This window comes from Dendronephthya gigantea, unplaced genomic scaffold, assembly GCF_004324835.1.
Source record: "Dendronephthya gigantea isolate DGI-Jeju-01 unplaced genomic scaffold, DenGig_1.0 000071F, whole genome shotgun sequence".
NCBI lineage: Eukaryota > Metazoa > Cnidaria > Anthozoa > Malacalcyonacea > Nephtheidae > Dendronephthya > Dendronephthya gigantea.
This window is the reverse complement of record NW_021163081.1, coordinates 381002-443095: the sequence shown is the minus strand read 5'-3', so window position 1 is coordinate 443095 and position 62094 is coordinate 381002. Positions and strand designations below refer to the sequence as shown.

Here is a 62094-nt window from a genome sequence, read left to right as displayed (position 1 = left end):
CATACCATATGTATACATACTATATATATACATACCATATATATATATATACATACCATATATATACATACCATATATATACATACCATATATATACATACCATATATATATATCGACTATATATTAATATTTTAATCAACTACTTTTTTTTAGCTTTGAACTTGTTAAATCTGTGGGAAACACACACACATTGCTGGCAATGGCCCAGTCTACATTTGCCATTTATTTGATATAGATGATGAGGTAAACTATAGTTAAATAGTTTTGAACTCATCATTATTGCATTTTATATCAACATACAAAGTACTAAAGAATTTCTATCAATAAATTTATAACACATAATCATAATTAATGATATAATTAATATAGGAAGATATTGTCATGACAACAGAGCAAACTAATGACATAAGAACATTTGCTTTAAGTGACGAACCATCCACCAGCAGTGTAATCAATCCATCCACCAGCAATGTAACCAATCCATCCACCAGCAGTGTAACCAATCCATCCACCAGCAGTGTAACCAATCCATCCACCAGCAGTGTAACCAATCCATCCACCAGCAGTGTAACCAATCAAGCCACTGAAAGTGTAACCAATCAGTCTCAGCTTGCTCCAATGGAAAGTCAGCAAACAATGAATCTAAATGCATGGACTCTGTGTGAATTAGAAGTCCAACAATTAAGAGATATGTTCCCTGACTGTCCTGCTGATGTTCTGAAAGAAGCATCAGAACAATCTGTAACAAGTGATGCTGCAATAGACTTCATTATAAATAATCCTGCACAAGCAACATGTATGTATTAAGTGTTTTTCATTTTTTGGGGCATTACAATTGCATATTTTAGATTAGTTGTCATTTGGCATTAGAAAAATCACTAATTGCACAGTGCATTCTTATTTCTGATATATTTATTGATAGATGTTACTCTTAATGGCTGTAATGATGCTCCTAATTACCTGAATGATGCAGCATCCCTCCAAGACATTCTAAAGAGATTTAACCCAGCTAGCACGGACGTTCACCGAACGTTGTATAATGGTTCTGGTTTGGTTAGGTTGGACCAAACATTCACACAACGTTGTGTGAACGTTATTGGGACGTTTTTCTTTTACGTAATTTACCAACGTTGACAGGACGTTATCGGAACGTATCTTTGCTCGTTATATTGACTGATCAAATTACAAATCGGTACGCGCGTTCTTGAACGTTCTCATAATGTTATAGGAACGTTCTCACAAAGTTATAGGAACGTTCTCATTACGTCTTTCACTAACGTTGACAGAACGTTCTCAGAACTGTGAAATATAAACGTTCACAGACCGTCATATGGAATTATTTTGAAAATGTGAGATGATAGTATGTTTACAGGGGCGGATCTAGGGGTGATCAGAGCGATCACGCGACTAAGGCAAAAATTGACAAGAAAAGTGTTTGAATGAAATAGCAGTCCAGTTGCTACAAACGTGCAGTGTATTGGGCTGATCGGGCACTGGTGATGTTTGGCAGTCCAGTTGTTAAAAGAGTTTCGTGACCAGGCCTTCAAGCACGAGCGAGCAGAAAAGCGGTCTTATGCATGAATTTTGCTCGCTCCGTCATCAAATCCCAGTCATCTGATTGGCTGTCCCTCTTTTTATGCGATCTGTGGGGAGTTCTGATCGGTGAAGCGATCAGGGGCTCAAATCGGGCTATTCAATTGGCTAATTCAAAATCTATCTGAATTCTCATTGGTTGTATTTTCTGATCGATCAGTGTGATCTGACCTTGACCTGAGAGCGTGCACAGCAAGGTTCCTTGGCCTTTCTGATTGACGTCATCGTAGTTTTGACAGCATCGAAAACTCGAACGATTATTAAACTCAAAAGAAAAATTTTATTATCAAAACTATTTATTAATCATGTCAGATATTTACAAAGCCGTGAGATGTGCTTTGGAGAAAGACGATCGGCAATATCTTAAAACTATCGAGGCCGATCTGAAGAAGCGAATAGACGCCGCAGCAAAGCGTTCAACTGAGCAATTTTTAAATGAACTGACAAACACCAGCTTCTGCCTCATGAGAAATTTTGCTGCGGAATCGTACATCCCGGCGTCTGTTCGGAAGACAACAAAGAAGTTTTGTACGGCCTTAAGGTAAACATAACAATATTTTACAAAGATTTCGTGCATTTGTTTATTGGTGATTGTGTAATTTGTGTTAGAACTGTCAAGCCGCACAAGCTATAAAGTTGAGATTTACACGTTGCACGTTGAAATTTACATAGGATTTCGCTTTAATTTGCATATAACTGCGGCGTATGCATACGCTTCAAGAGGAATCGAGGAGTGTAATAATGTATTATCACTACCATGTGAACTACGTGTATACCTAATACCTTCTGTGAAATGTACAACCTGATGTGTTAGGGTACTAAAATCTTAGAGCACTGAACTGTGTTTTAATTTCAAAAATAATTATTCAAAATACATAGCAGTAAAGCATACAAGTGGCCATATGTTCTGATTACATTTTAAACGATGAACACTAGTTTATTATATAACTATAATAATCTATATATTATATTGCCAATTATTCACACTTAATGGTTCATGAAAGTGGAACATGATGTTTTTGCTATCAAGTCTATCAATTACTAGGTTAATATTTATTCATCTTTACCTAAGTGACTGACTAAGATATACCTAGGTGTAATAAAACCAAGTTTCATTCATGTCCTAGTCTCTCTTAGATCTGACACTACTGGGAACTGCTTGTATAGCTCTGTGTCCTTAGTAGAATGGGTAACAATAGCCTAATGGAGCTATTGAGAATTTTGACCTCCATAGAGATCTTCCTTAATGCTGATTTTTATTCTCAGCACCCTTGTTTTTCTTCTGTTGTGGAAGAGCATGATCAATACTTAAGCCAAAGGATCAATATAAACCTTTTACCAATGTCTGTTTCTAAGGGATGTTTATAGATACTGGTTGTATGAAATATGACTTGGTTAGACAGGAAGCTATATATACTTAATTGCAGTGAGAAGAAATGGTCATCCTTTAATTCTCTGTATAATGGGTCTTAATTGCTTCAATTTTAAATAGGAATACTTTCACCTATTAATTATCCTGATTGTGGGGAACAAAGAAGTAAATTGCTATTTAATTGCATGAATCAACCACACTTAACTCCAAAGGAAGGTTTGGATGATCATCATATTTTGTTTTGTTGTAAATGTAAGAAACACCTAGCATATTTTTGGTTGCACTTATGTAAATTTAATCAACTATGGTTACTTGCAATATGTAAAGCATCATTGCTACTAAATTCACCAATTTCTACACCAGTGCAAAGATTTGAATGTGGGTGCTGGGCCACTGCTGGTGCATAAAAACAATCAGCATGTGCTCTTATGGAAAATGCCTGTCCATGTCAGAATCACACAATGCTGATGAGCCTTGATATTTGGTGAAACAGTCACATTGCATCTGCACCCCCCTGACGAATGCAACGCCTCCCCCTCCCCGAATTTTTTTGACTGAAACTTTTTGACTAAGGAATGAAAAATCCTAGATCCGCCCCTGTATTTTTATATATCACATTTTATTAGTCACCGGCTTAAATTAAGCCATACGTTCTCAAAACGTTGTGATTGACACAAAACATTTGCCGTTTTGTGTGATGTTTAAATTTTATAAACATCAAGCCCGTATAAAAAGTTTTAATTATCGTTTTAAATTAGTTAAGAACGTTTTCGATTTCAAAAACCTGCTTAGAACTTGTTTGAAATATTCAAACAAGATAAACAAGGGTGAAAAATGTTAGCCAATCAGCATATTTGTTTACGTTTTGCGTTTTCAACCAATCAGAATGTGAGATGTAGACAAAATGTAAACAAAAGGAGTGGAAAATAGCGCCTTATTCTACGTCCTCCGTGCCATTTGTTATACAATTTTGTAGCCAAAACCCAAATAATTCCGATAGAGAAAGGCTTGTTCTTTAATTTCCTCGTGGGGATTTTCAAATTTCGATCTAACTCGCAAAATATCGATGTTTGAAAAAACGAGTTTTCAAAATGGTACTTGAGACACTTTGCTTGTTGGATTTCGTAGCGTGATTACACACAAACAGTAAAATAATCTATTTTATCACATATCAATAGTTATTTTTTGTACCTAAATCACAAGTCCTCTAAAATTATAAAATATAATTTTTTTAATAAAATCTTTAATAAAAGAATTACTATATACTGTTTACGCGTTTGAATCACTGGCTTGAACATAAATCTAAATACTCTGGGGTACATGATGCAGCAGTTCGACGTGTTACACTTTTACATTATTACATATCGTTTATGCTGGAAATCTCCCGCCTTTTTTCACTGCAAAACTGGAAAGCTAGAAAACGATTTACAACACTATAAGAGAAAAATGCCAAAATATCAACGGGTGTGTAATAATCCCTTGCATGAAAAGTGGTCAAAATCAGTTGTGGGAAAGGTCATAAACCTTAGAGCTCGTGGTTTGATTGGTATTTCAAACATTTTCGAAAAATACATTGAGACAGAAATGGGGAAAAAATGATCCGGTAAAATCAATAATCTCTCCTCAACATGCCTTCAACAGTGTTTGAAAGAAAGAAAGTTTACCCAACTGCTTCCAAGAGATTCATCTGAAGAGTTAAAAAGCAAAGTAGAAAAAGAGGTATGAAATCCTTTGAGAACTTAAAAAACAAAATTATTTACCAATGGTATTGACAATTGTTTGTACCACTTGTCATTAAGTTGACCTAGTTTTAGTTTATCCTGAAAAAACGCAGTAGTTGCATGGTTGCTGGGTTAACAAATAAAAATAATCTAAATGCATTACATATAATATACCTCATGTATTATGTATTAATACCTAATTCATTTATGTATTTAGAACCATGTAAGTAGCTAATTTTTAATTATCTGAAATTACCCCATTGATCTGAAAAAACATTCAACAAGTAAACAATTCCAGTGTAAGAGAATACCACATCCACATTTGGACTGCCTAGTATAATGGAATAGGGAATGCTTTGACCTCTAAAAGAATATTTCAGAGAGTTGCATGGTCAACACCAATGGTCAACAACAATGGTTTTGAAATATTCAGCTGAGAGCATTGCAACAAGCCGTAAAAACGAGAGTCACCAAAACAATAGCCAGGAAAGTGCAAGTTCAACCGCAGTCAGTGTAAGTTCACCATTCACTCCACAAGTGTCAGATGAATCACAGCTGCCTCTCTCCCAACTGAGTGATGTGAGTACAGTAACATTGAGCCAGGACACTACAAATGATTTTAAAACTGTTGCTGAGAAGAAATGTCAAACAACAGATGGCGTGTTTCTTTCGAGTGATGAGTTTGCAGAACTGTCACAAAAAGCATCATACAGCCCAGATTTCCAAAATGATCTCCAGAAGATAAAAGCTCTGGTTTCCAATTTTGTGCAGCCTGAAATGGATCCCCAAACGTTTGAGCAAATGTGCAAAGATGTTGGTGCTTCAAAACCTTTATCTAAACATAAGGAGTGCTATGTGGTCAGAAAGGATGTCAGATGAACGCAAACAACTTTGTAGTGTCCGCACAATGGTTGTTATTTACATAATGTTGTATGCAAATTCACAAAAATGCAATTCCTTTCAAGTCGCCCTATCTAGAACACTACAACAATTTGGAATTAGCAACAAAAGCCTGGAATCCCTTAGAAATCTTGGTATTGTCGCCCACCCACGAACAGTCAAAATATTGACAAAATCATCATCTTTCTCCCATCACAATCATGTCCTTACCTTCATCGAAACTGCTATTAAGAAAAAACCGTTCCTAATCTTCTGCATTGATGATTATCACACCCATCACAGACCTGAAGACAAGACACAAACAAAAGCAATTCACATGGCTACTTTGCTACTTAAGGTTTTTCCTGAAATTGAAGCAGTTCCACAGCAAGACAATGATATCCTCTCAAACCCCCCAATAAAGATTAAAGAAGTTCAAAATTATGTTTCCAGCAATATGTCCAATCTTTCCAAAACATATGCCGAAAATATGCCAGATTGGGTTTTGGCAAAGTATTTCGATCCGGAAGCTGAGAGACAGAGACTGTTAGTCCATGACTATCGGCAAACAGAAAACCAAAAAATGAGATCGATGGATAACACCAAACTTGTTGATAGTATCAAGTTGCCTCTTAAATCTTGTGAAGATGCTTTAACTGCAATCAACAAAATGCTTACAAGTGGATTAGAAATTTACCTTGGCCACTTTGTAGCTCCTTTCATCAGTGATTGGCCAATGCAATTTTTCATCCGACAGTTGGTCTATTCCAGTTCTCCATCAATACCTGCAGCACTGAAGAATGTAGTTCCCCTGATTGGCCCCTTACACATTTCTTTGAATGCCAGGGAATGTGCTCTTCTCAATTTCCATACAGTTTTTGCTGACCTCTATTCCTTTTTATTTGGAAAGAATGCTAAGTTGGCAAAGAAGCCAAAACCTTGGCGAATATCTTTATTGCTTGAAGTAATTTACCGAGGATGGACACTCATAAGAGACATGATTCTGTCTGTATTTTTCAAGTGCAAGGATGTCGAGTTTCACACTTGTGAATCTACTCGATAACTACTGCTGCCAAGGCCAAGGAAATCGATAGCCTATAATAACATATTATCTTACCTTGTATCATAGGAAATGCGATTTACCCACTTGCAACAAGGTAAACCCACTTTGGAATGTTTTCCGTGGTTGTGGACATTCCTTCCACATAGAATGCCTCTTACCTAACATCCGAGATTGCCCGATTTGTAAAGATGCATTGTTGGCATATGTTGAGAGCTTGGGAAAAACCTCAAACAATGCTGTGTATGCTTCAGCAACTGTTGGCTGATCGGCAATTGTATAACGAATGGCACGGAGGACGTAGAATAAGGCGCTATTTTCCCACTCCTTTTGTTTACATTTTGTCTACATCTCACATTCTGATTGGTTGAAAACGCAAAACGTCAACAAATAGGCTGATTGGCTAACATTTTTCACCCTTGTTAACAAGATAGCAAATTTGTATTTTTTTATTCGTATACTAATATTTGAGAAGCTAGCTTCCAGTATCTTTTGGCAAACCGCGCTTTCTGCCAATCATATGTAGATCGATAGTTACGTCATCTTCGTCAAGGCATCGTGAAAGCACGTTGTGTCCCGTCATTTTCATCACACTTCACGAAACGTGGTTACTGGCAGCAGTTAAGAGATTGTTCACTCTGGAATTCAACTATTCAAGCCTCTCATCGTCTTTATAGTAAGTAAATTTACTTCTTTTTGGAACTAAAAGTATTATTCTAGGGTCAGGATTGTGCTAGGTTGTATGAAATTATTGTATTTGGGTTAAATACATTAGAAAAGATCCTGTTTTGAGTAGACATTTTAAACACTCTCATCTACATGAAAAGTTTATATGAACAGATTGTCAATCTTTAAAAGATAATATTTAGTTTAAAAACAACTATTACTTAGCTCAATTACTACTGCAAGTAAAACGTTTTAAGTCGATATGGGTTTTAGCAAATATATAGATGTGATAACGGATCTCATTTATAAATGAGATATTAACTTTCCTAAATTCCATGATGGCTGCCATGTGTGATAATTTGTAGTCAATATTTTTACTAGAACATTAGTTAAATAAATGCTCTGATTCAGCAGGGATTGAACTGAATTGTAAATGAAATTGATGTGAGCCTGTATTGGAATGAATATTCGGAATGAATAGAGGTTGAGATTTGACTATCACCTCGCACTGGCTTAGTACGCATCTGATTGAATTATCGGATTGATTGATTGGCCCAGGGTCCTTTGTAAATCATAGTGGTGACAGAAGTGAAATCTAAACCTCACTAATATAACAATATCTTGAGATTGATAGAAGATATTTACACTATCTACAGCAATAGCTCTTGTTCAATATAATTATCAATAGCAGCAAGATCAGTAACTAGTTTGTTACAGAATTCAGGAAAGGCTGTTCTATAACCCCAAGATAATGTTTTCATGCCATGTATCAACCTTGTACCCAAAATTGTCAGACATATAATGATTATAATCCTGAATAAATGTAATACATTGTGGACAACTTGTCTATTTCAATAGTTTATTTAAATGTATATAGACAATGACACTGTTTTCTATTCAGCCATAAACAATATTAAGAATGATTACTTGATTATAATCTCATTGGAATGATAATCCTCCTAAAATCTTACCTAAACTTTTTAAAACAAAACTTAAATATTTAATCTAGAATGTTTTCTGTATAAATTAGGTTTGTTTTTTAATTATACTTGTCATTTTGTTATATAATTGTAGTATGTGTAGTTATTTCCATTCTCTTTTACCATGCAATATAATTGACCAGTGATCAGTCATTATTTATGAGTGGGTGAGAAAAGGGGTCCTACTAAACACTGCCCGAGACGACTGCCCGGGACTGCCCGAGACTGCCTGGGACTTCCAGTTAATAAATCCTAAGAATATTATTAATGCTTGGGTTAGTAATAATGCTTATTCGTTTTACAAAGGCGACAAATTGCCACAGAAAGCGTCGAAAGTATAAATAGCAATTATTCTATGCCCTAAACAGTGAACACTTAATCCACGCAGCTCCCTCAGTACAGTAAGAATTGCGTATTTTTGTCATCATTCTTGCAAACATGTTTGATATTTTTTGCCATGCGTAACAAAATTTCCTATAGTGCGGCCAACGAACGACAAGTTGTTCTGAAAGCAAGCGAGGACACAGACACGCATGCATTGCCGTCATGAAATCGGCACTTTGATTGACATGATTATTTTAATATTTTATACTGTTATCTGACTGGTTGAAAAGATCATTCAATCAACACCCGATTTTACTCGGCAAAAAAGGCATGAAGAAAGGCAATTCGCGCTGGGAAAAGTCCCGCCAGATTCATTCATGAACACTTCTATGACCTTGCTAATCATTCTCTGTGTGTTTTAATAGTCGAGTTGCACACCGTTGCGTATATTAACTAAAATCAGCGGTAAAATTTGATGGGAGTAGTAAATAAGTAGCGATGAAATTTAATATAGCACAAGTTTTTTTAACGACTAAGGAGACATTCAGACACAAAAATCAATAAAAACCAAATGGATATTTTGTTACACCATAAAAATTCAAACTGAATTAATGTGTTAGTGGTTAATGATCAAAACAAGGTATTGATATGATAATTTAGAAGGTTAATTGATTTCGAAAATGCAAATAGGATGACTCATGCATTGTCCATTGACTGACATGATCACATTAGTTGAGCTTTTAGTGACACGCGGTAGCATCTGTAGCAACTTTCCGACTGTGATTGAAAACATTATTCGTGAAAAAATGGTAAGAAAATCTTCTTGTGCCGGTGGTAAATGCAAATAACCTTGCGGAGTTTGCAGGTCTCAGTGCAATGATGATGCCGTTCTTTGTGAAGATTGCGGGTTTTGGTTTCACACAAAATGCGAGAAATTATCCGACAAAGATTTTAAAATCTTGCGGCAGTTGACTGAAGGCTACATCTGCTCTTCCTGCACTCATACTAATGGCCAGTTTGATTACGACAAGTCTCTTTTGCGTTTGGAAAACTCGGTGTGTAAAGGAATGCTGGAAAGTGCAGTGAAAATGGAAATTATATTGCTACGGGGTACGCCATTAACTAAGATGAGAGCCGATGACGTAATGCTTGAAAGTCAGAAAGTGGATATTATTGCGAGCGACATATTGATGAAAGCTGGTGAGTATTATGTCACATGTTAAAAGTAGTGATAATTAATACCTTAAACTATAGTTTAGTTGAAAGTGTGTTTGGTTGGAAGTGCTTAGTACCTACGCACTTTCGCTATAACAAATTTCTATTTTCAATAAGCTGGGCCTCTCGCGCGTGTTTCATTCGGTGACGTCACAGAGGCCAAATATTTGACTGTGCACGTAGGAAGACTGGGGTGTCCTCCAATAGCTCCTTCAATTAGCCTTTCTCACGATGACTTTTTGGGGTACTTTCAATTTTCTGAAATGGGTTTAAAAATTATGATTTAACATGAAAAGCATTTTCTTCCAAAGATGGCGGATATTGAGGCGCTATAGTACGTCAGTTTCAGTCCTCCTATATGCGCGGTCAACTAGATTCTTATTTTTTAACTTTATTTTTTCCTATTTTTGAGTAAAAAATGAAGGGGATTTCAAAGAATGGTATAATACTAATGCTTTGTATTGAGATACTTTTATATTTCAATTAAATTAACAAGGAAATAAGCGATATCTTACACGGAAAGCTAAGGACCCCTTTTGTGTGCTTATAAGAGGGCTCATAACTGTGACTCGGCTACTTATAACAGATTCCGGTTTGCATTTAGGTGGTGTTGTTGGACGTTCGCCCCTTGTTGTTCCTGGTGATGCTAATTGCCTGTTTTATTCGCTTTCTGTTGCGATGACGGGTAAATATTCAAGCAAGGAGTTTCGAGTGAGGACTTCCATTGAAATGGTGGTAAACAGGGAGACGTACACGAAAATGCACAAGAACACGGGTATTGCCCTTGTTTCACCAGACTATTTGAAGGCAATGAAAGATTGTGCTATGGACTGGGCGTTTTCATCGGCGTGGACGATTGGTGCAGCGGCAACTGTATTAAAGACGAAAATCGTGTCCATCTACCCACCAGTCAATGGTTTGTTGGATAAAACAATTCCCATATTGCACAGAACATTTGCTCCGGTGAGGGAAGACAAGAGAAGAAGGCCAATTTACATCATGTGGACAAGTGCTGCAAGGCCAACGACATCCAGAATATGGAGTCCCAATCACTTTGTCCCATTATTGGTAGCGAAGGAACCGCCGACGATGTCGGAGCAGAACAATAGTTATTTGGAAGTGGATGAGGATGTTTTTGGAGAAAATCAAGCGCGCAGTGCAGCAATGACGTCAACTCCAAAACGACGGGTAAAGTTCTTGTCAACCGTTCCTACCATAATTATTGATAGTTATATGTAATAAAAATGTCTTACTTGATGCTTAACAGGACCTTTGTATATGTATAAATATATATATATATATATATATATATATATATATATATATATATATATATAATTTTGTTCTGATTATATAGAGAATAACAGTGTCCCCGCCACAACTCTTTCAAAGTCAAATAGATGATTCGACAGCCACCATGAATGAAGAGAACTTAGAAGATGGATTGATTTTGCAAGATGAAACCAGCAACTCAGATGACTTGGTATGCACATCTTGTAAATCGTTCTTAAAAACTGGATTCTAGCTTATATCTAGCTTATATGAACAAGATTGTAAGAAATGTATAAATTTAATAAAAACGGCTTTATTTCTATTCATTTTATAGAAAAAAAGTCATAGTGACATAGCCGAAACCTTTTCAATACCACCTAGCAAAGGGCCAAGTGACTTCTCCTTCCTGTCTGCTACAACCGCCAAATCGAATGACCAGTCGTCCCCATCCATTGTCACCACCAGCAGCAAATCAAATGATGACTCGTCCCCGTCCATTGTCACCACCAGCAGCAAATCAAATGACGACTCGTCCCCGTCCATTGTCACCACCAGCAGCAAATCAAACGTCTCATCCCCCCATGCATTATCACCACCAGCAGTAGATCACTTGATCAATCTATCCACCATCACAACCAGGAGCATACCAACTAACTACTCTCCTCTTTCCACTAAGGAAGGTGAAAGCATTCCTGGGGCTATTCCGATAGAAAATGGAAAGTTTTCTGACCCGGAACACGTTTTCCATTTGATGATAAATGAGCGACCGTCAGGCAAGGTTATACCACAAGGTATAAAAGAGAATGTGTTGTTTGTTTTGGAAAACGAGAACAATAAATTGCGCCAAGCAATGGGAAAACGAGCAATATACGTGGATGACTGTGGTGCTTGGGCTGATAAAGCCTCGTGCAAAACCCACCACTATATTATTTGTGATGGTGGGCCTCTTAAATATGTGGACAAAAAGGATGGACAGTACGTGAAATGCAACAAAGGTAAACGAGTTCCTTTAGACCCTTAGCCAGAAAATAACATAATTGTATTTAAACGCTATTACATAACACTAAAACGAGAGTCGTCATACAAAAGAAGGATCTCGATAGTGTCTGAGTGCTTAGCCAATATGAACCACACTAAAGACATCGCTATTGTAGAGTATCTTGGTAACTACCCTCCAAATTCAATGTCTCATGGAAATAGCAAAAAGGTTGTTAGTGAATATGTGCGTACATCCTGCTCTGTGAAACAACATTTGGATGACATGATAAAGACAAAGAAAAGACCCCGGGAGATATACGAGGACATGGTGCTGGACGGTTCAAACTATGGTCCGAGAGATTTGAAGCAAGTTCAGAATGCGAGGTACCACGCTAAGAAAAATAGAAATGGCGAGAAAAGGCAATACATAAAAAACGTGGCTGATGAGCTACAAATATTATTGTCGGACATTCACACAAATCCGTTCATTCAAGAAATAATTCAAAGGAAAGGAAAGCCTCCCTCCGTGATACTCTACCTCGAAGATAATTTAGAGGACATTAAACAGTTTTGTTCACTCACAGCAAGAAACCCCAGTGTGCTTGGCATCGATAGAACATTCAATTTAGGCCCTTGCTACGCAACTACCCTGGTCTATCAGCACAATAATTTAGTACGAAACGGAAAAAGTAACGCTCCAATCATGTTGGCAGCGATTTATTTACATTGGGATGGATTGTACACAACTTACCACCGTTTTTTTTCACACCTTCAGAGCAAGTTATTCGAACATATTGGAGGCGCACAAATCTCAAAATTTGTTATTTGCTCAGACGAGGAAGCAGCACTAACCAAGGCTATCAAACAGTGTTTCCCATCAGCTGTTAACGTGCTCTGTACCAGACATTTGAAAGAAAATGTTTGCAGGTACTTGACAAACAAGGTTGGTGCGAACAATCAAATACGAAAGCAAGTTGTCAAGGACATATTTGGGAGCAATGGGTTAACATCTTTTGGTGAGGTAAAGAATTTTGAACTTGAGGTTATAAAACTTTCAACAAAATATTCCACGTTGCTACCTGCATTTAGTGGGTATTTTGAGATTGTTGTGGAAAAGCTACGATCGGGAATTATTCATGCGCGCAAAGACAACAAGTGGATCCCCATTGATTGGAAGAATAACTCCTGCGAATCCATGAACCATATCATAAAACTATGTGCGAACTGGGAGAAAATGAAACTACCTGAGCTGATCGAAAAACTATATAAAATTGTTAAACTTCAGCAAATTGATTGCAGAAGGGCATCGCATGGTCAAGGGAATTATGAACTAGCCCCTTGGATGTCCAAATTCAAAGTCCAGCATGTTCACTGGATCCAAAAGACTGAAGAAGAGAAAGAAGTCCACTACAAAAAGTTTTTAAAAGGGATTCAACGAACTGGAGAAACATTAGTTTCGACAGATGGTCGTTTGACTGTACCAAGGACTCCATTAACTGCAAAAAAACCGGGACAAAGGAAACGGATAAAGAGTGTAAAAACAATAACAAGCAGAAGACTGAAATAGATTAACTAGGAGTATATATAACACTGATTCTTAATATTGATCACAGATTGTACGAATGCATGCTTATAGTAGAATATTTGTAATTATAAATCCATGTAAAACAATTTGGTGTTTTGTAATTCTTTCTAATTCCAAATTTGTCGCACCAAGGGGCCCCCACCTGAAAAAATGTCACAAGCCTGCATTGAACTATATAAGTTTATATAGTTCATTATATACATTATATAATATACATTATAGTTCATTACATTGAACTTATATAGTTCAATGCAAGCCTGCGAAAGGTTGATCCTGTCCTGCTAGTTCAAGCCAGTGAGCTGGTTCAAGCATACATAATTAAAGGAAGCCAAGACCGAAAAAAGTGGAAGTCAATACAGTTTAGTCCATACCACTAAGCTATACTACAGCTATAATTCATACTCAACTTCATAGAATAAACTTCGTAAAACGAATAAGCATTATTACTAACCCTGGCATTAATAGTTTTTCATGATTTATTAACTGGAAGTGCATTTATTTTCCCGGGCAATCATCCGGGCAGTCTCGGGCAGTGTTTAGTAGGACTGGAGAAAAGAGAGATGGTTAATCATTTTTGTCGTGAATGGGGGGTTCCCCCATATGTACTAGAAGAGGATTTTATGAGAGAATAGCACTGACAATGTACCTAGTATAAAACAACAGATGTAATATAAATGACTTCATACAAGTCCAACAACATTTCACAAAAAAATCAAACTGTCCAGAATCCTTCTGGATGTGGCATGCCCTTATTAATTAATTGAAAATAAATGTCTTGGTGTTGGGGGTGGTCTAAAAAAAGTGACATGTATAGAAGTTCTTACCCCTTCTCCCTCCCATTATTAATGACTGGTTCCTAACATGGCAAGATTAGAACAGAAAAACAAAATATTTTTCAATTGTGACTGTAACCATTACCCTCTATCAACTGTCCTTATAAAGACATCTAATAATTGAGACAAGTAAATTATTGTCTACAAATATTAACTATGATTCTGCCTGTTTGATATCCCACAGTTCATATGAACTAAATAGATTCGTAAATTTTCCACAATTGCATCAATGAGTTTGATGGTTACTTCAGTGCTGGCATCAATCCCATTAATGCAGTATCCATCTGATGCTAACTTCATTCTTTATTCTCTCATCACCAAATTGTTATTTTACCATCATCACATCAGTTAATATGAGTGACCTTTTCACATGGTTGCACAAAAGACAGATTGCTATGGGAGAAAAAAAACAAAAATAAAAAGGATTTTTCACGAATAGAAACGAGTAAATATAAGACGTTAGTGTAGTATATATGTCTAGTATCATGACCTCGCGGGTACATGGAAATGATAGAAGTTGTATAAACTGACTTACTGAGTGTCGTAAGAACGTTTCTTCAGTTTTTTATATGTCAAAGAAATGAATAAGAAGAATATAAGATATCATTTCTCACCAGTCACAACCTGAAGGGACATTTTGTAACTTACCTTTGGCTTGTATTTGGCCAGCCTTTACCAGGGCCTTTGCTTCCCCTCCCAGAGCCTTGTGACCGATCAAAGGCCCTGGGTATGAGTTTGTTAATTTCCCTGTTATGTCCTGGGGGTGAGGGTTGTGATTTTAAGTGATTGAAGCATTAACATATTGATTGAAGCATTAACATATTGCACTAGACAGAATAAAATAATTTTTAGATGACATTAAATTTCCCAAAAATTTCAAGTTGTTGTAAGGTCCCCAGCACAGTCTATTTTTGGGACTAAAATAAATATATTAGATCTGCTCAATTTGCCAGCTTAGCCAGACCCCACCTATGTGTTCTTGTCATAACATTGTAACAGGAAGGGACAAACACAGCAAGAGTAAACCCATTAAACCATAGCGACTTGTAACTAGCCACATTAGTGCCTACATTAATAATACTGCATACTAAAGAATTAAGCATTTAAAATATGAAAGTCTAATCACCAGTGTTTCCATCTATTACAGCCAAATATGAAACGTAAACGTTCTCAGTACCAGAAAAATTGGGTTGCTGCGACTCGAGCTTTGAAGGCTTCCCATAGTAGAGTTTCAACTACTTATGATAGTGACGAGTCTGACAGTACATCTGTATATGACACCTTTCCTGGCATTTATCCAGAATCAGATGTGGGACAAAACAATGCAATTGACCAAATCCAACCTGAAAGCAGTTGATTTGAATGCATTAGATGACAGCTTAAATGAATCATCAGATGATGTGATGATTGCTTGCTAGATAGTGTTCTTTCAGACAGATTAGCAAATTGGGCTAGTAATTTTCAAGTCAAACAAAATAATGTAGAAATTTTTTTGAAGATCTTAAAACAATCTGGGCATCCTGACCTGTGTAGCTCGGCTCGTGGACTGTTAAAGACAGCTAGGGATGTACCTGTACAACTGAAGTCAAGCATGCAATATATATATTTTCCTATTGCTGAAGCCATAGTTAAACATTGGAATAGATATCCAAGCAGCAGCATAGATTCAGCTGATTGCATTAAGATATCTTTAAATATAGATGGCTTGCCTCTTTTTAAAAGTTTGTCAGCTTCTTTGTGGCCAGTGCTATGCTCAATTGTAAATTTCCATCACATTGCTGTTTTTCCTGTTGTGTTGACATATGGGTCTTCAAAGCCTAAAGATTTAGAGCTTCTCGAGGAGCTAATTAAGGACCTTAGTGAGATTTTGGAAAATGGTGTACAGTGTTGTAATCGCAATTTAAAAGTATCTATAAGGTGTATAGTTTGTGATGCACCAGCAAGAGCGTTTGTGAAAGGCACCAAGCTATATTCTGGTTACTTCGGATGTGACAAGTGCTGCCAGAAGGGTGTGTGGAGTGGTAGGATGCTGTTTCCTCTTGTGGACAATCTTGTTCTTCGTACTGATTCATCATTTCGACAGCAGTCCAATCAGGAGCATCACAGGGGTACTAGCCCATTCTATAGCATTCCCAATGTTGATATGGTCAAACAGTTTCCTATTGACTACATGCATCAGGTTTGCTTAGGAGTGATGAAGAAGCTTTTTTTGCTTTGGATCAGGGGTAAACGTGAAGTAAAGATGTCCGCACTGAATGTAAACATGATCAGTGAAAGATTGGTTTACCTAAAACCGTATATTCCAGCTAGTTTTGCACGAAAACCACGGTCCCTCAGTGAGATTGATAGGTGGAAGGCAACCGAATTTAGACAGTTTCTTCTGTACACAGGCAAACTTGTTTTAGATGGTATTTTAAGGAGAGATCTTTATGATCACTTTCTATCGTTAAATGTTGCCATTTCTATATTAGTCAGTCCTCGTCTTGCAGAAGAGTATACTGCTTTTGCCCATCAGTTATTAGAATACTTTGTGAAGCAAGGTAGTGTCTTGTATGGTGATGAGTTTGTTGTGTACAATGTGCACACTTTGATACATTTGGCAGGAGAGGTTGTAGAGCATGGTAGCTTAGACAGTTGTGGTGCTTTTGCATTTGAAAATTACATGCAAAAGTTAAAGAGATTTGTGCATTCAGGTACTAACCCCATTGTTCAAATTGCAAAACGTTTGAGTGAATTGTCTTGTGGAAAATTTCCATTAGCTGAGGAAGCAAAACGAGTTGACGTAAAGGTACCCAACAACTGTTAAAATGATGCCACCTGTTGTGAGGTGGTTGAGTGTTCAAGTGAGATTGATGTAGATGGAGGGAAGATCTATCTCTGTAGAGTATATTCCAACACAATCTCCCTTTTTGAGAGCCCATGCGATTCACATATAATCGGTGTCCACCACGCAAATAAAAGGCATAGAATGATGAAGCTTCTTCCATTTCGGTTGTTGGAAACGAAGGCTATAAAGATTGAGTATGATCCAGCTAAAATTATTTTCATGGCTGTGTTGCATTTGGTGTAACAGACCTTCCACCTCAAATAAGGTATATTTACACGTGTCATCTGTTACAAACACAGCATAATGGGATCAATGACACTTTTTGTGGTGATGTTGTAATATTAATGAACGGTTTTACTTTTCTTTTTAGATGAGTACCTTTTCAGTTGTCGAGTTTTTGGGTGAGGAAGCTGTTGAAGCAGTTCCAAGCATTTGGATTGAAAAGTTGAGTGAGGTAAGTGGTCAGAATTTTAGTGAAATTGTGTAGAAAGAGATTAACCATAATGCAGTAGTGTTGATTTGATTGCAATTTCGTTTTATAATGAATGTGTTTTTTATAACTCTTTATTGCAGACGTTATATTGCTACTGGTCCAGTATAAATGCAGCAAATAAGGCAAGAAAATTGGGGATTCCTGATAAAACAAGCTGGGGGAAGTTTAAAATACGAGTTCTATCACAGACAGGTAAAAAACGTTTACAAAATTACTGTATATACGTATTATTTGTTTTTCTTGACTATGACTTGTCTTGAAGTTGTAATTATTGTTAGGGTCAAAATTCCCGCTGTTCCACTGCTTCGAACATAGTAAGAAGTCTGATGATAATTAGAACGTTCGGTTGGAACGTTAGACAGACTTGCAGAAACAGTACATTAAGGAATAATGGATCTTCAGACATAATAGTAAATTTCAAAATGAACTATTTCATTCCCCGGAGATGCCGTCTCATTTCAGGGCCATTGGAACAAGCAGTAAATGCTTCGAGGGTGTATCATTTGCACAAAATCAACATAACATATCAAATACATGTGTACACAAAACATGAACTTTTAATATGTTAAATAATGTTAAATACATCAAATATTGATATCCACTTTACATAATGTCTTGTTTCCATGCACAAGTTTTTTCAGGATGGGTGGAATAAACACTACATGAAAAAATCTTCACAAAATGCACCTATGCTTTCTCTGTATAGCAATAAATCTGCTAATTTACAACATTTGGGTCCCATTATTGATTGCAATTTAAACACAACCATTTGAGTGCACTAATGTTGCTGCATTCCTCTAGTCCACAACATTCAACATGGAACCAACTTAAACAGCCACCACAAGCAACCCAAGATACATCTGTCAACACACAGTTCTGTTCTCTCTCTAGAGGCTCTTTTTCACCACAAAAGGCACAAATATCCTGATTTAGATCTTTACTAGGGTCTTCACATGAACGCTGTTTATCTTTGTTCTTTTGTTGTGACCTTGTAGAAGAGGCTTTTTTGGCCCCTTCTTTTCTATTTAAGCTGACCTGATGTAGATGCTCAAACCACATTTTTGTTTGATCTACTGGTAAAAGAACATCTTCTGATGTTTCTTGTATGACAATGTCTGAAGGAATAGCCTTGTATCTCTTGTAAACTGACAAGATAACATCAGATGGTGGCTGCAATGGTGAAAACGTTTGCCCCTTAATTGCTGCATCTATTAACAGGTTTGATCTTAGATAGTGTCCAGAGCATTGATTTGGACAATTGGAGCAGTTATCTTGACCAAATAGCCGTTGTGGATCTTTCGTTGGTAATGGGAAGTAGCTAAGTGGAGGTCCATTAGGAAACCAAGTTGGGCCGATTTCAGGTTTTCCTTTCTTACAAAGTAGATGAATACAGTTACGTTGATAGCAACACATTAGAGAAAAGACATACTTGCTGGGAACTTTCTTGTTTACATGTCTTTCTTTGAGTTCCCAAATTCTCTTTATCTTGGCATACATCTTCAGATCTCTTTCCTCTAAAACCTTTTTTCCTCCTTTTTTCCCTCGAGAAAAATCTTTAAAAGATTGTTTTCTTTCTGATAATCTGTGCTACAAGCACCTCGATACAGTTCAATTTGTGTTGATCCACATGGTGCTCCACTAACCCAGCTGATTTAGACATCTATAGCTGAAGAAAGATTTTCCTGCATTTTTTTTCGGTTGACTTTTCCATTGTTCAAACAACTACCGTTCAAGGTTGATGGAATAAAAAGATTGCTGTGGGCAAGGGACAGGCAACCATTTTGTAACTCGACCCTGTTATGAAAACTAGCACCACTATTTCGACATGTTATTATAGTTGCAATGGCTTCAGTTTTGAGATGCCAGACTGTCCACCAGTACTGCACTTCGTAGTGGGAAGGGCCCTTGTCGTGGCCACCATCAACTCATATACTGTATTTTCTTCAGTTGATTAGTTTTGGGGTCAATGAAAGCAGGCTTTAGTTCGTCTTTTTTCGAAAGCATTTCCAAATCTGCAAGATGTTGTGCAGGGTTTTTTTCATGTAGTCCACGCGCTTTGACAACGCCAGCACACAGTTCACCAACTGTTTCAGTTTCTGGGAAGTTATATGACGTTGTTTGCAATGTTGATGGATATTTCGTAGTGTAATCTGTACGAGTGGTTAGAGCCTCGCTGCCCTTAACGCATAATGCACCATGTAGGCGATGAGTTGTCATTGTGTCTAGACGGAAACCCGCTTGGTCATCTCGTCCTATATTCATTATGTCCGAACCATCTTTGTACTGCAAATCATTTAGCACTGAATAAAATGTACAGCTCCAATGTTCGTCTGGATTAAATCTGGCATTAAAACCATTCCTAGATCTCTTCTGTATCACCTTTGCTAAACCTTTATAACGTAGGGCAGATCTCCGTCTTTTGTTCCGTGCTATGCAGAGTTGAACAACACTTCCGTAACTGATAGACATGTTGTAATTATCCTGGGGGTGTTGCTGTATGCGCTTAAATGTTGGTTTTTTCTTTAACTTTCGGTTCCCATCAAAGGTTAGCACACCTGTACGCCTCCAAGCGTCTGCACCAGCGCCTGAATCCTGGACATATTTTTCGATAACTTTACCAATATGCTTCTTCTTTGTTAAGGAACCTCTCCTCCATCACCCTTCTTTTTGCATCACGCACAGCCTTTCGCCTTAATGCTTCTCTGCGTTTCTTTATCATCTCTTTACCGTTTGTACTTAAAACATTACTAATTCCTTCACGCCATATTTCATTTTCGCTTTCAACAGAATCAGAAACAATCGAGTCTTCAATGTCAGAATTGTTATTACATGCTTCCCTTAGCAAGTATGCTTTGTGCGACTGTTGTGCAATATTTTGGTCCATTTCACTTAACCCTAAGGAGTCAGACGCAAGTTTCTGTCCAAGTTCATCAAGAGTGGTTGCAACCAAATCAGCCGTCACATTAGTTCTTGATCTTAGCTGTGTAACCAGCTCAAACCAGTTAAATTTGCATTCTTTAAAAACGTAAAGAGCTTGATGAACATTAAAATCTTCAACACTTTCATTATTATACGCAAGGATATTACTATCAATCACGTCATCTGTTGCACCAGATTCCGTTTTCTTGTCTACCGTGGAATCAAACTCATTTTCTTGTATATTTGGATTAACACTACCGTCGTCGCTTTCGCTTTCGCTAGAAGATTCCTCATCACTACAATCGATGCCAAGAGAAGAAAGAAGAGCTCTATCTTTAAGGTGAGCGATCTTTTCGATTGACTTTCTAATTGATACCGCCTTTTCCATCGCGTCTTCAATCTTCTCCTCTCTTTTCTTTATTTCATTAAACCCATAGATTCTTTTGGCTTGAGTATTTGAAAGTCCTGCAGCTTTAACAACCGCATACTTCAGTATTTCTCTTTGAGACTGTGTTTCAGCAACGTAAAGAAGATTACTCATTTCGTCCTTGGATATGCTCACGTCCTTAGTCCCTGCCTTCACAGCAGCGTTTTCTAAAAGTGTTTGGAAAACTGAATAATTTACTTTGTCCTGCTTTTCAACAAGATACATACAATACGTCCCTTGTTCCTTCTTACCCACTCCAATACAGGCCAATGGCATTCGCAAAAGTTTACGTCTAGCTAATGAAGATTTGTAATTACGAACATGTGGATTTGATATTGTCATCGCAGCCTTCAATTTAATAAAACCTTGGTCAAGAATTCTGTTTGCAACGTCGATCATTCCTAGACAATCATTGCAAAGTTGGCAATGTCTTTGTTTGCAAACGAACTGTCTAACGTCAACATACTGTTTTAACGAAAAACTCTCATGAACTGAAACATAAACATTTTCTTGAATCGTTGAATGTTCTGATAACTTTCGTTTCTTTTGTATATCATAACGATCAAGTACATTTTGCCCTCCCACCTCATCTGCAAAGGGAGAGGGAGATTTCAAAAAAGCTCCTGGTCAGAGTCCATTGGAAGTGTGTCTGCAGACGCGTCTGAGTGTACAACCTCTGATGAAGAAACATTGGTGGTTTGGCTTGTTAAATCAATCATTTGGGAAGATGGCTGTTCACATAAAATCGTTGAAGTAGATGAATCCATAGTTGTTGTGCTTTGAATATCTGATTCTGCAGGGTTTGCTTGTGGCACATTTTCATTACTTGCTGGCTGGCTAACAATAGAAACATTGCTCAGCATTCTAGCTATACCAACAGGTCGGGTTGAAGACTCACTCAAACTCTGCGCCATATTCTTGGTCTTGGCCTTTCTCTTGTACCACTTTGACTTAGACTCTTTTTTCCAAGGCAACCAGCTGACTTTCATATTCTAATTTTTTGGCAAGCAACTCTGTTATTTCTTTGCTGATTTTATCACACTGCTGAAAATCATTACATGCCTTGAGTTTTTGTACTCGTAGTTGCTTTATGCAGATGTGCTCGTTTGTTGACTCAATCAGGGCTTTTATGTTGGTAATACTCTTCTGCTGTTCCTCAGCATCCATATGTTTTCTCTTTAATTTCTTCTCTGCCTCCTTCCCACTTGTGCTTTGGGTCCCTTCAACCCCACTGCTACTGCTTGAAGATGTCGATCTAGAAAAACCTTTTTTAAATATGTAGCCATCTTGTATCACTTTTTCTCTAGCTTGTTTGAATAATTCATCTAAAACACAAAGCAAATTGCAATTCTAACATTCATCTTTGCCAACATAATTAATAAAAGAATAGTTTTATATGAAGGAACCTTTGACCAATAGCCTCATTTTCATCTTATTAATTAATAAACCCAATAAGTCAATAACAAGTAAGCTCTTAACCTTAATGTACACAAAACTCACCATGGGTAAATACTTAATAAGAAAACAAGACCATTAGGTCAAAAGTGAGTAAATGGTAAAGTACATTCATAGATTTTACTTACATATAAATTCACGAAGTTTACTTGCAAATATTGATAAACTTAGGACAATGCTGGCATGTCTCCACACTCTGCCCTCTGTTATTGCTATTACTGAGACCTGGCTTAACGACTTAACTATTGATCAAGTAAATATTCCAGGGTATAATTTCCATTCAAACCATCGTACTGATAAATCCGGCGGCGGAACGGGTCTATATTTGTTAAGTTCTCTTGAATATAAAATTTGTTCCGATTGTAATTACTCCGACTCAGATTCTATAGAATCCTTATTTGCTGAAATTAGCAACCCATGTGGGAAAAACATAATAGTAGGTTCAGTCTACCGCCCCCCAAATCATAACCATGCATCTTTCATGGATAAATTTTGTAATTTATTGTCAGTAATCTCAAAAAACAATAAGCTTTGCTATGTCGCAGGAGACTTTAATTTAGACTTATTACGTTGTAATGATCACACTCCAACCCAAGAATTTATCGAAAACTTGTTTTTGCACATGTTTGTACCTCTAATAAATAAGCCGACACGGATAACTGCTCACTCAGCTACCTTAATCGATAACATATTCACAAACAACCTCTCAGACAAAGTTTTAAATAGTATCCTAATCAATGATATATCAGATCACTTACCTATTTTGAGTTATTTATTTGATGATACTGTTGCGCTGAAAAAACAGCAATATAAACCGACTAGGAACTTTAATGAAGCGAATATAAATTGCTTTCGAACTTGCCTTTCGGAAGTTAATTGGTCAGACATTTTAAGTGTCCAAAATCCTAATGATGCGTATAATACATTCCATTCTAAATACTTTCTATTTTACGAAAAATGCTTTCCTTTAGAAACAAAGAGCATTAGATATAAAAATGCTTCACTTTCCCCATGGATTACCAAAAGTTTGTTAGTTTCTATTAAGAAAAGGAAAAAACTATACGGAAAACTACTTAATTCGCCAAATCCTGCTCGAGAATCTCAGTACAAAACTTATAGAAATAAGCTAAATCATCTTTCAGAATTTCTAAACGGCATTATTATGACGAACGATTTGAATTAGCAAAAAACAACTTAAAAGAGACTTGGAACCTAATTAATGAAGTAATTAATAAATCAAAACGAAAGAGCACTTTACCCACCACATTTAATTACGCTAATAAAATATTAACAGATCCAGTTGAAATTGCAAATCGGTTTTGTGATTACTTCACCAATGTTGGTCCTAATTTGGCGAGGCAAATACCAACAGTGGATACACCATCCAACTCCTTCTTAACTGATCGTATAAGCGAAACTATGTTCATAAGCCCCACCAATGTTACTGAACTATCTAGTATCTGTCAATCCCTTAAGTCAGGGAAAACAGCTGGTTCTGATAATATAGCCATGATCGTAATAAAAAAATCATTTGAATTTGTAGCTCAACCTCTTACCCAAATTATTAATCTATCGCTTTCTAGCGGCATTTACCCTGATTTTCTAAGGTAATTCCTGTATTTAAAACTGATAATCCCGAAAATTTTACAAATCACAGACCAATATCACTATTATCAAATTTTTCAAAAACATTTGAAAAAGTTATGTATTTTCGAATTATCAATTTCGTGAGTCAGTTTGAAATTCTTTATTCTCTCCAATATGGATTTCGAAAGAACCACTCCACAGCTTCTTCACTTGTCTATCTTATGAACAAAATCACTACATCTATTGACCAAAGTGAAATCACAGTCGGTATCTTCCTAGATCTCTCACAAGCATTTGATACTCTCGATCATCAAATTTTGTTCTCCAAATTGGAACACTATGGTATCCGTGGTATTGCATTGCAATGGATCAAGAGCTATTTTTCTAATAGGAAACAATTTGTTCAGTTTAACGAGACCGGTTCTACCGAACGGGTTATTTAAATGCGGGGTGCCCCGGGGTTCAATATTAGGTCCTTTATTTTTCCTACTTTATATAAATGACCTTCCTAATGCTTCGCAATTGGCAGAGTGCTTACTTTTTGCAGATGATGCCAGTATTTTTCTAGGCCACAAAGATCAAGATTATTTAATTTCTACGATCAATGCTGAGTTAGAAAAAATAAATGTTTGGATGAAAACTAACAAACTCTCTGTCAATATTATTAAAACAAACTATATTATTTTTAGACCAAAACAAAAGTCAATCTCGATGAATTTGCCAATTTTATTTGATACAAAGCCGCTTAAGAGAGTCAATGTTGTTAAATTTTTAGGCGTTTTTATCAATGAGAATATTTCCTTGAAACATCACATTGATCACGTATGCAACAAAATTTCTAAGTCAATTGGAATTATCTCTAGATCACGTTTCATCTTGTCTACTAAGACAAAACTCTCATTATATTATACCCTAATTTATCCTTATATTAGTTATTGTAACCTAGTTTGGTCCTCCACTTATGTAACTAGCTTGAACCAGATCTGGCTACTTCAAAAACGAGCAGTACGGGTCATGACAAATTCAGAGTATCGAGCTCACTCTGCCCCGTTATTTGCACAATTGAAAATATTAGACATTTTTTAAATTAACACTTTTCACATTGCAAAATTTATGTTTTTCTATCACAAACCGTTACTACCAGTGTCTCTGTCTAATTTATTCGTAACAAATAGCCAAGTCCATAATTACTATACTAGAAATGCAAACGCTTATCGATCTCACTCTTGTCGCACAAACATAAAGCAATTCACAGTTCTTTATCAAGGCCCTAAAATTTGGAACTCATTACCTTCTTCAATAAAAAATTTTAATAGTCTATATTCATTTAAAAGATCTCTTAACTGTTTTCTACTAAACAAATAACGAGCCTGAATTTGTCATGTCTCTATAACTTGCTTTATATATTTATCCTTTATATGTTATAGTCAATGTAATATAGTTAACTTAATGTAATATAGTGTCATAGACTTTTGAGGTGGCCTCATCCATAAGCCTTCGGCTTCTAGAGATCCCCTCGCTACGCTTCTCTTATTTTATTTAATACCTCTACTTTATATAAATTAGTGGCAAAAATTATTTGATAAAATAATAAAAATTTTTTTTTTTAGATTCAGTTCTGATCATACTAATTTTTTTTTAATGACTAGATAGTACCAGTATAGGTATCATAGGATAAATGTTATTTTTGTGCATATAATTACCCCTGTTTACAAGTAATCTTGGATCTTCATTTGCCAAAATTTGGCATGCACCATTTATTGCTTTTTGGTAATTTGTCAATATCTTTCCACGATATATGTTTGCTTTAGATGTAATTTTGTTTAGTGGTATGAAAATTTCCTGTGTAAAAGTTCAAAATACATATATACTGTAACTCATGGATAATAAACTCCAAGGGAGGTCTATTCTATCAGGTGAATTTGTCTACAGTTGGTTATTTAACATGAGGAAATATTTGTAAGTCAATGTACTACACGAGAACCATATAACTAGTTAGCTGTTTATTTTAGAGTTAATCTTAAGTACCTTAGCTAATGGTCCAAGTTTAAAATCAGACGATATAGTTAACTGAGTTGATTTTATACAATTTGTGTTCCCCATACTTTCATTTGTTGATGATGCAACTAGTATAAAAGAAGAATATTTTTTTCTGACTCTTTTCATTAAACATAATTTGTCATTTAACCCATTGCATTGTACCTCACAATACTTTAATAGTTATTCTTCTACTGTTTTCTATCATGATAACCAGACTGTTAATATTTTCTCAAAATGTATTGATTGAAATGGTCAAAACACAACAGCAATTTCGTACTTAAAGAATTTTACCTTTAGTTCCTGGTTTTACTACTGCATATATCCTGTCACCCCAACTACTGGGGGTGAAAAAACGTCCGCTGTTCTCCTTACAGCCCTCCACGAATTTGTTGGACCATGATAACGCAACCCAGTTGCCTCTGGAAACTGTGCTTGAATGTTTGAGATTTGCTAACTCCCATCAACCTCAGCAGGTATTTCTATACAGTCCTCATCTGCTTTCCCTGTTGTATTGATCTTCACAAAAACCTTTAAAAAAAACAAACAAAAATATCCTTGAGAATTTTGCTAAATGACACATTTCAATTTTAATAATACTATATCATGCCCAAAGGTCATTTATGGATGTCAATCATATATTTAATATAAATATAATATTAAAACTTTCAACAGCAATTTTTTGTATTTATAATATCTATTAGTATTCAACTGTATATTCTATATTTTGTTAAAAAACATTTTGTAGTATATTATTAAAACAAGACGCCCGCTAGGCGCTAAAGTCGTGGCGTGGTTCCCTCGCGACGTGACTATTTGGCTTGCTTTAAACAATATCGATATTCATTTTTTTATTTCGTGAAAAACTTCGTCAAAACAAAAAAACATATGCAGGCAATATGATGGCTATAACTGTAGTACAGGTTACGACGGAGAAACCTTAAGCTTTGTTTTTGCACAGAGTCAGGTTGTTTATACCAGTTTGCGAGGCATGGCTCAGTGCGAACTTTGGCTAGGTAAAACCTACGTTTGCCACGCCCTATTACAGTATCGTCTTTTGAAAATAAAACTGACATGTTTGAAGTAAATTAAAGAATTCGGCTATAGTGTAGTCTTTTATACTATTTTATACCAAATGAGGATCAATAACGTATCAGTTTACACTACAGTTACAATTCAAACGTCTGGCAGACCCAACCTGTCATTTCCAACGGCAAAGGCCTCAAACTCCACCGTAGTATGCAAAAAGCATTTGGCCGGTGGAGTATTGGGATTTTGAACTTTTAATTTCCACTTGCAACTTGCTGGCGCGGTTGGAAATTGATAGGAGCAACTTGTCCGGAAGAGAACATTCGGTTCAGAGCGTGGGAAATCTACCATTTGATTGGCCAAACGTTTGTTTTGAAGGGATTTCACTGGGATCAAGATACAGATAAAATTGTGATACACGTAGGATGAATAAAATTGAAAATTTTATTACTAATGTGAACAATAAAAATTGTTTTACATGCTTGGAACGATAATATAAAAATATCAACACTAGTTTGTAGTCTCTAGCGCGAAATACAGTGTTTTGTTAGAAACAAACACTGAATGTCAACAATAAACGCTAACTAAATTTAAGGGCTGTTCCTAGGTATTAAATAATGTTGTGGTCCTTCTCACACATTTATATAAGAACATCAACTGGTATAATTTTGTAACATACATTATACATTAGTATCATGACAGTATATGAAGAAACATTAAACATATTAACGAATATATACCTAACACAGTGGAAATAAATATTGTCATATTGTCCAACTGCTTTGAGAACATTTGAGTTAATGTCTCTATGAAACAAACTTTACAGTATTAACGTTATTGCTGGAATTGGTAACAATTAACTTCATACCAGAAGTTACCAGAATAATCTCGCTGAGTTTCTCATCATCAAGGGTCTCCAAGGCTAGGGTCTGCAATGCATTATCTCGTCCATACTTGGCAACAATTTCTTCAAGCGCGGAGGGAAAAAGTGAGAACCACTCTAGTTGCTGATCACATGCTTTTAAGCAAATGCGAGCCGTGGTGGTCTTCTTACTTTTCTTCAAGAGAAATCGCACTCGGCAATGGTGGCATTTTATGATAACGGAATCTGGAAGTGACTGGACTCTCTTTGAGCAACCAACGCACGTGTAGAAGTGTATGATATCTACACTTTGGATATCGTCGCATGGAACTTCATTCCCCTTGGACTGGGACGCTTTCCTTTTGGCGTCTTCAATGATGTTTTCTGGTATTGGTTGTTGCAGAACAGCCAGCTTTTTGAAAACTGATGTTGGGGTAGATGATGTTGGGGTAGATGATGCATATTTCTCGCTGTTGTACTGACGTAATCGAATGTTCCCAGCTTCGTAGTACGCGTCGTTTTCGAGCAGCTGTATGGATTCGTTCCAGACAGTGAAGGGAATACTGCCTGTATGATCAACGAAGTAACCCTCGCGTTTCTTGCAGTCTTTTCTTATACTGCCAACTTCTTCCACAGGGCGTGCAAATATCACTTGACCTTGCAAGGTTACCAGCTGGTTCACCTTGACGTCCTTTAAATCCTGCACAGATGTTGTAGGGCCTGCATCGACATGTATTTTCGCATAGGGAAAATCGACAATTGTATCGGGAGCATCGTCTATTCTTGTATTTTGGTTCACTCAGACTACGTTTTCATCACCGTCCTTATCGCTCTTCCTGTACTTGGTAACTTTGCATGGCGCGCAGCTTTCAGCTTTGCTTTCGACAAGTTTACGTTTTTCGGGAGAAAAGCAGATTGCTTTGGATACTATATCTTTATTTTGAATAGAAAATGAGAAATATGTAGCTCCTTTGGCGCTGAGTTTCGTTGGACTTACGTCGTGAATGTATCCAACTAAACCATCTTTACTCTGAAAGGGACTTCTCTGACTTTCACTTGGTTGAGCGCGAGAATCGTTATTTGTTGTTTTGGTTGCCGTACTGGACGCAGGACCTAAAATATATAGTCTTATTTGTTAGTGTGATTGTGAATCGTGTTTGCTACGTGCGATTTTGTTAGGTACAATTGCAAATTGCACATACCTTTTTTTAATTGCTTTTTTTGATTTGGTTTGCTAGCCATATTCGGTTTACTTGGAAGAAAACTGTTCTCGAACGACCAACTCATGCAAACGAGCAAAAGCAAAAGGGCAGATAGATAAATATCATGCCACATGGTTAAACGTTATGTTACAGGCTATTCCCATTGGCTCCTAAGAACAGACGTCATTATTATGTCAAAATGGCCGATCAAACGCGAAACGGGCTGAGCTTTAACTGCTGAGGTGGCAGCGGGCCGGTTTAGCTAGCCTGCTCGACCTGTGCTGTGGCTTGACTATAGACCTTTTTCAAATATGGCGGCTGATAATCGTATGATTATAAAGACAAAGGTTGCAAAAACAACCACAAGGCAGTTGTATAGGAAACATTTTGTGTTTATATAAAGGAACATATGTCCAACATCGAAACGAGGCTCGTAAACGATGCCAGGCTTTGTTTTCTTCAATGTGTGAGATTGTATGTGTCAACTAGAAACGAAACATTAATACACTGGCAGCAGAAATTACGTTCCTTTCATTCGAACAATAGTATTTCCTTCTTTGGCGCCCACATAAATAATTTCTGGAAAATATGTTTCTAGTTGGCAGCCATTTATGAAAAATGTCTATAGGTGGCAATGGTATCCCAAACTATCAAACAAACAGGTGTCCATGATCTAGCTTGTCCATGATAGAGGAGAAATATCGAATGGAATGCACCACAAAGTATAAACGTTTAATAATGAAATGCAAATAATTTAACATTTTAGTAATTATTGTAAACTGATGGTTGTTCAATCCACCTTCAAGTAACTTCAAGGTGCTTTGCTATATGTATGTATACAATACACCCACATAAAAACAGAGAGACATTAATATGGATTGCTCAAAAAGATGGTGTTCATGTGTATTGTGTTAATCTCCATATGTATTGTGTGTTGAACAGAAAAGTAACGACGCATGTTATATTGGTACCATAGGCACAATGGAGCACAAATCTTTAGTAATGAACTGAATCTGAATCATAGTTGTCTGTTAGGGATCTGGAAGCATCAATTAAATTCAAATGGACAGCTGGAGGTTCAATAGTTGTAATATTTGTTCCATTTCCATAGTGGTTTGTTCTGTTTGGATGTGGCTATGAATATTTGAATATTTTGTTTGTCCTTGAATAGTTTTGATAGCTGCAGTCCAAATGATATTGGTAGGCTCTGTATCAGCACTGAAGAACAAGTGCCGAGCAAAGAGCCTGGGAACGAAGTTGTGAAGATGTTGGGCTTTTGTTGGCCATTGATGTAATTTGTATTTCCAGGGAAAATAAATAGGTTTACAGTAGCAAAAATGTTTTGGAGGGTAGCGATGAATCCAATCGCATTCATTATTGTTCCATTTGGGCTTGAACTAGAGTCTTGTCTGTAAACAGATATGGGAAAAAATTATAAACAAGACGCCTGCTCAAGGCGTTCACTCCACCTGCAGGTGAGGAAAGAATGTGACAAAGGGTCACAAAATGAGGTGATGGGCCGTTGGAATGGTTACATGATGTAACTGTTCAATTTTGGTTTGCTTTTGAAGCATGGCTTCGAATGTTTATTTGTAATCAATATTACAAAATTGGTTTTTGAGGTTCCGTGTTACTTTTAAAAGTTGGAATTGGCTAGTTACAGTAAATATGTTTATTTCATTGTTTCATATAATTACGCATTTATGCTCGGTAATTTACGAACACTTATGACGTAACCGTATAACGTCACATATTTTCATATTTTTTGGTTGCAGACGAAAACAACTGCAATGCATAATAGTGCATATGTATAGATGTTTACCGTAATTAAGAAAGTTCCGCTCCCATGTGTACATTTGTTGGCTAGCCTTTATGTACTATTTACAAAACGAGAAGGAGTGCTTTATCACATGTAAAACACGACGCGAAGCCCAGTGTTTTAGATGTGATAAAGTACTAACTACGAGTTTTGTAAATGGCTTAAGAAACGTCTCAGTTATATGATGGCACTGGCGAAATAATTTTCAAAAATAGATTTCTACATGCCAAGAAAGGGTGAAATTACCTTGTAAAATAATTCACCAAGTCATATGAGAATGGAAGCCGACTAGTGCCATAGTGGCGTTATGGTTTGGTTTTGCAACGTTATATGTTTATTAATTAACTTCACTGAATATAACATTTATTAACACATGATTGAAAGAGAGGGCAACAGAACTTACAGAAGTTCCAAATTGAGTCCCATCAAAGCTATTTAGTAACATGCATAACATTTATATGTTTGCTGATCTAATTTAATTGTATCAGCGACGTTTCATATTAGTACAGCTACAGAACAAACACTGGAGAAGTTATCCATACACCAAATGGCAAATGGTTCTCCAGCGCTATGGTAACAATGACAATATCAATGACAATAATAATGACAAAAACAATGAGAAAAACAATGACAATAACAACGGAGACTAGGCGCCTCTGGGAGTCGCGCCAACGGAGACCAGGCGCCTCTGAGAGTCGCGCCACTCAACAAGCAAGCGAGATCACTGATGAAAAGGTATAAAGCTTTAAAGGACATTGGCAACGAAAATTTTTATTTGCCAAATCTGTTGAAATCATCTAGGAAATACTTAATTTAATGTTTTTGTGTGTCTATCGAATTTGGTTCTTGAGAAAATTTCCAAAAATGTTCATCGGTGGTCCGCCATTTTGAAAATCGAGCTTTATGCTAATTTATGCTAGAATACATTTGTGACGTCATTTGATGGGTTCGGGAAATATGATTATATAAACTATTGTTGTATTCTCATATGGCAACTTGAAAAACTTGGTAAAATAGAGTATAGAGGGGGGACAGAATCAAATACCTATGCAAAATTAATGCATCAACATTGCGGGGACATGTTTTTCAAAATATTTGGAAGAGAACATTGAATATGAACTATGTATACACATATTTACACATGCAGTGCACGTCGATACACAACAGGACGTTACGGTGGCAACACAACACAGCTAATAACCAATCTCCCAAAGTTTAGAATTCTACTTATATTTAGATTTATACTAAAGCTAAGGCGCGCATATTTTCCCCTGCTAACAATTTTACTATATTTTAGCATAAACAAGACGCCTTTTCTGGCGTTAACTCCGGCGTGCCGCGCACGTGCTAGTCTTCAATATAAAGGCTCTGAACATAAACCATACTATGGAATGCCATAGCTGTCTTACGTTGGTATATATTCATCATATGCGGTGCTTTTGTCTCTATATGCTGTCCTTTTGACATTATATGCGGTGCATTTTTCTTTATATGCTGTCCTTTTGACATTATACGCGGTGCGTTTCTCTTTATATGCCGTGCAATTGACATTATACGCGGTGCATTTCTCTTTATATGCCATGCAATTGACATTATATGCGGTGCATTTTATACAGTTCATATTCATTTAGATGCCTTGCAAACCTAAATGTTGTTCGATCGCGAAATTCAGAAGCTCATTGTACTTTAAAAAGTATAGAAGTTTAATTGTTCAAAAATGTAAATAAACCGCATGATACGTTCACTTTGTCTTACACTTTGGAATTCGTGCTTTATATATTAAATCTTCAATCCTGTGCAAATTAACTGCGACGTGTCAACGCAACCATAAGTGATCATATCTTGTTAAACGGCGAAATAGCAGCGATAATATTAAAATAGGACCAGAATCTACATGTATTTAATATATTCTTTCCCCAATTAAATCGAAACTTAATCGAACAGCATCAAACGCACGGTTTATTTGTTCCTTTTAGAGGAATTGCCGTATCATGTGAGAGAAATCAAAGGAACATGTCATACGACACGACAAAATATTATTTGAGTGACCACACGACGAAGCGCGAGTTTGCGAAATGTTCGTATTCGTCGTACTCTAGTGCTTTTCATAGCAGCAATAACATTCTACAGCCCTTGTTAATAATGCGCAATGTCCACATTTACACCAAGTAAGTTTTTCAAGGCGCCCGCATTCCCTATTTCGAACTCGCGATCGAAATCTTCGTCAGAGGAAGATGAATCACTACCGTATTCGGCATCGCTATCGTTAGATATATATCACAAGATTTTCCCTGCGCCTCTGGCTCATATTGGTAGGGCAACACTTCCTCTAACTGCATGGTTTTCGTTAATATGTTCCATGACAATCATAAAAAAACTACAACTCCCTTTTTAAAGCAAAAAATCTCGATAAACACAGTAAACACGCTAGTAAAATATATTGATGTGTTTAGGGAACCCATCAAATGACGTCACTTCCGCCAAATATAATTTTTTCAAAAATTGATCCAATATGGCGGACGAGGTCCAAATTTTGGCTGAATTGTGGTGAAAATAACTCATAAACGAAACATTTTTGGAACAAATTAACACTATATCCATAATTAGACGGTTGAACACTTTAAAAATAGCGAATAAAAATTTTCGTTGCCAATGTCCTTTAAATGGGAGAAAATCGCTTCTAAATTACCTCGATCCCGTGCAATGTGAAGAGATTTGCGTTAACGACCTTTGCAAGAACAGCACACAACGTCGTTTACGAACAACAGGTAATGTAAACAGTGACAATTACCCTTACTATAAGTAAGAAAACAAGCAAAATACAGAACAACAAATTACAATAAAAAAACACAAGACGGTCAAATACGATAACAAGGACATTCACGTGACACTGATCTGGTACATAACAAATTAACATCAAAAACAGAACATACTAATTAGAATAATGTTCATAATTCATAAAGGTAGTTTTTGAATGTTCTCAAACAAGAGAATGTATTTGAGGCAGCTGAACTGCAAACACAGTTTCACAATTGGATTGAAGTATGACGTCTGGTAGGTGGATGGATTGCAGCAGGGAGTTTTGAGTACGAGGTTTGGATTGTTGCTGTGACAAGTTCGGTTGTGGGGAAGAAAAAAACCTGTTTGTGGGCATTAAGGTTTGCCATACGTTAAAGGGCTTTGTAGAATAAAATCAGATCTCTCGATCGGAGCTTTCGGCATGATGTTTGGTAAATCGTTTTTACTTAGCCCTTTGTTGTTTGTCTTATTTATGCTTCCCTGAGACACGCCGATGTAACACAAGACCAATTTGGAGCGAAACCATTAGTGACAACTCTTTGTGTTCTGCCAGGTAAATAGTCTTTGAACCATCCGTCCACAAACACCATATATATTGCTTGAGTTTTGCGAAGATTAAACAGTGGTCAACAGGGTCAAAGGCTTTTGCAAAATGTAAATACGCTACGTCAGTTAATAGTAGTCAAAGTTTTCTCCAATCTTGTGAACAACCTGTAGTATTTGTGTTATACCTCATCGGTTTTACAAGAACTTGTTGACTGAGGGAAATATATATATCTGATTACCTGACCGTAACGTTGTTTGCATCAAAACGTTCCACTCATTTTAGCGTTAATGGGCAACAGAGATATTGGCCAGTAATTTTCCGCTGGCCCTTTCAAGCCTTTCTTGTGAACTGGTTTCAAATTAACTGCTTTCCACTCAACGGCCAGTCGCCCAACACACAAGGATAAATTAAAAAATTCACAAAGACTTGGTGCAATACCACGACTATATTCTTTAGGAATGGGTGCTGATATTCCATCCGGGTCACAGGCTTTTGTCGCATCTAGATTTCTAAGGTAGTATTCAACTTCCTGCACACTCAATTGGGGTTCGCCAGTATTCGTAACATTTGAGATTTCTTCATGATTCGTCATCATTGATATCACCACTGGGGATTGGGGACTTTTGAGGATTGAATTATTCATGGCCTAAAGTGAACACAATGTTTCACATAAATTATTCCTAGGGTTTCCACTGTCCATAATGACAGGTTATTTGGTGGATAATACAAAGAGTAAAAAGACTAATTGGAATGCTGTACACTAAAAATACTTTGGCCAAAAAACACCTTATTAATTTGAACCCAAACCGCGTCCATTGGGCAGCTTTTCAAAATGAGTGGTCTTATTTATAGAAATCATAGTCTGAATATATTAATAAAAGTTTGTTTTTGCTAGTTTTCGGTCAGAACAATAGATTTTTTATGTTATACTGCACATAGAGATCTTACCAATTTAAAGCTAGCGAGAATCCAGCATCTCCTCCTCGATAGCTGTTGTGTTCTTCATTTCATGAACAACTTGTAGTTTTTCATTGTGGCTGGCGTCAACCTATAAAATATAAAAACTACGTTGATCACATGATGCAAAAACATCTAAGAGAATGAAAAATAGGGAATGGAGCTTACCTTTATATTGTCTAAGGAATAAGGATCCACCAAATAATCGAGAATGAAAGCACGAGAGGTGTCATGAGAGGGAAGCAGGTGTTGCAGTATGAACTGCAACAAAGGTTTTCTTGCATCGGAAAGGCTGGCATTCATACAAACACTTGGCATTCAAAGATGTACATCAGTATACCCAAACATACATGCATTACTTACAAATAGCTACATATAGAAAATAAAACAATATTGCCAAAAAATTTACTATGTGCAGTACTGTAGCGAAGTGACAACAGCATCATGATCAGAGTAATAAACACTTACAACAGAATTGTTCAGTATTCTTAAAGAATTTGGTCTTACATACACATGATCTAGTAAGCTACCAGAAGAAACGAATGTGGGTTCGGTAACAACTTGAGTATAGTTTAGGGATTCCATTAATGTCGCTAGCGGTTGAGATTGAGTTTGATTAAGGTAGTTAATATTAAAGTCACCAAGGACCATGTCAATTCTGGAACTATTAAGGATATATTCTAATGCTTCCAAATGACGCGAGATATTGGAGGTGTTTTTTCTATATAATAAAAGGAAGGAATGCGACTCTTGTAGTTTAGTGTCAACCAGATTGAACTTAAGTGCATTAAGTGAATGAATGTATTCATAATCTTGTATTTCCAAACTACTTTTTATACAGATTGCCATGCTAGAGTATTTGTCTGCATGATCTTGACGATAAATTCTAAAAGGTTTTAAAGTGTTTGTAATTTCTATGTCAGAGTCATTAGGTAAAAGCTGTGTCTCAGTTAGTGCCAGTACATCAGAATTGAACAACTGAGAATGTGACCTGATATCTTTACTGTGCTTTCTCAGAGATCTGATGTTCAACAGTGATATTGTCAGAACTGAATTATTGCAGCAATCTTTTTCTATTGGTGCGTTTAACATGAACTGGAGTTTCGAAGTCTTTCGTATTCTTCATGTACTTTGGGATTTGCCTTGATATGTTTACTTTGTATTTCTCCGAGTATGTGTAAACCTTTTAAGGATGTTGCACGGCTTAACGCTACATAAATTTGTCCATAGTTGAAAGATCTTTGCTTCTTTAAGTCCAAACTGAAAACAACATTTTCAAGAGTAAGTCCCTGCACTTTATGGACAGTACAAGCCCAAGAGAGTGCTATGGGAAATTGTATTCTCTGAATTTCAGGTGAAGATGCTTTACCTGGTCTAACTTTAATCTTTGCAAGAACAGGCTGAATTGGTACAACGTGATTTTCTCTAGCAAAAGGATTGGTACTTGTATTTATTGTTGTTTTTCCAGCTTTCTCGTCATCAAATTTTTCATATACAACTGTTGGTACATTATTAATGTTAGCATCAATTTTTACTACAGTTCCCATTTGCCCATTGATAAGTCGATCTTGTATATTGATATTTGTAGTAAGCATTATTCTGGTGCCTTCTTTAATTTGAATTTCGGCATCAAGACCACATGTTTCAGATCGTCCTCTTGATAAAACTTTATCAATATCTTGTTTACTAACATTTGGTGGATACTGATCTTTTGCTTTAAGTACATATAGCGGTGTTTGAATGGGTTCCAGTTTCATTTGGTTGTGTTCATTAACAGGAGAATTTTCAGCCCAAATATGAAGTGCATCTGATGGATAGTTGGGATCAGATGGCGAAACTCTTCTTGATTGAATAACTTTAATATCATCCTCAGTATGAGAAGCTGTTCTTACTCTATTGAGAAGCTCAGTAAATGCCTTATCGTTTTTTTGCCTCATGATTTCTGTAAGTTCGACCATTTTAAAAACCCTCCATGGATAACAGAGATTGTGTGCTTCAATTTTGTAATCATCAAAAACTGGTCTCTTTTTTATTGGAGGTAACTGATACAGATCACCTACAGATATAATACTAATTTGTGCAAATAACTTGGTAGATGAGCAACCAAAGATTTCCTTTAATCGTTGGTGAGTGTGTAACAAAGTTGTGTTTCCAACCATAGAAATTTCGTCTATAATTATAAGTTTTACGTCTTTTAAAGAGAGTCTATACTGTGTTTTTCTCTGGTCAGACATTGCCGAAAGGTTCTCACCTGTTTCTTTAGGAATAGCAAGTCCTGTATTTAAGGTTGTTCCATCAATATTTATAGCTGCAACACCTGTAGGTGCCATTAATAGAACCGTTGGTAATTCAGGGTTAAACGGAGGATGTCTAAACGTTTTAACTGCCGTATGGTATATTGTTTTGATCAAGTGACTTTTGCCAGCGCCACCACCTCCAGTAAGGAAGAGGTATATAGGTTTTATTTCAACAGGTTTTAAACTGTTCATGTTTTTTATTAGTTTTCTGCACCAAGACAGAACTATGTCATATGCACACCTTTGTTCTGCATTCAAGGATCTAACTGATTGGCGCAGTTGATCATCGGAAATTTCTGATGGTTGATTGTGGTAAGTAATTGTAGCAGAAGACTGATTTGATTGTGTAAGGTGAAGATGATCAGGTCGTTGTTCATTAAATGACTCGTTAGGATTTGTATCATTTGGTAGTTGTCTTGGAGATCTGAATTTTCCTGATCATTTATGGTATCATAGGAATGGATTGTTTTGTCAGGATTATTTCTCATTGCTTCTAGTGCATAGTTATAGCATCAGCATCAGGTTCAAACAAAACTTTTTTTTTCCACAATAGCTTGAACGTCAGGTTCATAAAATTTGGATGTATATGTTTGATCGGAACTTAGGAGCTCTGTTTCGCTTCTCCAAGGAAAATACAGCATAAGCAAATGATGGAAATATAACTCTGGTTCTTTTCTTTTATTTGGTGTATGATATCTTATAATAGCTTGAACCTTCCTACACCTCATAGTTTCATTTCTGTTCATTAATTTAATTTTGGGTGGAAGAGATTGTTCTGTATCTTCCTTCGAGTGATGTGATTCAAGCAAGTCATAATTTAAAACATCAGGTTGAGAATCCTTCGTTTCAACATTCTCTGTCCTATAATCCTTATAATAGAATGCAGCAAATTGTGCTAAACATAATCTATCAACAACAGGAATTCCTTTTGGTCTTAGGCTATAACGCTCAATTATGTTGGATTTGTAAATATCTGTGCTGTCATCATCAAGTTCATCAAGCTCACTTGGAGTTTTAGTCATACGGACTCTTTTCTCTGGTAAATCTGTACCGACAAAAACAGTCTTTGGGAATATTTTTCTCAACCACAGTTCAGGCATACATCTATATACACATTCTTGTGAACTAACCTCTCTTGTAGAAAGAAAAGCAGCACCAATTTTTTTTAAACCGTCTCTGATGTTCATGTTAGATGATTTAGCTTCCTTTGCAGCGTTAAGTATAGCCTGAGAACATTCAGTTTCATCCTTTGTAAAATATGAGCATACATATGTTATGCATTTGTAATGATTAAAAACTGGTTGTAGGTCGACATTTGCCGCAAATCCCTTAATCCCAGCGACAAAATAATTGTTAATAAAACAACTATCTACTGGTCGTTTAAGATGTAAGTCGAAATCAGAATCTGGTGAAATTGAGAGAGCCCAATAATATTCACCTTCAGCTATACCAATTGAATCTAATATATCTTTTTCGGTAGCAGTTGCAATATAGTTTTCTTTTGACGATGGATTCAAGACTTCATCAATTTTGTTTTTGACTAATGTTAGGATTTCTTTTCGTCTATTAAGTATAGTGCACTTGGCTTCCTCATCCATATTCTCATCAAGAGGCTCAGCTATAATTGTTCGTTTGGTGAAGAACTGTCCAAAATTAAAACGACATTGAACGTTTTTGTACTTTCTGCAGGTTTTTGAATGGTTATGTTTTTGATACGTTTTGACTAACTCGTGCAACTCTAGTTCATCTTGTTTATTAGGAAGGTTAGCTTGCACATGTTCATCAATAAATGCTACATAGGCATCCTTGCTCTCAGAAGTAAGTTTTGGACAATCAGAAGTCCATACTAATGCATGTAAGTGGGGAGATCCTCTCATTTGAAACTCAATTCGAAGAGCATAGTAAGTTATTTTGCCTATTGGGTTACAATGACTAAGAAGGACTTCACTAAAAAATGTTTCTACTCGGTGTTGAAAGTGTTTTGCAACAACAACAGGATTAGCATTTGACACCTTTCCACATACGATAAAGCTTCAACTTCTTCTTCAGTTATATCTTTTCCTTGTGTTCTAGCAACTATTTGAAACAACTCAGGCCATCTCAGGTCAGCACATGATAACGTCATAAACCATGTTGGGATACCAAGTTGTTTTACCATTGCGACTACTTCATACATAAACTTTTGCCAGTAGGGTGGTGTACCAGGAATTTGCCTCAAAAATAAGTATGCTTGATCTTGACAAACTAGGCTTTTCAATTTGTTAACATCTGACTTTATCTGGGATGCAGTCACAGGCTGGCCTTGGATCTTTTTTAAAGCAATGTTAATGCTATCAGCGACTTTCTTTTGTTCAGTTACAAATTGTGCAAAGAATAGATATTCTGAATTTGTAGCAAATCTCCCACTGTAATGCAGAAGACGCGCATTGAAGTACTTCACAGGAGATAATTTAATCTTTCTCTCTTCCATATACCCAAAGCGTCCTTTTGGAAATAATACCGGGAATGCAAGTTGTTCTGATTTCTTGTCGGTCATTATTGATACAGGGTGTCTATTTTCTCCAGGAGCAATATCATATATTTCATTACCCAGTGAACCACTTTGTTGTATAGTAACAGGATAGTTTGGTAGTACTGACTGTAAACATGATTCATTTGTTGCTCGTCGATATTTATTTAGTGGATCATCATCTTCTTCCATATTGTCAGTTTCATTTGGTTGTAATATTACAGAAGACGTATCTGCTGATTCTGACGTTTCTGCTAAAGTATCATCTTGTTCTAAGTTTTGAAGATTTGCACTGATATTATTCATATCAGTTCTAATATTGTAATACAATGGGTTATTTTGTTTTAGCCAATTCAATGCATTAGAACTTGTTGGGGACGAACTGCTTGAAAATATACATGACCTCTAAATTCAAGTTTGCGTTTAAGCTTGAGCATTATTATACCAGACATTTCAGGTGGCCGTGGTAAAACATTACATGTCTGATCACTTGGTATTCAAATGTGCATTCATGGAATTCACACTCAAGGGCACCAAAACCTGGAAATTAGAACAAAAATAGGGTGTTATATGTTTGGCAAATCAAATTCAATATTATCGCTCGCTACTCTGGTTTATATAAATGATTACAAAACCTGGTCAAATTGTAATCAGGACCTAACGTTTCGACAGTCCAGTCTACTGTCTTCATCAGGGGTGATCTAAAGCTGGAATCAAAGCTTCTTAGATACCCAAGGGATGATGTCACCTGCCAATAAGATGCATATTTCTCTGGCAAATGGGTACTGTCGTCCCTATTCAGAGCATGATTACTCATATTTATATGCCACGCTTCTGGGCAAAGTCTTCCACCATGTATCGATTTTTTATAGTGGTAATTTAATACTTTAGAGTTTTCCCATGCAATCTTGTGTTACCTGGGCAGTTTTTGCAGTGTAATCGTCAAGATAGTAAAGAAATTTAATATTTGTGATTAAAAGAATGTCATGGTGTAATCTGAAATACGACAGAGCTTGGCAACTTAATTTAAAATTCTAAAATTACTTTGGTTCGGCATAAAACAGGCTTTAAAATAGACTCTAGTAAATAGAAATATCGAATTCTTAAACATGCAGGGTCGCTAAATTTGTAGTATGTATAATATTTTCTGAGAGCAAACAGTACTTTGAATATAGTTTGTAACTTTGTATTAAAACACTACGTCAACGTGAATCACTAAATCAACTATAAAACAGAAAATCTTGGGTATACTATTATGCTATTACCGCCACAGCATATGAATACAATCTAAATCTTAACAACTTACCTTTTTAGTTGTTGAACATGGTTCTGAAAACTGTTTCAATTCGACATTCATATTTTTCACGAGGGAAGAACGTCGATTCAAACACGAGGCACAAGAACACAATCACACAAAGAAAAATAAATATTGCCCAAAATCACCCCCAAATCTCCCTAAATGCCAACTGATGTACATAATTCATCCGTGTAACCCAGGGCTTCTCGGTCAGAAATGAAGTTCGTTTGGGTTACCTGTAGAAATGCCAACTTCTGTCGCCCAAAACTACTACGACTACGACGAAAAGGAAAAAAGACCATGGCATTTTAAGACTCCGCTGCGCATACGCAGGCGGAGTAATTAAATAATTACCACAAACTTTTAGCATGCTACACTGTAGAATTGTCAATGTCTGGCCGGGGGTAACATTATTTACAATTGAATACAGACACATTAAAGTTATAATCACTTACCATGTTGCCACATGGACCTTCAATCATGCATGTGCAAATTTTATATAATCAGTCTTGAAACTCCTTTTCAGGACTGATACATTATAATGCATCATTAATTGGTGCAGACCAGTTCTCAAGTTTATGAAGAGGGAATTAGAGTGACTAGAGTGGATCTGTAAATAGGAAAATGAGTTAAAGACAAGTGAAGCTCAGTGATCATGACTGCATGGTAATAGTTACGATTAGAATTTTGGTTCACTCTGCTTATGTACAAGTAGAGATATTTCATCCAAGTTTTTTATCATCAACTTTGCTTAACATTATTGTCCTACTACCTATATGTAGACAGTACAGAAGTTAAGATATTTAAATATTCACATAAATTTTATTGTAAACCTAACAGCATCATGGTCTGAATAATAAACACTGATTACATGATTTTCAATTATTTCAACTCTTGATTTCATGTAAACATGATCAAGCAGGCTTCCAGATGATAGAAATGTTGGCTTTGTGACAATTTGAATATAATTTAGATACTCCATTAATGATCTAAGATGTTCAATTTGATTATCATTGAAGTAATTAATATTAAAATCACCAAGAACAATATCAACAGTGTTAGTTGTGAGGATATATCTCAAACATTCTATGTATTGCGACACATTAGAGTTCTGTTTCCGGTAAAGTAGAAGAACATTTTGTATTTTCTTGGATGTCCTGTTAATCAGTTCATATTTAATTGCATTCAGTGCAGGAAAATATTCACAATCTCTGATGTCAACACTACCTCTTGTGCATAGTGCCATACTTGAATATTTATCACTGATATGGTCTTGACGATGCAGTTTAAAGGGACTATCTAAGTGTATTGGTAATTTCATTGTCAGAGTCAGTTTGAACTAACTGAGTTTCAGTAAGAGCAATGACATCACTAGTAAAAAGTCTTGAATCACATTTAATGTCAATGTAATGTCTTTTAAGAGATCTCACATTCAAAACTGATATGGTTAGAGTATCACAGTCTCTTTGCAAGCCTGAATTGCAATTTATAACACATTTATTCCTCAGTCTTTCATATTCTTCTAGTACTTTAGGGTTCGTTTTTACATGTTTACTCTATATCTCTCCTAAGATATAAAGACCTTGTAAAGACGTTGCTCTGCTTAAGGCAACATAAATTTGACCATAGTTAAATGATCTCTGCTTTACTAACTCAGTGCTCACTACCACTTGATCAAGAGTTAATCCTTGTACTTTATGTACTGTACATGCCCAAGCTAGTGCTACAGGGAACTGTACTCTCTGTATTTCTGGAGAAGATGGTTTACCTGGTCTTATTTTGATTTTGGCCAATACAGGTTGAATTGGGACAACTTGATGTTCTCTTGCCATTACATTGCTAGTGGTGTTGATCAGATTTTTACCAGCATTAGGGTCATCAAATTTAATGTAAAGAACTGTTGCCTTCTGATTAGTTGGATTGACATCAACTTTAAACACACTCCCAATTTGTCCATTGATAAGTCTGTCAGAAATATTGATATTGGTTGTCAACATCACCCTGGCACCTTTCTTAATATGAATTTCATAATTAAGCCCTCCTGTTTCAGATCGTTTTCTTGCTAGAACCCTATTAATTATATTGTTTCTTGACATTTGGTGGAAATTGATCCTTAGCTTTGAGAACAAACAATGGTCCAGTAAGTTGTTCTAATTTTGCTTTGTTGTGGTCATCAACTGGTGAGTTCTCTGCCCAAATATGGAGTGCGCTTGATGGATAATTAGGATCATCTGGGGATATTGATCTTGATTGGATTACCTTGATGTCATTATCTGTTTGTGTAGCAGTTCTTACCCTGTTGAGAAGTTCAATAAATGCTTGATCATTTCTTTGTCTCATGATTTCAGTAAGCTCTATCATTTGAAAGACCTTCCACGGATGACATAAATTATAAATATCGTTTCTGTAAGTATCAAAAACAAACCTTTTACGTATTGGCGGCAGTTGACAAAGATCACCAACAACTATAATAGATATGCCTGCAAATAAGAAAGAGTTTGGCGTACCAAAGATATCTTTGAGTCTCTGGTGAATATGAAGCAAAGTTGTATTTCCCACCATAGAAATTTCATCAATAATAAAAAGCTTTAAATCAGATAATGTTAATCTTAACTGTGTTCTTTTCTGGTCTGACAATGGAGGCACATTATCACCAGCTTCTTTAGGAATAGCAAGACCAGTGTTAATTGTTGTCCCCTCAATATTTATATCAGCTACACCTGTTGGTGCCATAAGCAGTACTGTTGGTAATTCAGGGTTAACAGGAGGGTGTCTAAATGTCTTAACTGCTGTGTGGTATATTGTTTTAATTACATGGCTTTTCCCAGCTCCACCACCTCCAGTCAAGAATAGGTACAGTGGTTGTACTTCGACTGGCTTTAGGCTGTTTAAATTCTTCATTTTGTTATGACACCTGACAGGAATGTATCATAAGCAAGACGTTGCTGCTTGTTTAATGATCTCACATTTTGACGTAATGTATCATCAGCTATTTCTGTTGGCTGGTGGTAGGTTGCAATAGCTCCAGAAGCAGACTGATCATTACATTGTCCTGCAGGATCAAGATGTGAAGGCAACTGTTCATTGAAGGATTCATCTGGGTTCAAATCATCAGGCATTTCATCCAGTATGTTTGCATTCTCCTGATCATTAAGTGAATCAAATGATTGGTAAGTCTTGCCTTCCTTAGATTTCATTACCTCAAATGCTTCATCAATAGCATCTGCGTCTGGTTCAAATATTGATCTGTTGTGTTCAACAATTTTTTGGACATCTGCTTCATAAAACTTGGATGCATATGTTTGATCATTAGCTAATAAATTATTTTCATCTCGCCATGGGTAATAGAGCACAAGCAAATGGTGGAAGTACAATTCTGGTTGTTTCTTTTTACTTGGTGTATGGTACCTTAACACAGCTTTGACTTTTCGACATTTCATGTATTCATTTTTGTTAAGCAATTTAATTTTTTTTGGAAGGTGTTGCATTGTACTAGTTGCACTTTGACTTTCAATAACATCATCTGTTAGCACATCTGGCTGAGCATGTTGTGTTTCACAGTCTACTTTGTAATCTTTATAATAATATGCAGCAAATTCTGCAAGACACATCCTGGCTACTATGGGTATGGATGTTGGCCTAATGATGTAACGTTCAATAATATTTGATTTAAAAATATCAGTACTATCATCATCTAGTTCATCAAGCTCTTCTTGATTTTTAGTGACCCGTACTCTTTGTTCTAGAAGATTTGTGTTGACAAAAACTGTTCCAGGGAATATTTTTCTCAACCAAAGTTCAGGCATTGCTCTATAAACACATTCCTGTGAGCTAACTTCCCTGGTGGACAAAAAAGCAGCACCAACTCTTTTCAAGCCTTCTCTGATACCCATGTTTTCAGCTTTAGCTTCTTTTGCTGCATTAACAATAGCTTGAGAACATTCAGTTTCATCTTTTGTAAAATATGAACATACATATGTTATGCATTTATAATGGTTAAATACAGGTTGTAGGTCAACATTTGCTGCAAAGCCCTTAATTCCAGCTATAAAATAGTTATTAATAAAGCAGCTATCTACAGGTCTTTTAAGGTGCAACTCAAAGTCAGAATCAGGAGAAATGGATCGTGCCCAGTAATATTGATCTTCTTCAATTTCCAAATACTTTAAAATATCTGTCTCAGTTAATGAAGCATCATAATCTGCTTTAGATGGATCAAGAGTCTCATTAATTTTCTGTTTGACTGAGCTCAAGATTTGTATTCTTCTTCAAGCATGTTAGTTTTGAGTCCCTCATCTAATTGGTCGCTCAGAATTGGTCGCTCACAATTCTTCAAATGCAACATAAGGTTTGTCATTTTTTGCATCGGATGTTGGTACAAACTGATTTGATTTTAGACTTTTGTTTGTGAATTCTTTAGCTTGGTCATTAGTACTAATTTTAACACCTTTCAGTTCAAACAAAATATCACCTCTGTAGTAACAGGTTTTGAAATATTCAGTTAAATTATTAACTGAAGTTACTTCTAACAATACACATGTCCCATGTGGATTAGCCATACCAAATGAATCTCTTGCATGGGAGTCAAATATTTTAAGTGAGCCATTTGGCATCAAATAAACTGATACAGTGTTGCATCCGATTGTCAAAAGAAATGAGCCATAACGTTGTCGCAACAAACCTCGCACAGCACAGGCTAATGGCATAACATATGGAATGTTATCATCAATAGTAACCGCATGTAGATTACCAGTGTAACTCCCACTGAACTCCAGCTGGTAATTTGTATCTAGTACTGTAACCATGTTAGGTAATTCACTTAACAGTAAATATGTTTGTCCAGACAATCTTGATAAAGCACCATACAGTTCATTACCAGTGCCCATAATTACTGTGAGGTCTTCTGAGTCACTTATTGCTGTTTAAGTGTACTTATATATTAAGGCACATAAACTCATAGCTGTACATTGCCTCCCTGCATTAGTACCAAACACATTAATATTACCCTGACTGTAAGGTGCATGAATAGTTCTAGTAGCTTCAACAAATACAGGTCCAGGATTTGTTTCTATGTCTCCACTAAGATTATACCTGCAGCAGTTAATAAAATGACTCAGGCTTTTGTAAATATTACACTTACAGCAAGTAGTTCCATTTACAGCTTTTTTATTTTTGCATAATTTTCGTTTGTTATTTTTAAAACGTCATTGGCCTTGGAAACACAGTTTAGTTGGATCATGACGAATAGGACACTTCCTACGAGTCAACAACTGACAAGTATACATTATTTGATCATTCAGCAGTCTACAGCGTTCACGACTTGATGCATACAGTAAACGAAAGATGCGAGAAGAGCTCGGTACGCTCTTTCTAACCCGCCTTCAAACTAGTTTTCTCAACTTTCTACTTTTTCCAAGCAGACGATTTAGTTTCTTCGCTGGAATTCTGGTTGGTTCTCGATCACGGTGTCTAACATAAACATGGTACTTCACTTTCGCCTCGCCCTTGATCGCCACCGAGTAAACGGACATCTCAAAGCTTTTCTCGTTAACAAACCTGGCATAGCGTGATCTTAACTGGCTTAAATCTTTTCGACTGACTATAGAAGTATCTGACCAATTTATTTCAGTGGCTAGTCCCACATTGTTTCCTAAATGGACTATGTCAGAACTTTTAGTTTCTCGTGAACCTCTAATTCTATGTATGGTGAATTTACACAAGAACACTATGGTATAATATAGGATTTTATTATTCTCTTTAATTTGATCAACATAGTCCTCAAATCTTATGCAGTACGTAAAGTAATAATTGTACACAAATATAAATACAACTGTGATTAACGTCGTACATATGGCAATTAGTATTATTCTTCGAAAACAATGACACCGACAGCCATTGCCGTACTTCCCTGCTAGTTTGGGTCTAGATCTGTTAAAAATATCAACGTGAGTACCTCTAGGACATAGCTTTGCCTTCTCGCCTTCGCTCATGAGCTTGCTGGAATTGTACTCCATCGTCACATACTTCCTTGACACAGTTGTTATACAGGAACTTTCAATAGATACTAGAGAGATCTCGCAAGATTGTATTGACATTGCAAATTTGATCAGAAAGTTTGAATAGTTTGTATAATCATATTCATAGCAATTGAACTTCAAGATAAGCAACAACGTATTCACTTCATCAACAGAGCGACAGAACAGCCCGTATCGAAACGCTCGGCATCTTTTGGTGTAGGCTTACTGCGCTCGGTGTGTGTATTTGTATGCACAATGAGCATTAACAGACCTATTAACAACCACATCGCAATTCGGTTTCTTCCTTGTTTTTTTTCAACGCAAAATACCGTAGCTAGCATGGCGCTTCAGGCAAAAATTTAACCATGTGCATAGCGCGTGCCCGCATCTAGGCTGAGCCTAGCCTGCATGGCAGGCGGTCCCTGAAATCGGGCGAGGCGAGGACACTGATGGCGAGGACAGCAAAAGACCGCCTGCCGGGTTCGGCTATGTTTTTTGTCAACCGCCCCTTTTCTGTCTGGGAACAATTAGCCAATCAACAAACAGCTAATATATTAATAGCAAAACTGTGTTATTGAGTAACTAGGATTATTATATATTCCGGTTATTTATTCAACTCTGTTCCTCGAAACAATCGCTCAAAATGTAGTAGGAAAAATGAAATTTCAATATATATAAATATGTCAAAAGAAACGCCAAAGAAAGTTACAACCAGGGCAAGAGGTAAAAAAGCAAGCGCAGAAAATGTAAATGAGCACTGCCGTTTGTGTAAGTGTGCGTTGAAGCTAAAATATGGGGCAATAGCAAAGGTGTCTTATATATCGTCGGAGAATTTATTCAAATCATCCAGAAGAAAAGAATTCGTCAGTGGAGAAACCTTGGCCGAGTTGTGTTCATTACATTTAGGTATCGAAGTTAGTTCTTCCACGGAACTATCCGACCGAGTTTGTAAACCGTGTGGGCGAAAGATTCGAAACGCAAGCGAGCTGATTTCTTTGATAAAGCGAGACATAAACGCGATCGCTGAATCGAACAAAGAAACCTTTGTAAAGCGTCAATTACCCACGACCGTCCTGTCCCCCGAACGAAGCCCTGTCGTTAAGAAAGCCTTAAGAAGAACAGAACTCGAAGCAGCTCATGGGCCTAAGCCGCCTAGCCGAAGTGGTCCTGCGAAGAAAGCTCTTTTTGTTAGAGAAAATGTCGAATGCGCGGAATCGACGGGAACACTGCCAAAAGAAAACGATAGCACACTTGACCCATTGTTGTCAGCCCTAAATGTAGATCACCACGACGAGAAACCGACGACGCAACTAAAAACGGTAGTTTTGCAACCCAACGGGATTGTAAAAACTTATGAATCATTTGATGATACGACAAAGTCCTTAATAATCAACCTCATTCTGAAGAAATGGAAACCCGCAGCTAACATAATCTTCAAGCATCCGGAATTGAAAACAGAACTGTTCGATCCGCTGAAAAGGACAGTTAGTGCGGAATTTAATGATTATTGTTCGAAAAGTGATGATTTCGAGTCAATGCTCAAGCAATGTCATCCCACTGATCTGGAGTCTTTTTCAAACAAGCTTTTTTTAGCAGAAGTCCGACTGTCTTGCCCTTACTGGATGTCATGCCTGATGGGGGCATGTAACGCACCTGGTGGGAATAGTCAAAGTATCAAGCAAATAAACTACATGGCTTTATCTTCAGCAGTTGCTGCCCGTTGTAGAAATCAATTGATGTCAGCAGTTGCTTACAGAATCTCGGCAATTCTTTTCCATAGTGGTGTAAAACATCAAGACATTCGTCGCTTACACAAACTTGGTGTTTGTATGTCTCCAGATATGATAATTGATATGGAAAGGAAAATGGGAGAAGGTTGTGAAAGAAAGCTTCTTTTGTGGAAAAAAGAAATTGAATTGAACAAATCTGCTGAGTTGCTTATGAAGGAAGTAAAAGAGAAACAAGTGACGAATGTGGTTTCCAGAAATGCAGAAGACGACATGGAGTTGGAGGTGGTGGTGGATATGTCAGAGACAGGGGTACAGGATGTTTGGTGAAGATACATATAAACAATGTAAAACGCTTGTTTTGCATGGTAATGATGATTTGTCTTGTGTCAGTGAAGAAGATTTAGAATCTGCAATACAGCTTCAACACCATAGAAAGCTGCCATCATACAAGTAAGATATTTATTAATTTAGTTTATTAAGTTTACGTGGCAGCACTAGTCCAATATTCACCAGATGAGTAAATCTGCCATTAAAATAACAAATAATCTGCCATGTTATATTTTTGCTCTATATACTGTAGTAGAAGTGGCGAGTTGAAGATAGTAATGTTGTGGTAGTCCAATAATTTTATTTTTGTGCAGATTGGTTGGTGACAACATTGACATAATGATACATGCCAGAATTCAAACACAGCAATTACACGAGAATAGGTCTATTCATTGGACCCAACAGTATGGAATTCTAAACCGTGTAAATGAACCATCACTAGACAGATCAAGACCACAGAAACCATTACAAGAGATCCAGTTAATAGAGCTACTGCCAGGTAAAGATGTACAAGAAAACCTGAAGACAAGATGGGCTGCATTAGTCGCAAGAGTGATATGTAAATATCTTGGAAAATTTAAACATCTCAAGCGAGCTCTAGTTTACCATATTCAGCACAAGTATTCCAAAGAGATGGCTGATAAGTCAGAAACGGTAATAAATTTAAATTTTTTTTTTTAAACAATCTAATTTAGTATCACATCAACCCTAATAGCCTGCATGTTAGAAAGTCCTTAAAAGCAGACAAAGGCTCAATTGTGAATATAATTATCTAAACAATTTATTCCATTATGGTACCTGAATGTATATGGTATTCAACCCGCAGTGCATTGCCTGGTTCTATAAATATATTTTTAATGGCTTTATTCTATATAGTGTTGCCTAGGGATCCAGTTTGCAAATTCAAATGTTGCAAGTGAGATGGTACAACTTTTGCAAACAAATTGAGAAAGGTATGTTCCAGCTATGAAATGTGAAGATGGGAATATTATACTGGAACAAGTGCCATTGCATGGAGATCAACTTTTTGAGGAAAGATCAAGAAATGCGAAGTGGAGCATGCAAGATGGGGATACAGAGTGGGACAGGCTGGATGGAATTGAGACAGAGTTCGCTGATTGGCATGCAAAACTGAATTTATATATGGTAATTTTATAAAAAACTGATAAATTAAATTTTTTCAGATCTGAGAGGTTAGATTCTCCCATAATATTGTAATCCCTCGACCTCTAAGCTTTAAAGCCATATCTCATAAATCTGAAAACCTTGTTGGTCTCTCATTTTTTTATATTGAATTCAGTATCTTCTCATCTCATTCTTCCGTGAATGAAATTGGAACGTCTCAAGCTAGTATGAATAGGACTGGAAAAACAAATGCTTCAAAAGGTGTAGAGAATCATTACAATGAATATAAAGAATTTCATCTTTGTGAAACAGAAGCACATATATGTGCATCTTTTATGGAAATGTGTGGCATGTTGAATATGGAAGGTAATTGAATTTTTTATTGCATTTGGAGCACATTTTGGTTTGTCTTCAGTTTGGACATTAATTGGACATTAACTGTATATTATATAAAACAACATGATTGTTGGTTACCACATAATTATGTACTTTAGATATTCTTTCAAATGTTACTGATGAATGGAAACAACACTCTAACTATTACTGAAATTGTATGCAATTTTTGTAATCACAATGCCTTTTGGATAGACACTGTAAGGTACTATCTCAAGTGATATGAGGGTTCCAAATTGTTTTTACATTTAGATCATCCTACATTTGATGTACCTGATGACAGTGTCACAAGAGAAATTCAAAGAAAATGGTTGATGGAGACATGTGCAAAATTTGTTGACAAGTATGTGATGCAAGTGGATGTGAACACATTGGTTCAGAAAATTGAAAAATTTGATGAACAGAATAGAGAAATAGAGGTGAACCGTTCTCTGGGTTTCGTGTGTAGAGTACCTGGATGCAAAGTAAAATATATCAGCCATTCAAACAGGGTTAAGTAAGTAATTTTTCTACTTGATCAAGTATGATGCCACACTTGTATTATGCTTTGGATCTCTCAATATTTGTCAGAGTGTTTGCCCATGTCTCTCGGTTAGCTAGTTATCATTTAAAAGTTTGAATAAATATAATGTTTGTTAAGTTGCTCTCTGATGCCTGCTAGGATAGGTTTAGGTTTAATCAATTTCAGTATGCATAATTTATGTACTGTAGCGATATGTGTACTATTATAAAAAATTACATGTATTCTTTAGACATGGGCAACATGATTAAAGAAATTTTACCAAGAAATTTTACATGGCCATCAAACATGTGTTATGATGCTATTTTTTAATAACAACTAATCTATCTAAATTAACAGGCATGAAGTTACAGCACACAAAATAATTAAACAAGTGTATGAAGAAAGTGGTATGGAAAGAGATGAATTTGGTTACTATTACTGTAGATGGGGGTGTGTCCTAGTATATTCTACATCATCATAAGTAATGGATATAGATAATTCAATTAAATATGAAGTAATCCTTGGTTATATGTGGATCATACTAATTGTGTCATATGTCTTGCCTTCAGACATGAAATTGGAAAGCATTCCCAAGTATTTGATTCTGACTCAACCCACTCAATTGAAATCAATGAAAGTCAAGAGGAGGACAATCTTTACAATTACCACTGTGCTAAGTTAACGTTTGGACTCCTTCTAATGGAGTTCAATGATGGAATAAAAGAGGGTGATGGGGAAAGACTTATTGATGTGTATAAAGTGGCACTCCTTCTATTCAAAGAACATGGCAAGACCAAGTATGCATATGAAGTGCTTTTGTTACTTGTTAAGATTAATGGCATTCTTTCAAAATATGATGCACACAACTTGAAGTGGAACAGGTTTTTTAACAAGCATGGAATAAAGGGAGGAAACATTCCCTTAGATTTAAGAATGGAGCAACTGAACAAGATTGTTAAAACCTTGTGGAGATCTCTAGGTGCAAACCTAAATGAGGCATCCGCTGCAAGGCTTGCTAACACTGTCGATGAGATGGAAGCAATTCTTGATGAAATAGACCAGGACTGTGACCTTGCTTCTAATATTGGTTACAGATCCAAAGGCAAGCCTGAAGTTGCTGTAGCCCAAGTTACTAAGGATCTTGTGAAAATAAATGCTTTCAAATTTTGCAAAGGCAGAAAAGGTCACCCAACATTTGCAAACTTCCCAAAAACACTTCTTGGAAGATTGAACTATAGGGATTTACATGCATGGTTGAAAGGTCATATCAAAACATGGGATTCTGCCTATAGAGATTAGAAACAGCCTGAACACAAGACAGTTTGAAAATCATTCTATATTTTTTCACTATGTATTTATATGTACTCAAATTTCCAATGTAAATAGGTGCACAATCAGTCAGAAATTATACTTAGACAATTAAATAAAGTCATACTCATTCAAATCTTCAGCCAAGGCAGTTTCATTGAATTCACTTTGCAGCAGATCATCGAGTGAAAATTGTTTGAAATCAGTAGTGCCACCATCATCATCAGTACTTTGAAATGTGCTTTCATCAATGTCATCAAACACCTCATTAATTACACTAAGGACTTCTTTAGCATGGACTGTAGAGAATACAGGGACACAATATAAAATGTCCTTAATAGTGAACAACTTGTGGCAATTGTCCAGCACATCTGAAATAGCTTCTTTGGAGAAGCCATAGCATGATAACAGGCCAAAAGCAGTTATATTTCCACCTATAGAAAACTGTGTCTGGTGAGCTTCAAGTGCATCTTTCAGTAGAGATCTATCTTCTTCATTTACGGACCGGCGAAGTGGAGATACATGTAACATTGCATCACCAGTTATTGTTTGTTGTTCATGGGGAATTTGAACCACTTTACACTCCAATGACCCACATTCACAATTCTTAGAACAAGTATTGCAGCAAATGTGATGTGGTGATAAAGGAGTTATGGTCTTATCAAATTTACTGTAGCTTGCTACGCGAAAACAATCAGATGATTGTAGAAATTCTCTCATCTCATTCTCAACATGTGCAACTTGCTGGCCATAATAGAACAGTACAGTATGAGCTAATGCTCCATCTCGCCCGGCTCGCCCTGCTTGCTGGTGAAAATCTAAAAGATTCCTTGGTGGACCATACATCACCACATATTTTACGTCAGGAAAATTTACGCCCATACTCAAAGCTGATGTAGCAACCACAACTCGTTTTGTACCACTTCCTTTTAAAGATTCAAAAATGCGTTGTTTATATTTCTCCTTAATCATTGAATGAAATATGCCAATCAAACAGTCCTCTCTCTTCTTTGAGCTGTTTGGGTAGAATGCATATGTGCCAAGTTTCATTTGTAAATAGTTCACTACTTGGGCAAGAGCATAGATTGTGTCACAAAATATAATTGTTTTTGGCATGACATATTGTTTTATCATGTTGGCAATCCAATCCAGTTTGGAAAGCATAAGTGTTTTTGGCACCTTGTTTATGTCAAATCTCAAATTTGTTCGATTTGGACTGACAAACAACTTTGTTGCATCAGTTATTGCCAAATTGGAACAAATGACCTTCTGTGTCACCTCATCAGCAGTGCCAGTTAGTGCTAAAACAGGTGTTCCTATATTAGAGAAAAATGTTACAAATTTAGAATAGGGTTAGGGTTGATTTACTTAACCTTACACAAATCTGTGCACAAATGCCTATTGGCTATTGCAATTAAATTATGACAATATGAAAGAATGACAGGTGTATTCAAAATTTTTGTCACAAAATGACTAACTTGTTTCCATGCTTTTCTTTTTATAAAATTTGTATTTAAATTTAACTACTCACGTTCTTTACACATTGATCTCAGAATTGCCAGTTTGCCATAAGCATCTCTGAATGCTTCACTCTGGATGCTTGATCCTCTTTTACTTCTATCAAGGTACATAAAACCAAGTGATTTTTTCAAAAATACAAAAAAAATATTAGAGATAAAATATAATTTATCTTAATTACCTTTTCCCCGTCCACGTTTCCACAGTATGAGACTCGTCCACGACAATAAGAGCAATGGATCGATGAATCGCAGAATTGCTGTTCTTGAGCGAATCAAGAAAAGCTTTATTGATTGCGCTTTCCACGCTTGCATAAATATACTGCGGTGGAGACTTGACGACTTCTGAAACGTTTTTATCCAAAAGTTCCACCGCTGAGAAGTCCATCGAAAGCATCTCAGCTATTTGATCTTCTATATATAATACTGCGTAGAGGAGAAATAACAAGAATGCTACTGCGTTCAGTTTTATTTATTTTTGCCATATTTTCTTGCGCCAACAAGAACAACGTAAAAATCAAGCTTTTCCCATAACCAGTGGGGAGAACGGCTAAAACATGCTTCCCAAGAAGTAAATCTTTAACCGCTATCTCCTGCTCGCGTTTAAGAACCAGTTCTCGTTTCGATTTAAAACAGCAGAGAGAACACAATCGTCAATAAATTCCGCCATGACCAGACGCGTGGAATATGTAAAGTAATTTGATCTAGTTTTATGTTACATATTAACAATATTTACTCTTGATTGACAGCGGATTAGACTCGCAGCCAATCATCAATTCCCGTCCACCAGTGGACGGGGTTTTTAAAAAACATAGCCAAACCCGGCAGGCGGTCTTTCGCCGTCCTCGCCTCGCCCGATTTCAGGGACCGCCTGCCATGCAGGCTAGGCTGAGCCTTAAGGACGCTACCTGCGGAATCAGGGGGGTTTTCCAGGGGGGGGTGTGAACTTCTCGACCACAATCGCAGTAATTTATGAGTCGTCGCCACGACTAATAAAAGTTTTGCATCATCCCAAACGCTGATGCCTGTTTATGCCGTGTAGAGGCAAATTTTGCCTTTTTTCTGACAAGTTTCAATATAAATTTACATATTAAACAGCATATTTAATAAATATATGTTTTTTGTCAACAAAAACCTCATAATGTATAAAAGATATTTGCATGTATATGCCAAGAAAACAAACTAAGACGCAAATATTAATAAAAACCAATGAAAGCCTATGCGCAACTACATAAATGTACAATTTTATAAACTTAAATAGTTGATAGATTGAAAGGATTAAATTTCATCTCACCTCGTCTTGTATTAATTCCACCATTTCAGCATATGAAACACGCAAGAACACGCCAGGAATGTAGTTGTACCCAATCTCTTTTACGTTTATAAAATCACGAATTGTTGTTCAAAATTCCCCATCCTCGGGAAATTAGGGGGAAAGGGCATCTCAAAATCCCAACCCTGGAGACTAGCTCGTTGATCAAATCCCCACCCTTTGCCTGAACCCCCCCCCCCTCTCGAGCTTAACATTGATAGGTGCATTAAGAACAGGAAGGTGATATTCAGCGTGCAATTCAGGCATCCATGGATGATGAACAAATTAATGTGTACGTTTTCCTACTGCCTAATAATCCTTAGTTAACTGTATAGTTCTAATATGGCATGAGCACCTCTGCACACACATTTAGTGTGCGATGCCATGTCAGTGCAGATTGGTGCATCCGGATATGTAGTGCAACCACCTTTATACATGTTAGCACACTCATCACACCCATGTGATAGAGACACCACATATCCAGTCAGGCATAAAGCAAAATGGAGCAACAGTCATTTAATTGATGAAGCAATAAATGCGTATAATGCTAAACTATGAACTGCTAAAACATTAAATGGCTTACCACAAGTCAATGGAAATTTCCTTTATGGTCTTTCTTAGGGATTCAAAACCACCAGTTAAAAGTCTGAAGGATATACTGAGTGAACACAAACAGGCATGCATGAGAAGTGGTGACCCAAATGAAATTACTGTTGGAAGGGAAAAACTTTTTGCAACTACTTTTTATGCCATTAAACTAAAGATGTTTGACAGCTGCAAAGACCTTATAGTGGAGTTTAGTGGAGAAGAAGCAACTGATGCTGGAGGGCCTTGGAAAGAATTTTTTAGGTACTGCATGGGTATGCTATTAGGGCAATTAAGCAAGCAAGACGTAGTATTGTAATACTTCATCAAACATTCATTTGAACACCCAGAGTTATCTTTAAATCTACAGTAGCTACAATGTTTATTTATTAGCTTTACCTATACTTGATATGACATTACACTCTAACAATAGTAGTCACGGATTCAGCTAGCATACATAAAAATTATAAGGCTGCAACAGCGATTAGCCAACCAAGCATTGCTGGCCTAAGCTAGTATGTCCATGCAGCTACTATACACATTATATACAAAGTTGGCTATGAAAAAAACATTACATTGAATATAAAAATATGAGCAATAGATGGCAAATTGCTATTCACTATCTGTCAATACAAACTGTGACAAAAACACTGATTACTGATTGCTAATATGTTTCTCTTCCCAGATTGATCATGCTGGATTTGTGTAATATCTCTGGAATTTTTGAGGGAAGTCAAGGGCACATGGTTTTCAGTCATAATCTAAAACCACTGGAGGAGAATAAATATTTCTTAGCTAGAAGGCTAGTTGGAATGTCACTGATGCAGGATGGTCCTGGTCTTTGATGTCTAGAGCCTACTTTATATGACCTAATTTGTGGGTAATAAAATTACCTTGCATTGTGTGACTTTGACTTTACATTTTTGACTGATCGAGACTTCATTAAAATATTGCAACAGGTATAGTAAACAGTTCACTTTTACATAGAGAAAACATGGATTGTCTATGTTACAATTAATAGAATTTTCAGTCAATTTATCTGATTCTGATTAGTTAGTCTATAGAATTTTGGTATTTTTCATTGCTTTACTGTAAGACTAGATTCAAAAACATAAATTAATAAATAAATATTTTTTTTGTTATATTACTATGATATAAATAGGTAATGAGTTCTTTCCTTACAATTTAATACCTGTTATTGTATGTATTTTTCATATGTAGCTAAAGGCTTTAAATTCCGAAGAGGAATACAAATAATTTTTACAAGAGGAGGCGGATTATATTGCCAACCAAGGCTATCAATGAATATATGCAACTAAGCTTGATCAGAAGCAATTCATTGTAAAGGCTTTAATTAAGCAGTATCTGGTTTACAGGTATGTAACAGGTCTGTTTATATAGCTCTTTGGCATACTTTGCATGCATGCAAATGAAATATATTGTTTAAATGAAGCTAATAGCTCTTCCTGTATCTAATCGGAGTTAACTTTTACAAATATTATAATTATGAATTGTATGTACTGTGATAATTAGCTACTAAATTAAATTGCAGTTACATGCCAGCTCATGCATTCAAGATTACATATCCATGAAAATGGTTATTAATGACAGAATACTTTCTTTTTGACACCTAATTTACATAGGGTATCATCTGAAATTGAGCAGTTCAAGGATGGCCTTAATGATGTTGGTAGTCTGTAGGAAAAAGTGCAATTGTATCCAGAATCACTATACCAAATAGAGTGGAGTAACCGTAGATTAAAGGAAGATGAAACTATCTATTGTTGGGAACAATGCCTAAGAAAGGTTGAAGGTACAGTATTTTGTTGAATGTTTAACAGCAGCATTGTATTATATGGTAGGTAAACCTTATAATGTACATTTACAAGTGTATTTTACAACCTCTAATGAATATTTTTTATTATAACCATGATTTATTCACCCATCTGCATGATGATTTTACTCCTCAGTGGTAACATACTGCCAGTAAATGAGTTAACTAACAAGCCTACATATGTATCTGCCAGTGTCATATATAAACTTATTACTCATGAGTGGTAGAATACTGGTGTAAAAAAAACCCTTAATTTTACTTGTAATTCAGATTGCCAGATGATTTATCCATGTGATACAACAACGATATCTGTTTGCTTTGAACATTTACTTTAGTTTACTACCGGAGCAGATGCTATTCCACCATTGGGATTTCAGGATATGTTAGGTATTATTTTCTATGATCAAGAGGAGGAAACTACTCGATATCCCTATGCATCAACATGTGCTATGACTCTTGCACTGCCAAGAGGCCATGAAGATCCTACCACTTTCGAAGAGCTCTTGTCAAGATCATTGTTTGACTCGTGTGGATTTTACAAAGCCTGAAATATTTTATATATTATTGCATATACATGCATATGGGAAAGTGTTTCTTGCTATGGTTCATGTTCTGCTTCAAGTTATGTAAACTATTTGTTTTAGTTATGGTTCAAGGATTGTAAACTATGGTGTATTTTTAAGATTTATTTGTTTTTACTTTCTAGAATATTGTATGACACAGTGTTGCAAAAAATGTTAGTTACATTAAACAGTGAGCTTCTAGCTGGCAATTCTGAATATTAAAACTTTTAGCAATATAATATTTAGTATACAGCTAGTCAGACTTTTTTTCAGTATGTAGCCAGTTATACATACTATATATGTCAAATGCAGATATAATATAGCATGTCTATATGACAAGTTTCCATTCTGTTACGTATTTGCAGTTAAAACAGCACTTTGGACAACTAATATAAAGACTAGAATTTGTGCTGAATGTTATGTTCTATCATTTATTATATTTATCAAAATGTTTTTTGCTGATTGATATGCAGTAATGCCATGGTCATTATCATTAATTAGAGGATTCAGATTATCTAAAAGTAATTGATATTCATCAACTGTAAGTTCAATTGCTGACCTTGGTATCTGAACAGAATTTTCTGTTTGTACTTCTGGCAAGGATCCATCATCATCAATACCATAATGTTGAAAGTCCACATTGTTTGGGTCTAAAACCTCTCTCACTGTTGTATAATCTGACAGGGCAAAGTTATAAAATCCTTGTGTCCGCACTTGCAAGGGTGTATGTCTATGCTGACTGGACAGTGGATGGTTATTCCACCGCATTACCAAAGTCTCTTATTGATTTACTCAATCGTGGTAAGAAGACATAATGCAAAGCATACAAATCAATTTCATTGATAGGATCTAACATTTCATTTGATTCCAAGTAGTAAAATATATTTTTATATAATGTACCAATGTAATTGTGGACATCCCTCCATAGCCGTTTTATGCGTTGGTTATGAACAGACTGGCCAGTTAAGACATGGTTTGATGCTGGTCCATATCTGTTAAACATATTTCTTGCCACATGCACATTTTCTGTACCAAAATCTGTTCGTATTTGCCGAGGATAGTGGAAGACTTGGGTGGCAGAAAGAAAAAGGTCAAGAACTGTTGCTGCACTGTTGTTAGTAGATGCTTTTAAAAATGCAATAGCTCGAGAATACCCATCTATGGCACCATGAATCACAATACGCCATCTGATAAGCTTATGATGTCCATCAAGATGCCTTAAAATTGATTTTATGTCATTGATGGAATGAACATACATTGGTGGTATATATTGGAACTCACATGATTCAGCGCATGAATCTTACAAATCTGGAAACAAATCCCCTTTTTCCCAATGCATGATGGTAGTTGATAGTTTAATAAAAAAGCAAAAAGAATCAGTAATTCTTACAAACAAAATCGCTTCTTTGTGTTATTGTCTGACGTCTAAGTTCTCTATTTACTGGATCAACACGCCAAATAGACTTACGGATTCTGCACCTCTGGACATAAAATCCTCCTTCCCTGATATATCCCATAACCATCCTTTCTTCTGACCTTGGTGACACCTCTAAACAGATTTAACAAAATCATCAACTTGGTCATCTGTGACTTGCATAGAACCATTCATAAGTTGAAGAGTTGCCGTATGCCTCCCTTTCACATCATTTTTTTCAGAAACACCAAGCATTTTAGCAATGGATATCCATGAAAAATCCAGCAATTGTAGACCTTCCAATTGTTCTTTGGGAGTCAGAAGCCTTGGCCCACCACGTCCATGACACACACCTTCGTTGGGACATCTATAACTTACTTCATCCTCATTAAACGATTGAAAGCGCTCTTCTAGACAAGATATAAGTCTTTGAAATTTAGCAATAACATATATTACACCATCAGTTGTTTCCGGATTGGCGATACGAAATTACTAGGCAACTGATAAATTGGTTGCCGTGATTTTGAAGTAGCTCAGCTACATCAAGTTCTGCAACAAAAAAATTCCACCTGATTTCTTGATAGAGCTCCTTCCCAGCATGTAAGACTGCTAGCAAGGACTCATTTCGTTCATTTTCTGTTTCGATTGTGGTAGCAACTGCCATTTTGCTATTTATTGTTGGCATAAATCACTAAAATCAGGGGGTAGCAGTGATAGTAATTATGGTAGTCCTCTGGTAAGTCCAGTGAACTCTATACAATATTCTTGTTTGTTTACAGTTCAATGGGTAAGTCTGGTAGTAATTACTTTCCAATAGAAAACCATATCCGCCGACGGCAGTAGCTTCAGGCGTCATTAAAGTATTATATTTTTGAAATACAAGTACTATATTTTTTGAAGAAAAGTATTATATTCTTTAAAAACATAAGTATTATATTTTCTAAACAAAAGTCTATTGTATTTTATAAACGGAAATGGTAATATATTTTTAGTTCGTATATTCTTGAAACAGAACTCTGTCTATATTTAAATCAAAGTTGTATATCGCGAATAGAAAACCTATATTACTCCATAAGTCCACTATTTATGTAAGACAAATGTGCATTTATCTTAAAACAATGACTCATTTTTCGAGTATATACTGAGTATAATCACTGATTTTGAGTATATTCACTGAGCTATAGCCCAGTGCAGATGGCATTCCATACCGATCATGTGAATCAAACACTTTAAACACACCAGGAAAAGGCATTATGATGGTTACAGTATTCATATCTACAGGTAACAAAGAACTTTTGTAATTCAAATTAAGAAAGACCTTGTTAAAAAGAATTCTCAAGTGTAAAAAAAGGGAAATTGTTGTCACATGTTAATAATCATCCAGAAAAGGAATCACTGTACTGTAAATGAAAAGTGTGGATGTAGTAGCGACGAGGATTAAGAGAACCTGCGAGCCATAGCCAACGCATTATACGTAAATTATACATTATACGTTGTAAAATTTGTGCACAAAAAAACACCTAAAACCTCAGTGAAATTGAACAATGTCAAGTGCCAAGTGACAATTGACACAGGAGTTTCTGTTAACATTATAGATGGAACTGTTTACAAACAGTTAGGTCAATCCAATTTAAAGAAAAAGCTGATAACAAGATGCTTATACCCCTATGGTAGTGGCCAATCATTGAAGGTGGTTGGCCGGTGTGAATTACTGGTGGAAACAAACAAGAAAATCCAAAGCCATGAATTTTATGTCGTCCCAGGTGATCATGGATCACTCCTAGGATATTCCACTTCCATTGAACTTGACCTCATAGCTGTCCTTAAACAACATCACTGACCCCCTCCTTAAGCATGAGAATCTCTTCAAAGGAATAGGAAAGTTAAAGAACACCACGGTAAAGTTGCACATTGACGAAACGGTT

The 62094-nt window shown here is 36.3% G+C and overlaps 6 protein-coding genes and 1 long non-coding RNA gene across 7 annotated transcripts; 3 read left to right on the top strand and 4 right to left on the bottom strand.

Moving 5' to 3' along the window:
- The first annotated feature begins 9101 nt into the window (after positions 1-9101).
- LOC114531401 (vertnin-like) lies at positions 9102-11050 on the top strand. The gene is made up of 2 exons (XM_028553016.1): positions 9102-9796; positions 10416-11050. Exons 1-2 carry the CDS (start codon positions 9664-9666, stop codon positions 11048-11050), a joined length of 768 nt encoding a protein of 255 aa, XP_028408817.1. The 5' UTR covers positions 9102-9663.
- Positions 11051-36524: 25474 nt separating this feature from the next.
- LOC114531400 (ATP-dependent DNA helicase PIF1-like) lies at positions 36525-37376 on the bottom strand. Its single transcript, XM_028553015.1, has one exon. The coding sequence runs from the start codon at positions 37374-37376 to the stop codon at positions 36525-36527; it is 852 nt and encodes a 283-aa protein (XP_028408816.1).
- Positions 37377-43098: 5722 nt separating this feature from the next.
- On the bottom strand, positions 43099-43882 carry LOC114531399 (ATP-dependent DNA helicase PIF1-like). The gene is given in 2 exon segments (XM_028553014.1): positions 43099-43623; positions 43625-43882. Coding segments are annotated over 2 exon segments (783 nt in total).
- Positions 43883-49628: 5746 nt separating this feature from the next.
- Positions 49629-50564, top strand: LOC114531397. The gene is made up of 3 exons (XM_028553013.1): positions 49629-49739; positions 49931-50270; positions 50493-50564. The coding sequence occupies exons 2-3, from the start codon at positions 49956-49958 to the stop codon at positions 50562-50564; spliced, it is 387 nt and encodes a 128-aa protein (XP_028408814.1). The 5' UTR covers positions 49629-49739; positions 49931-49955.
- A 404-nt stretch (positions 50565-50968) lies between these two features.
- LOC114531396 lies at positions 50969-53064 on the top strand. The gene is made up of 4 exons (XM_028553012.1): positions 50969-51107; positions 51387-51630; positions 51994-52086; positions 52206-53064. The coding sequence occupies exons 1-4, from the start codon at positions 50969-50971 to the stop codon at positions 52933-52935; spliced, it is 1206 nt and encodes a 401-aa protein (XP_028408813.1). The 3' UTR covers positions 52936-53064.
- Positions 52984-54041, bottom strand: LOC114531368 (ATP-dependent DNA helicase RecQ-like). Its single transcript, XM_028552994.1, has one exon. It carries the CDS (start codon positions 53992-53994, stop codon positions 53056-53058), a length of 939 nt encoding a protein of 312 aa, XP_028408795.1. The 5' UTR covers positions 53995-54041; the 3' UTR covers positions 52984-53055.
- A 51-nt stretch (positions 54042-54092) lies between these two features.
- On the bottom strand, positions 54093-54746 carry LOC114531370. The gene is made up of 3 exons (XR_003687847.1): positions 54644-54746; positions 54476-54561; positions 54093-54260 (listed from the first exon to the last, which is right to left on the bottom strand). It is a non-coding gene; the product is annotated as an uncharacterized LOC114531370 (long non-coding RNA).
- Between the last annotated feature and the right edge of the window lie 7348 nt (positions 54747-62094).

Coding starts and splice junctions, on each gene's coding strand:
- LOC114531401 (XM_028553016.1), top strand. CDS start 9,664: ATGCTGGAAAGTGCAGTGAAAATGGAAATTATATTGCTACGGGGTACG. Junction 9,797..10,415: donor CGACATATTGATGAAAGCTG/GTGAGTATTATG, acceptor GTTTGCATTTAG/GTGGTGTTGTTGGACGTTCG.
- LOC114531400 (XM_028553015.1), bottom strand. CDS start 37,376: ATGAGGCAAAAAAACGATAAGGCATTTACTGAGCTTCTCAATAGAGTA.
- LOC114531397 (XM_028553013.1), top strand. CDS start 49,956: ATGATACATGCCAGAATTCAAACACAGCAATTACACGAGAATAGGTCT. Junction 50,271..50,492: donor TGGCTGATAAGTCAGAAACG/GTAATAAATTTA, acceptor TATTCTATATAG/TGTTGCCTAGGGATCCAGTT.
- LOC114531396 (XM_028553012.1), top strand. CDS start 50,969: ATGAATAGGACTGGAAAAACAAATGCTTCAAAAGGTGTAGAGAATCAT. Junction 51,108..51,386: donor TGGCATGTTGAATATGGAAG/GTAATTGAATTT, acceptor TTTTACATTTAG/ATCATCCTACATTTGATGTA. Junction 52,087..52,205: donor TACTATTACTGTAGATGGGG/GTGTGTCCTAGT, acceptor TCTTGCCTTCAG/ACATGAAATTGGAAAGCATT.
- LOC114531368 (XM_028552994.1), bottom strand. CDS start 53,994: ATGAAACTTGGCACATATGCATTCTACCCAAACAGCTCAAAGAAGAGA.